The sequence below is a fragment of the Triticum urartu genome, chromosome 7A, assembly GCF_056163025.1.
Source record: "Triticum urartu cultivar PI428250 chromosome 7A, HENAU_Tu73, whole genome shotgun sequence".
Classification (NCBI taxonomy): Eukaryota; Viridiplantae; Streptophyta; class Magnoliopsida; order Poales; family Poaceae; genus Triticum; species Triticum urartu.
In genome coordinates, this window is record NC_141879.1 from 4,852,899 (window position 1) to 4,924,987 (window position 72,089).

Here is a 72,089-nt window from a genome sequence, read left to right on the forward strand (position 1 = left end):
GCCAGTGGCAGCCCGGCCCGTTCCCGAGCTTCAATACCGGAGCATTGAGTAGGGTAGCGACGCAGGTGGCCACGAGGTTGGAGGACATGAGCAGGAGACTCCCGAGGTAGGTGGCGACGTCGGCCTTATCCTTGGAGGCGGCGGGCGCTTCGACACTACTAAGAAAAAGGCTAGCAGCAGCGCGGGTTTTAGGTATATCAGTAGCGCGGGGACCGGCGCTACTAATAAGGCGCTACAGCTAACACGTAGCAGTAGCGCGTGCTCACCAGCGCTACTGCTACACAAGTGTAGCAGCAGCGTTTTTAGTGGAAACTCGCTACTGCTAATAGCTATAGCGTGCTTCTCCTGTACGCGCTGCTGCTACTACCGCGTTGCTGCTAACTTTTCCCCACTCGCTACTGCTAATTTTAGTAGTTTTTTTGAGCATATTTGTTTTGTATTTGAACAGGCTTTATAGAAGAATCTTTAGCACATACAAATGTGATCATGATACACATACAAATGCCTGCGAGACCAGAAATGTAATCATAGCATATACATACAAATAGTCTCATCATAATCATCATCCAACACAAAATGGTATCTTGTCATCATCTCGAAAATAGCGATACATGCAAGTCTCGAATACTTGCAACTAGAACGTCATCCATCTAAACAAAGGTATACGCGAGAAGAGCTATCACTATGAGTGAGAACGGAACTATGCAGTACATGAGGTGGCGGTTACGAGTCCTCTCTCGCGCTAGCGTGAACCTCAAGTAACTAGCTTCTCCTTCTTGTCTGCTTTTGAAGCCTTTATGGCTAGCGCCCGAGAACCCATTCACTTGCGCCTGACACTCGTGCCACTCGTTGTACACCCCCGGAACCTTCCCTTTGTACACGACATAGCACTTCCATCTCGCCATCAAGAAACTAGGCACCTGTTAGAGATGCATGTTCATGAAGAGGATGTACAATCATATATATGCAACAAAATATACTAGAGCAACACCGAAAAAGAAAGGGTTAGCAACTAGATGCATCATACAGTACGCAAATTAATTAACTAGAGGTACCCAGGTCATCGTACGCAAACTAACAAAGTAGCATTACACAAGTTCGGCAGGGACCGTGGACATCACAAAGTTTCATCGCTACAAAAAGTATACAAGTTCAACCGACACATATCATCATCATCGGCGTCATAAATCACTAGAAGTTCCATCCTTCCATATCATCGAGGATGGACCCTAGCTTCTTGAACGGCGTGAGGTCTAGACGTTGCATGCCTATGCGAGTTCGGACGTCAGCTCGCGATATAGGGCCGTGGTGGAACATCCCCTTTACATCGACGCCTTCTTTCATGATGATCGTCGCAATGTCGCTTTGGATGCGAAAGAAGTCATCTCTAAGTTTATAATCCGCTTCTCCATGAGATTCTAGCCACGTGTGGATATGATCATCATTTCTGTTTCTCATGCGAAGCTTTTGGTGATCCGTGTTGAACTGAATCATGAGATGGACGATGTAGAATCCATCCTTCTTGCTTGGTTTTGGGACATGGATGCAGGAGAAGTTAGTTTTATGCGTGAAACCCATCTTCTTGTTCCTTTGTTTCCTGATCTGCATGTGGCCACCTCTAATGCTGAAGCCTTGGAAAGCATCATCTAGAAAATTCATTATGTGGGTGTAGTATTTTTTCTCGTAGTCTCTGGAAGGGTCAAAATACACGGCGTGGGAGACTTGCGGGTAAAGAACGATAAGGACGGCGCGCCCGTTGCTGCGGGGAAAAGACGCCTCAAATTATTTCTCATAGAGAGAGAAGGAATGATTGAAATGTATGAAAGGGTTGTCCGGAACTGACTTACTTTGGATGATAAGGCACGAGGACAATTTCCTGGTCCTTATTCTGTACCATGAAGTTTTGGAGGTAGTCCCTAGCAGTTTCACGCTCAAAGTCACCGAGACTCAAGAAAGACTCGTGCATGTAGTACGGATCCGCCACACAGATTTGCGAGACTTCTTCACTCTTCATGAAGGAGCTCATATGTAGCGCAAAAAGGCGGACGATTGTAAAATCGAGCCGCCTTGTCAGAAACATCTCAAAGATATGGTCAAACCGCAGGAAGAACACCTCCGCGGGTCGTGTCTCGACCTAGCACTTCCCCTCAGGCACACGAGCCACGTATGTCAGATATCCTGGATCCATTGAGGCTAGTAGGCTTTTCTCAGTCGACAGCACATGGTCGTGCAGTCTCCTGAGACCCCCTGATAGTGCCTCCAGCGGTTTCGGCGGTAGCATCGGCTCGCCCGTGAAATGAAACATGGCCGCACCTTTCACGGGTACACGCTCTTCAGAATGCATCGTCTGGCTGCTATGTGCTCTGGCTTGTTTGGAGGCAGCTATCTTCCCCGATCTCTTTCTCTCCTTTTTCTTAGGCACACCTTCTAGACCCTTCCTTAACCCCTGCTCAAGTGTTCCCAGGCTAAGTACTATACGACCCTCGCGCCCGGCTAGTTGAGCCTGTGTTGAGGCAGCATCTTCAGGCGTGTCCTGTGAGGATTTCATGAAGAGAGACTTTCAATCCCTGCTATGACCTTCCTACCCGGGCATATCATCCATATCCTCATTAGCAAGCTGATAGCCCGATTCGTCATATGGTTGACTCATCAATTCTATGTCACAGTCATATGCGTTTGTATTGAGGAAATCCATAGTCGACCTCCGTCTCATCATCCATTCTCTGTTCTACAGGACAAATTACATCAGCCAGTACTATTGCACCCCCTTCATCATGTCGTCCGCTGCTCTCACCCAGCACTACAGGAGCTGGTAATTGCGTAGGCGGGGTGGTGGTCTCTGCACATGCTTGTTGATGTGTGGTTATTGGTGTGCTCTCGGCCGGCTCCAGACGAATAAGATTCTTCGGCCATAGCAGCACCCAACCCTTGTAGCTTCTAATCCGCGGCGGGGTCTCGTCGTCCGCTCCCACATGCTATACTGGAGGAGGCAAATCCTCGTGCCCTGATTTCACACGGGACAAGCTAACCCTGAAGTGCCCAGCGGGGATCGGCTGGTTGTGGAATGTGGGTTGCAAGGGGTCCATTATCATCCCCTTTCCCACGTCCACCTTCAGGCCTTTGATCAAGTAGAGTATGGTGCACGGGGTTTCTTTCGCCTGCAAACACATATGTCTGTGGCGTAAAACATTTGAAAGGCAACAAAAATGGAATATTATATATATATATATGTTGGTGCGACATGTAATTACCATGATGGCGTCGAGCTCAGCCAAAGACGAAGGCCCATCGAGCACACCAGAGACTGAGGACGGGCTGCTATGAGCGCGAGCGGCTGCGAGAGGAGGCCCGGTTGCGTGGGCAAGTGATGGTGCGGTGGTGTTGTTGTTCATGGAGTTGCTCCTGACAAAACTGGGCAACGGGAAATCATGTACCGTCTTGTCTGGATTTTCCTTCGTCCAGTTGATGATAACTGGAACCAAGTTAGTAGCGAAATCATTTCTGCAGGCAGTTACAGCTGCATTGACTGCCTACTGTAGCAACTCATATTTGTCCTCGGCTGCTTTTTTTGCGTCCTCAGCTGCTTTTTTCTCGACCGCAAGCTTCACCTTCGCGTCAATGTCCGCCTGACTAAACTTCTTTTTCTGCTTCTTGGCCTCCGGGCCCTCGTTGTAAAACACCTTCCACTTGGCACCGTCTCCAGCGCCGTGCACATGACCATATTGCGGCCGCTGGCCCAAAGGGAGTCCCTTAAGTTCGTTCAAGGCCCGGTTGAGAGGGGTGTCCCACTTGGGCCTCATCGGAGAAGTAGGGCTTTCGGTTGCAAGCTGGTGTTGCTTCTCCAGTAGTCTAATCAATTTCCTCATGATCTGGTCCGTGTAAAAAACCTATTTCTCCTTGTCCCACTTTTAGCGGGCCCTGATGAAGTCACGCTCCAAGGGGTTGGTGAACTTCGCGAAGGGGTCTGGGAGACCCGCGGCTTCACGTTCCGCGTCCTCCTTATCCCATATGGGCCTTTTACCGAGGTAGCCACGGCTTCCGAGGCGATGCTTCCCCGTGTTCCTTTGCTGAAGGCTCTTGAATTTCGCAGCCTTAGCCTTGGCGTCCTCGGTAGCACAAGTGTCCTTGAACTTTTCGAACTCCTCTTCCGTAAGTGTCAGATTTTCCCCCAGAATCTTGGACAGGGGTTCCTCAGCCTCAATAGCTCATTTCACCCTCCCTTTCCAGGAGGCCAAATCATTGCTGAACATGCCCATGGCGTGATTGTTAATCTTTTTCATCTTCGGATCATTCCACGGTTGCTCTATGTTATCATCCCGGTCGGGGAACTTGAATCTCTTGTGCAACTTCGTTAGGAGCAACTGCGTCAAATGTTCTTTACTCTTTAAGTCATCGTCGTTGATGCTCGCGCATTCCCGTAGGATGCATCCTACTTGGTTCCCATAGCACTTGCGAGGTTCTTCCGTCTCTAACGGCTCAAACTTGCCAGGTGCCATCTTTGTGATCACAAGTCGTCCAATCCCTAGTTTGTTAGGTTTTCGTATCCTCTGCTTCTTATGCTTCCTCTTTTCGGTAGCGGCATCGGCGCCGGTACCTTCCCTGCCGGTATCTTCCCCGCCGGTACCTTCCCCACCGGTCTCGGCGCCGCCATCGGTGCCGGCGCCGTCGGTGTTGATGTCGGTGTCAGTACCATCATCAAGGCGGACCTGCAAACCTTGCTTAGCAGTCAAAAAGTCGAGGTAGTCTTGTTCACCCTGATAATCCATCTCGTATGCATCTTGGTCAGAAGGCCCAGTTTCTTCATTGTTCGACATGTTTCCTATGATTAAGTGTCCTCATTTATTTCTAAAAGTATGAATAAATGAGAAATGACATAAAAAGAAATCTATGTGCCAGCACTCGATATGCCAACTATGTAGCACAAATCATGCCTTTATTCACGGGAAATTTCGGCATGACCTTTGCTAAAAAATGGACAAATCGAGCGCCTGAAATTCACCGGAACGAAATTGAATCAACATTCCGGCGTAACATAGGCCACTCGGATCATTTACCAAAACATGACATGTCCAAAACATGACATATCCACATATCACATGTCCAGTTCAAATTTGCATATAAATTCAGCTAATTTTGAAACCTATCTAAATTCATAACTAAATTAACCGAAGAACCCTAGCTAGCAGAGAGAGAGGGGGTGGTTTACAGAGGGTGCAGGGGCGAGGAGGCAGGCCCAACGACGGCCGAGGTTGGGAGGGGAGGAAGCAGAGGAGGGAGGGTCGGGGGCGAGCGCGCCGGGGTCGGGGGCGAGCGCCTGGGTCGGGGGCGAGCGCCGGCGCCGGGGCCGGGTCGGGCGCGGCGGTGCGGCGGGGGGAAGAGAGTGGGGATTTGGGGGAAAAGAGGCGGGATGAAGCAGGGAGAGTGAGAATTTTGGGTTAAGTGGACGTAGCAGTAGCGCGTTTAGACGAAACGCGGTACTACTATTACTGGCAGCTATAGCGGTTTTATACAGAAACCGCTACTGCTACCTTGACTAGCTGTTGCTCTTTTTCAGTAAAGCGCTACTGCTATAACCAGTTTCCCTTTTTATTTTCCTTTATTTTTATCACTTTTCTTTTTTTCCCGCGAGCAGTGAACAAAGGGAAGGTGATATATATTGCATCATTTGACGGTTAAATATGTATGCAAAATAGGAACATATATATTACATCAATGGACCCATGCATAATAATGGCTAAGTGTGTGTACAAAATAGGAACATATATATATATATATATATATATGTTAAATCATTTGACCGATTCCTCAGCGCTGACGTTTTCGTTTTTGAGTCAGCTTCTTTCCCTTCTTGTTCGTCGAAGAATAATTGAGCCCCTCATTATGACTTTGCCTTTTCCATGGAGTACGATTTTTCTTTGGTAATGTAGTATTGATTCTTCTTTTGACGTATACTTCATCATCGTCGTCATCTTCCCTCATTGGGTTGTCGTACTGATCATAGTCTTCCTCGTTGGCGACTCCATCCATTCCAATAATGTTCCTTTTGCCTCTCCTCACGACAACACGACTGGGATTGCATGGGTCGGTTATGAAGAAGCATTGTGTCACGTGCTTAGCGTGTACCCATGGCTCGTTTTTTGTGATAGCGTTCACGGTAGCGCCCTTGGCGTCGGGTATAGTCATGGTAGTGAAAATCCGGTTTTCTCTTTCGACATTCTTAGCCCATCTGACACGGAACATCGTCGTGTTGTGCAGTCCAGAGTAGTCAAGCTCCCAGATCTCCTCGACCCTTCCATAAAATCATTCAGTTGCGCCGTTGTCACTGCCGATCATGCATTCCATCGTCACCCCTGAGTTCTGATCATCACTGTCCATATCTTTGGCCTCCGTGTAGAACGTGTATCTGTTGATATCATATGCCTGATAGGTTATGAGGTTGGGCGAGGGGCCATGTGCTAAGGCGTATATGAGCAATCCATCCTTAGAGCCCTCCTCCAGGGTATTAGCAATAATATGCTCTTTGAACCAATGCAGGAAACTGGAGTTGTGCTCTCTAGTAACTTTGGCGTCTGTCTTGCATACCCCCCGGTCACGATACTTCTTTGCGATAATTTCTTTGTGCAGTGCCACGAAAGGATCTACCTCGTCTAGATGTTGTAGCACTACCAAGTTTGCTCTGTCAAAGTCGCTGCGTCGATCTGAGTATGCCACGTGCAATTCCCTGCGACCGTTGCAGTGACCTTCTCCTTCGAGCCTCCCATCGTGCTTGTTAACGGGCAAACCAACACTAACACCAGGTGGCTGGTCTGCGCCATATAGAAAATTCTCACAGAAAGAGATGCACTCTTGTGTCAAATAGCCCTGGACGATGCTTCCATCCGGAAGGGACATGTTACGAACGAATCCTTTGATGATCCCATTCATCCTCTCAAACGGCATCATGTTGTGCAGGAATGACGGCCCCAGGTCTATTATGTCATCCACAATATGGACACACAGATGCACCATGATGTCAAAGAACGCGGGCAGGAAGTACATCTCAAGCTCATTCAGTATCACAATGATCTCTTCTTGTAGCCTTCGGATCTGCTTCACACTGATCGACTTTCGAGAGATGACGTCGAAAAAGTTGCAGAGACCAATAAGCGTGTCACAGACGTGCTCGTCCATTATCCCTCTAAGGGCAACAGGTAGTATCTGCGTCATCATCACATGACAGTCATGGGACTTCATCCCGCTAAACCTTTTCTTGTCTGTGTCTAGATATCTGCTTATCTTGCCACAGTAACCGAAACTAACTTTGACTCCGGTAAGGCACTTAAAGAATTGATGGATCTCAGCCTGACTTAAGGTGAAGCAAGAAGGGGGGCAATAATCCTCTTTCTTTATTTTCTTGCCCTTCTTCTCCCGTGCCTCTGTCTCCGTCTCTGTCTCGTCTGACATTTTACGAGGCGGCATGTGCAGATCTTCCCTGATTTTCAAATCTTGCAAGTCTTTTCTTGCCTTCGGCCCATCCTTGATCTTATCCGGCATGTTCATCTGTGTTGCGAGCAAGCTCTCAAGGACATTCTTACATATATGTATTTGATCAAGGCAATGAGGTGTATCGAGTTTGTGCCAGTACTCCAAGTCCCAGAACACAGACCTCGTCTTCCATACCTTCAGCAGCGGCTCCGGTGCCTTTCTCATCATCTTTCCCGACGCGGGGCACTCCTTCCAGTTTTTCAACAGCTCATCGATTTCGGCACCGCTCCGCTTACATGGAGGTCCTCGATGCTCAGCGTGACCATTGAATAGATCTCCACGGTTTCTCCACGGGTCGTCCTGTTCGAGCCATCTTCGATGCCCCATGTACACGATTTTCCCAGACCCGCCATCTTTCCTTGACGTTAGCTGCTGAGACGTTGTATCATCCATGCACCGCGTGCATCCACAATATCCATGGCACACCTGGCCTGCCACATATCCATAACCGAGATAGTCCTGCACTGTCGTATTCAGCGCGGCTCTCATGTTGAAATACTCGCCTTTGCTGGCGTCCCATGTCTTGGCCGGTGTTTTCCATAACGTGTCTAACTCCTCTTAAAGTAGCCCCAGATACAAATTAATATTATTTCCTGGTTGTTTCGGCCCTTGAATAAGCATGCTCATGTGAATGTACTTTGATTTCATGCACAACCAGGGGGGAGGTTGTACATCCATACAAACACGGGCCATGTGCTATGGTTGGTGTTCTGATTGCCAAATGGATTCATGCCATCAGTACACGCGCCGAGCACGAGGTTCCTTGCATCACATCCAAAATATTGATAGAAGTTGTTCAACGCTCTCCACTGGCTTCCATCCTTGACGTGTCTCAACTTCGGATCATCTCCATCGTTGGGCTTCTTCCTCTCCGCGTGCCAGCGCATTAGCTTTGCTTCCTTGGGATCTACAAAATACCTCTGGAGACTGGGAGTGATCGGTAAGTACCATACCACTTTCTGGGGACATTTCTTCCCAGCCTTCTTGTATCGAGAAGCATTGCACACCGGACAGCTTGTTTTTTCCGCGTGCTCCTTCCGATAAATTATGCAATCGTTGATGCATGCATGGTATCTAACGTGTGGCAGATCAAGAGGGCACACGATCTTCTTGGCCTCATCAACACTACTAGGACATAGATTACCCGCGGCAAGAACATCCTTTAGGTACTTGAGATGCTCATCGAGGCTAGTGTCGGTCCATTTGTTTTTAGCCTTCGTCTTCAGGAGTTGGAGCGTGAAACTCAAGCGGGTCACCTCAGGATTGCAACCATCATACAATGGAGTGTTCGAGTCTACCACCAGTTGCTCCAGCTTAGCCTCCTCTCTAGAAGCAGCTCTCTCAGTACTCGTCTCCTTGTGAAGCAATGCTTGAACATGAGGGTCCCGCATGATTGAACTTAGTACCGACGAACTCTGCTGCGTGGTGTCCATGTCGTTCTCTCCGCCGCCATGTCCGGCCTCTTCCCCGCCGCCATTATCGATCATCTCTTCGTCTTGCCCCGTGTCATCATTGCCTGCCCCGTCGGCATCCTCAACATCGTCATCCTCATCTTCAATTATCCACCGAGTATAGCCATCCATGAAACCATTCATGAGCAGGTGCGCTTCGACACGACCATCGTCATGGGGGTCGAGCCAAACTATTTCTTTGCATTTTCGACACGGACATAAAGCCTCTATCAGGTTATTTTCCTTCATGTCCTGCACCCCCGACCGCAACCACCTGTCCACCATCGTTCCACTAACCATCGTCAACTCTGCACGGTAATAATAAACAAATTGATTATAAAAATGCGTGCATTCATCAAAGTCATACAAAAATTCGGCATGACCTTCCTTAAAAATAGGACATATATAGATCTAGAGTTTGCCCGGAATTCGCCAAAATGGAAATAAATCGACATTTCGGCAAAACATAGGCAACTCAAAAGCACAATTTGGCGTCAACTCATGCCACACACAAAATTTCCATAAACATATCACACACACATAAACATATTTCCATTTTGCAAGAGCATGAAATTTTAATCACCTCTATCTCGAGATCGAGCACACGGTGGAGATGATGTTATAGGGAGATCAAAAGTGCACAAAGCTCTCTTCTTGACAAAGATAGATCTAGTTAGGGGGCAAATAGGTCACTTAACTAAATGCTACATCTACCTAGCTACCTAATTTGGGAGGAGACAACTTCAACTAGTGGAGGGGGAAGGAAAAAGAGAAAGGAGATGCATTAATGGAGGTGGTGTAGTTATAGCTAGGAGTAATGAAGAGAGAGAAAGGTAGGTAGAAGAGGGAGAGTAATGGGGAGAAGTATTGAGGAAGAAGAAGAGTGAGAGAGGGAGGATGTGGGAGGTAGGGGAAAGGGAGGAGAGGAGATGGCGAGGGGGAGGTGGAAAAAGGTGGTGGGTGCTGTGTCTTAGCAGTAGCGCGGGAGCAAAAGTGCGCTGCTGCTAAGAGCGTAGCAGCAGCGCGCTTTCCTATCACGCGCTACTGCTAAACGGGCCAACCGTGTGCACAATTTCAAAATTAGCAGCAGCGACGTGACTAAAAAGCACGCTACTACTAGGGCATTAGCAGCAGCGCGCTTCCTGACGCCGCGCTACTGATAAACTTAGGTTTTGTAGCAGCGCGGTTTAAACATCACGCGCTACTACTAAATTTGCACCAGTAGCGCGCTTTCCGTAACCGCGCTGCTACTAATTAGCAGCAGTGCCTCTTTTTATGCCGCGCTGCTGCTAAAATTCTGTGTATAAGGTTTTCCCTAGTAGTGCGGGAACGGCCCAGGCGTGCGTTCTCGCAGGAGAACGCGTCGACGACGTCGGTGGCGCAGGCAGTCCAAGACGGCGGCGAGGGCAAAGGCCCCGGCACGGACGCCGCGGCGACGACGGCCTAGTTTCTGGTGAGCGCGCCGGTGTCGAGTGACCGTAGCGGCGAGGCGTGGGCCTTTTTTCTGCGGGGAGGACGAGTGGAGAAGAGGAGCAGGCGGAGCTGTCGCAGGGGTTTGGTCCCGTGCCCGTGAGGGAGAGGAGAGGAGCAGCAGGACGGGGCCATCTTGTGAAATTTCTCAACAAAGATAATTCTACAGGATAGTCCAGGCTGTTTGTGATTAAATCTGTTAGTGTGTTGTTACTATGCTCTAAAAGTATTCTAAATTCAACAACCAAGCTATTCCTCATGAAATTGGCCCGGAAAGTTGGTTCTGGCCAAAGTCCAAGGTAGTGAGTTTTGTAAGATTGCCAAGGTTATTTGGGATGGGACCTGTTAGTGAATTATTTCTAAGAGACAACGAATCTAAGTTGGCCAAATAACCTAATTCTCGGGGAATGTGGCCGGAAAGTTGGTTATTGTCAAGATACAAGCCAATGATTTTTGTGAGATTGCCTAGGTTGTTTGGGATCGAGCCTGTCAGTGCGTTGTTGCTAAACACCAAGAAGTCTAAGCTGACTAAATAACCTAGTTCTCGTGGAATTTGCCCAAAAAATTGGTTATCCCGAAGGTACAAAATTCTGAGTTTCGTCAAATTTCCTATTCTATTTGGAATGGAGCTTGTTAGAGTGTTGTTGCCAAGCAACAAGTTCTCTAAGTTCACAAGGTAACCTAGTTCTCGTGGGATGTGCCCAGAAAATTGGTTGTTGTTAAGGTGCAAGGTCGTGAGTTTGGTCAAATTTCCTATGCTATTTGGGATGGAACCAATTAGTGTGTTGTTGCTAAGATACAAGTCCTCGAGTTTGGTCAAATTTCCTATGCTATTTGAGATAGAACCAGTTAGTGTGTTGTTACTAAGATACAAGTCCTCTAAATTCTCAAGGTAACCTAGTTCTTGAGGGATGTGCCCAAAAAGTTGGTTGCTGTCAAGCTTGTGAGTTTGGTCAAATTTCCTATGCTATTTGGGATGGAACCTGTTAGTGTGTTGTTGCTAAGTGCCACCTGTTCTAAGTTCTCAAGGTAACCTAGTTCTCGGGGGATGTGTCCAGAAAGTTTGTTCTGGAAAAGGTACAAAATAGTGAGTTTTGTCAAATTGCCTAGGCTATTTGGAATGGAACCTGAGAATATGTTTTCACTAAGATCCAGGTACTGCAAGTTCCCAAGGTAATCTAATTTCTGTGGAATTAGCCCGGAAAGTTTGTTGCCCCAGAGACTTAACACGGTGAGCTTAGTCAAATTACGTAAATTTCTTGGAATGGAACCTGAGAGTGTGTTGGTGCCAAGTTGCAGGTCCTCTAAGTTTAGAAGGTAACCCAGTTCTCGTGGAATTTGTCCATAAAGTTGGTTACCGTAAAGGTATAAGGAAGTGAGTTTGGTCAAACCACCTATGTTACTTGGTATTTTACTGGAAAGATTATTACTAGACAACTCTAATGCAACTAAGTGCTTCATGTGTCCTATTTCGCAAGGGATATGTATGACCAACCAACTGATTGCTTGACAGGTCGAGGCGCGTCAGGGTCCTCAAGGCCGAGAAGTTGAGGGACTCCAGAGTCCCTCCCAATTGCATGGTGCGCAGAGCGATGCCAGTGATCACCGGCCGCCGCCGACACCAGTGCAGACTGGTATCGCAAGTGATGCCGCGCCAATTGCAGGGCGCTGACGTGTTTCCCCAGGACCACAGGGCGTGCCGGCTTTGGTTGTCGAGGCTATCTTTCCAGACGAGGAGTGCTCTTGCTTGTCCTCTGAGCACCACTGCATCCGAGGCAAACGCAGTAGAGGTGGCCATCATCATCATCAATAGTATGGTGAAGATGAGAGTGGCAAGCATTTTGGGTGGTGGCTCCATCACCATGACTAGCTAGCTAGGATAGAATTGGCTCTGGTTCTGGTTCTGAGTGCTGATGGCAGCTCATTAAATAGTCGAGCACACATCTGTTGATATGTTAACGGAGAATACACGTCAAAGAAGAGAACAACCGTGGCCACGGAATTCTGCAGAACATGCCATGCTTGATGGAGTGTAGCCAGGACAGTTACGGCCAGCTCCAGCTAAGGGTCAAGTCATTCGTGTCGGAGGCATGCATGTGCATACTGATTTGCGGATGTCTGAGTTGCACGTCTCACACGGCACAACAATGTTGTACTAGCTTCCAAACATTCGATGGATACATAGACCAAACCAGGCCGCAGAACGAGTGCTGTCGCTCTTGTTGCTTAACCCGGAGAATGGAAGACTATAAATTGTACTACAGACTTGAAGCATCCAAGGCTAAGATAATACTCCCCCTTTCTCATGTATACTAGTTTGTAAAAGCCGATCAACAAGATTATGAAATATTCAAGGCTAAAATAATGTCGGTAAAAGATTTGCAGTCAATGGTACATCGCCATGATGCTTTTTCGCGCACAACGACAATGAAGTCGTGAACACAACCACGCCACCTTTGTCCATATGTTAACGGGGTACATGTCAAAGAATAGAATAATTGATCAACCTTGGCCATGCAAGTCTAGAGTCTAGACCGTACGCAGACCGCCCGTATGAGAGTCTACAGAACCTGACGTGCCCGTATGAGAGTATACATGCATGAGAGTTACGGCCAGCTCCAGCTAGCGGTCAATTCATTCATGTTGGAGCAATGTGCATACCGATCTGTGGATGGCTGTGTTGCACCTCTTACACGGCAATATATGCTGTATGTAGATTATTCCAACACTTTGACTTGCTAACGTAACCAAAATACCTAACAGAAAGTCAGAAACTAAAAGCTAGATTAATTTTCTGCAGATGTACAAAACACACATAAAGCTACACAGGCTGCTGCCTAGCATTACGGAGACGATTTAACAGGAAATGGTCAAAATTGAGTATCGCCAAAAATTAGGAGTAAAACAGATTAGTGGGACTGAACAAAGAACAAACTTCAGATGTTAATGTAAGCTTACCTCGTTCATAACAGATCACCGATCTGAGAGACATCCAAGACGTGGCCGATGACGACGAGCTGGTGGGTTGAATTCTTCTTAAGTTCCTGGGGGCACGCACGGATGGTATAAAAAAGAGGAGACATGAGTGAGTTCAAGAGGAAGTGCCTGCATAAATAAACATCTCAAGGCTTCTTCAGTTGCTACCTGCTTTTTTTGCTGTAATTCTGCCGTACAGGGATACATATGCTTCCACATTACATGAAACTTCATCTTCCAATGATGCTGTTGAATTGAATTGCAAACCTGATGACTGTTCACTTGTAAATTCTATTGGTGGCACCATAGGTCTGCTGTGATCACGATCTTATCCTTTTGTTGCACCTACTGTTGGAAACCTGCTTTGCTCTGCTTTCGAACTCTGAATACCTGCATGTCGCAACCTCTTCTTCGGCTCTGTTTTCTGAACTGTCCTTTCCCTCCTCTACTCCTTTGCTTTCCTCTGTTTTCTCAACTCTGAATATTTGCATGTCGCTTCCTCTTCTTTTGCTCTGTTTTCTCAACTCTGAATATTTGGTTGTAGCCGCTGTGAAACCCTACGCTCGCTGCTTCTGCGGCATCTCTTTCGCTATCGACTCCTCTGCACCAGAGTCGAGAGAGACACCCACGTGTCAGTGGCAGGTGTGCAGAGGTAGCACCTCGGAGGGTTGGGGCAAGCCACCTAGAAGTGCCCGGACAGTCCGCAGTTGAAACACGGCGGACCGTCCGTGGCGGGAGTGGAGCCCGGAGGTGGAGCGGCCGCGCCGGCGGAGGATGTGGCAGCCGGGGGGCGGGGAGGTCCCTTCTTCTTCTTCTTCTTGGCGCCGTGGCGCCCCCGGTTCCCGTTTCCCCCATTGGGCGGCGCGAACGAAGCTTGGGAGCGGGGGGGTTGGTAGCGGCTGGTGGCCGGGGCGGCGGTGACGGCGGAGAGGGGCTGCTGCCGGGGAGATGGAGACCGGTCCCGACAGCGAGACGGGGAGGGAGACCGCTGCCGGGAGGAATGCCGGGACCCCCTAGCCGGAGATCGGCCGCGCTCCCGCGAGTCAGCCCGAGGGGGCGAGCGGCGCGCTGGGGACCGAGAGCGGCGGTCGTCCCGGGCAGAGGACCGGCGGGCGGCGCGGGGGGGGGGGAGGGGGGAGAGCGGTGGGCGCCACGAGCCGGAGAGCGGCGAGCTAGGCGGGAGTCAAGTTCCTGACAGAGGTCGACCTCCCTCCGGAGAGCATCCGGCGACGGACGAGGAGGAGCCCGGTGATCGTCTGCACGGTGCTTGGGGCGGCCTGCCCCGTCATCCCACTCACGGGTCATGGTCGGCGAGGGAGCAGGGGAGGGTGAGCGGGAGCCGGCAGGGCCGACGAGCCGGGGGGTGGCGACGGGCAAGGCAGCGTCGGGGGGAGCTTGGGGCGACACGAGAGAAATTGGCTGGCGAGGGAACCCAAGAGGCGACCAAATGGACCGCCTCATTGGGCCGAGGCCCACCTAGGGGCGGGGCTGGGCCGCGAGGGGGGGGAGGAGGCCCAGAGGTCCTGGCCAGCGCGAGCCCAGCGGCCTGCAAGACCCGCTGTAGCCCAGGAGCTGAAGCCCGAGGGGAAGCAGTGGGCAGGCGGCCCACCACGAGCGCGGCCTGGTAGGACCAGCCAAGGGAAACCAAGCGAGGGGCGAGGGTTTCCCCCTGCACCGTCGCGGAGGTCGCCGGCGGGGGCGGCGAGGCCAGGCCGAGGCGCGCAAGACGCCGGGATGCGGAGGCACGGCGGCGCCGAAGGCCAAGATGAATGGGCGAAAAGGGGACCGCCTATAGACCACCGACGAGAGCGTTGTCGAGGGCGTCGCCGGGGCGCCGGCCGGAGCAGGGGAGAGAGCAGGGGAGGACAGAGTCGATCAGTCGATACTGATGATCTCCAGGAGGCGCGCGCGAGGCCGCGGTCGGCCCGGCCGGCGACGCCCCACCGAACAGAACGGCGACCCCGACGGCGAGAGCCCGAGCCCAAGGCCGCACCTTTCACCTGCGCCGACCGAGGCGCGCCCGAAGGCTGGCGCCGGCGCCGGGCATCCCCGCGGGTAGCCAGACTCCCACCCCTGGGAGTCGAGCCACCGGCAGGAACAGCCCGAGGCGGCCGAGTCGGAGCCTTGGGGGGGAACGCGGTCGCGGTAGATGACCGGGCCCCCCGCGGCGAGGTCATCGGCTTCCGCGAGGTCGGCCCAGACCACGCGCGACGAGGCGGCGGGGGGAGTCGGCGGCGGAGCGGCCGGGAAGGGCCCCAGCGGGCGATTGGGGGCCCAGGAAGGGGAGGGGGGCTGAGCCAGCGGCGGAGCCGCCGGGTCGCCCAGTGCGTCGCCCGGCGCGTCGCCAGAGCTCGAGGGATCCATGCTCATGTTTCAGTTTTAAGTCGATGGTCAACTTGTGTGTTCGATTTATATGAACTGATACTTCTGTTAGTCTATCTTTGGGGTCGCGTTTGACTGTTTGAGTGCTTTTCTTTTCTGTCGGGCTGAACAAATCAGGAATACTATTCAAAATTTGGAATTATGTTTCTTATGGAACCTTTTCCTAGTCGAGCGCTACGTCTTGTCATAAGTTTGTTGTGGATTCAGGAATCGAGGCATATAAAAGCAAGTCATCACCCTTACGCTGCTCAAAGAGGTCTCGGGCCTGCTGTGGCAGCTCATGTCACCACCACTGTTACTAAAACACACGACACCAGTTGAAGAGAAAATCCCTGAAGAAACATGTGTGTGTGTTTTTTTTAGGAATCAACATGCGGTTTTTTTTAGTCAGTAGCTGTTCTTTTCTGTTGCGATTTGGATTCCAGTAAGGTTTTGACGCTCTCCCCGGTGTTCCTATGATCTTTCATCTTCAATGCCCAACTTTTTTCTGTACCGTAGCACGTTACTGTCTGCTACTAGTATTTGTGAACATAAAAAAAGGAAGTGCCTGCATAAAAAGAGGAGACATGAGTGAGTTCAAGAGGAAGTGCCTGCATAAATAAACATCTCAAGGCTTCTTGAGTTGCTACCTGCTGTTTTGCTGTAATTCTGCCGTCCAGGGATACAGATGCTTCCACATTACATGAGACTTCATCTTCCAATGATGCTATGAATTGAATTGCAAACCTGATGACTGTTCACTTGTAAATTCTATTAGCGGCAGTACAGTTCTGCTGTGATCACGATCTTATCCTTTTGTTGCAGCTACTGTTGGACACCTGATGACTGTTCATCTGCTTTGCTCTGCTTTCGAACTCTGAATACTTGCATGTCGCAACCTCTGCTACCGCTTTCCCTCCTCTACGCCTTTGCTTTCCTCTGTTTTGTCAAGTCTGAATATTTGCATGCCGCTTCCTCTGCTTTTGCTTTGTTTTCTGAACTCTGAACATTCGGCTGTAGACATCGGCGAAACCGTTTGCTCGCTGCTTCTCCGGCATCTCTTTCTCTATCAACTCCTCTGCACCAGAGTCGAGAAAGACGCCCACGTGTCAGTGGCAGGTGTGCTCGCACGACGCAGCGTGGATCCAACGGCCACGGAAACTCGGTTGCTATTTAGAATGTCTTTTTCTTTTACACCATGCCTTTTTTTTCAGGTGGCTGGCTCTGCTATGTTAAATCAATTTATTTTTGCTTTGAGGGCTCAATTTGTCTGTGTTGGTACCAATGTAGTGTCACCACCATATATATTTCAAAGAAAAATTATTGCTCTGTCTTAACCAAAGCTAATAAGCATTCATGCATGCATGTATGTATATGGTATAGTAGCGTGCAGACAGAAATCGGTTCATAGAAGCTTCCGGTCCAAAATAACAGGGAGCATGCCGAATAAATCGGTGCAGTACTAGACGGCAACATCACAAGTTTATATATCCACTCCAACTCTTGAGAACAATCGTAAGCTTGGAGTACCATATGATTACCAAAGCACCCATGAGACTATATCATTTCATGTTTCATCAGCCAAACATAAATTAAGCTTTTAATTTTGATTTAGTTCATAACGTTCCATAAAAAAAGCACTCATGACAGTATATAGTTACCAAAGCACTAATGACATGGTGTACGTCAGCTTAAATTTTGATTTACTTAATGTTCCTGCAATTACATTTAAGCTGGGTGGTTTATAATAAAATTGTTGTTTGTCCCTGGCTGTAAATCAATCAAGATTTGTAAACCTTGCGTGGTGTGGTGTGTGCCAGTGTGTGTGATTGATGAACCATATAAACTGAGCTTGATTTGTGTGTTTTGATGGAACAAGAAATGTTATGCTATCATCAGTGCTTTGTTAAATACTCCTATATGGTTATTTGCGATTTGTCCATAAGAGTTTGAGTGGATAATCTTGCAGGGCTACCATCATAGTAGTACTGATATCATTTTCTTCATGATGTCGGCCTCTGATCAATTCGGCAGATCCATGACTTGAATTTACTCTAGTAGGAGTAGGTTTCATTCAGACAATGAACTGTAAGTCAAGTCATTCCATCGGCAACCGTACGTGTCAACCTGCTGATCCCCGAAGAACGGATGGCGTGCAACATGTGATTCCCGTACGTGTCCGTTATTTATCTCCATGCGGCGAGCCTCCAGGTTTTCTAGCTGGGTTCCCTTCTTCGGAGTCATTGGCGCGAGACCATGGAGGGGTGAGGACGAATTCGAGGAGCAAGAGTTAATCCATTTCCTGTGCCACATCAAACGTATTGGGGCGGTTCAGGGTGACGAGGTGTGCGGCGATTACGACTCCCAATGTGAGTAACTTTTTGGTGGCATATTTTTTGTCTAAGTTCTAGTGAACATGGTCTTTTAATTTGCCAGATATGTGATCTAGAGAAGCATGTGTTGTGGATTCTTCTCCAGGTTAGTGGGTCTCTATTTTAAAACTCTCTACTATTTGCCCCTTTCCTTTTGTCCGGGCCATTTTATTTGCCAAGTCCAGGCAGGGGGTGGGCAGGGCAATTTTTTTCTAACTGCAAAGGCAAATCGTGAACTAGACACGTCTGACATCATCATTGGACAAAAAATTCGACTTATACTAAAATGAAAATCAGTAGACAGTTGATGGAAAATTCCAAAACAAAAGGACTTACTAAATCGCACCAGAGTTTTGGTGGTCGTCCGGCGATTCGCATAAGCACCTGTGGCTCCTTGTTTCATTTGTAAATCGTCCCAATCAAAATGGTGGAAATAATTATATGTGAAAGAACATGGTGGTTATTTTCCTCATCGTGCCTATCTCCATATGCTTGCACATATCTCCATCGTACTCTAATTTCCTATGTCACTTTTGCATTGATGTAAAGCAATGCAACTATGGATTTGTCAAAAATTGGTAGACAATATCTCCCACTCACTCTAACCATATATTGTTCTTTCAATAGATAATTGTGTTGTATTTAGTACCGTATGTTTGCTACTCACCAGATGATAATTCAGAAGTCATCAACCATGCAATAGAAACCACACATCAATGCTCGGGGTGATTCAGTATAGGAAAAGGACATATGTTTCTAAACATTCCACTTTCTGCTAATTAATTATTGGAATTGATTCCCATGCATAAACACATAGCAAATCAAATTGACTTGCGAATTTTGGATTTATTATCATCACTAATTGGCCAGACCCAACTAAATCCAACATGTGATACTTACTTTAATCCCTGTGATCGCCCCAGTGCCTTCTCAATGACAGGTTTACTCATTCCATGCAAGAAGGAGCAACAAAATGATCCACACGTACCACTGCCATGATCTGATTCTGATTAGTAAATCCCCCCACATATAAATGAACATTATGTGCTACTTGACTATTAAGCAGAAAATTTATATCCAATATTTATAAATTAATGTCGGGGCAGAAATTTTTTGCAAGGAAAATCAAATAACACATCAATAGTTCACCTCATTAATTTTCAAATCTTTAGAAATTAATGCTAGATCAGAAAATTTCTGTGACGAGACTAGAATAGGAAGGCATAAATGACTATGAGAGGAAGGAGGTGAGAAAACTTCCATATAAATACAGTACACATCGTATGATAGACCGCCAACCAGATTAAGAAATAGCCATGGCTCGTAAGGTTTTCGTCGTTGTTGTGGCATCCATCCTCATATTGGCGCTCCTCATGTCTTGTGGTAATAAGAAGATAATGGTACCTCCTCTCCATATAAGAGTTTTGTACATTTAAATAGAATAAAACTACTTTCTTCGTTTGCAGACGTGGTTCAAAGCACATGCCATGACTATACCAGCAAGGTCCGTTGTGGTGACTCCGCAACTTGTTCTTGGTGGTGCAAGTACAGCGGTTATAGTGCTGGTCGCTGCAATAAACGTTTATGTGTGTGCACGGACTGCGGGCGGCACGTGATGGGTTCTACTTGATTAGTTCCTTTGTATCCGAAAATTTATTTGGTGATCAGGGGCTTACAAAATCGCACCTGAGTTTTGGTGGCCGTCCGATTCGCATAAGCACATGTGGCTCTGGGACGCAGGGAGCAGAGGAGCCGAGAGAGAAAAGATGCCAGAGAGGCACGGCAATGGTTCTGCCGGCGGCTGTGGCGGAGGTTGCCTGGTGCCAGCGCCGGCGTGGGCGGCATCCTGTCCCTGAGCTCGAATGCAGTCAGTCAGTCGCGGCTTGAACTGTAAGTGTTCAACTGTATGTGGGCCCGCAGTGCCTCTGGCCAGAGTTTTCTTCATGTTGCTGTCAGAAAGTGGAGTCTCAACGTGGTGGATTACGTACGGACGGAACAAACCTTATTTCAAATTCTCAACATGACAGCTGTTAAGAGTGGGAATGAGCGTTCCTTCTGCAGTTTAATGAATTACATCAGAGTTTGTTTGAGTATCTCAAACAACGAGGGGGACACACCTCTAGATCTTGCCGACTTCAACGTTGAACCTGGACTCTTTAATTTGATGGTACGCAGCCTTGCATGTATATTTACCTATCAATTTTCTTACAAAGTTGCTCTCCCATGTCTAATAGCAAAGCAATTTTTTTCCTTGATTATGCTCCAGGATTCGAAAACATTGATGTATCGTCACTTGAAACTGGCTCGATCTGATTATGGTACTCTCTCCATCCGAAAATACTTGTAGGAGAAATGGATGTATCTAGACGTATTTTAGTTCTATATTTATTTATTTCTCCGACAAGTATTTGCGTACGGAGGGAGTATTTAACGATGGGATGAATTCAATGATAACATGACAGGAAAAGTTGATGAGGCAAAACGATCCGAATCAATTAGCAAGTATGCGGGACTTATGGCTGTCTGCGCACTTGTCATTCTAAATACAGTATGTCGGTTACGGCATTTTTTAGTGTTGGAGGGCCACCTATTATGCGTTGGCGGAAACGTCTTACCCGATTTAGGGCGACGTGCTGCATGTTTAATAGGCAGGGTGTGAGCCTGAGATACGCGTACAGAGTGGGTTGAGATACAACTTGATGAGGAAGAAAGATAAGAAGATAAGAGGATAAGCTAGCTAGTAGTTACAACAGAATATATCATGCGCCTATAGCTATCCTTGTGAAGTACTCAACCTCCCGTACGTATTCTGTACGTGACACATGCGGGATACGTTCATGTGTTTAACACCCTCCCTTAATCACAGCTTGGTCAAGTTGAGATTACGTTTGAATTCTTCAAAACTCCGTACAGGCAATGCCTTTGTGAATCCATCTGCAACTTGATCTTTGGAGTGCACGAACCGAATGTCAAGTTGCTTCTGAGCACCCCTTTCCCTGACAAAGTGAAAATCAATTTCTATATGTTTTGTTCTAGCATGAAAGACTGGATTTGCAGAGAGATAGGTGGCACCAAGATTGTCACACCATAGACATGGTGCTCGTGTGTTTTTCACACCAAGTTCTTTCAACATAGACTAAACCCATATAATCTCTGCTGTAGCATTTGCTAATGCTTTGTATTCGGCCTCTGTACTTGATCTGGAGACAGTAGCTTGCTTTCGTGCACACCATGATATTAAGTTAGGTCCAAAGAATACAGCAAACCTACCAGTTGACCTCCTGTCATCCAAGCATCCTGCCCAATCTGAATCAGAGAATGCACTGACAAGTGTTGAAGGTGATTTGCTAAAGTTTAGACCAATGCTCAAAGTATGTTTGACATATCTAACTATGCGTTTTGCAGCAGTGAGATGAACAGTGGTGGGTGCATGAAGAAACTGACAAACTTTGTTAACTGCAAAGGAAATGTCAGGTCTAGTAAGAGTGAGATATTGTAATGCTCCCACCAAACTTCTGTATCTTGTGCTGTCTTCTTGATCCAAGAGTGTCCCTTCTGTGAGAGATAGTTTTTCTGAACTGGATAGTGGAGCAGGAGATGGCTTACAGTCTTTCAAACCAGCCTTTTTTACCAGATCAGTTGCATACTTCTCTTGAGAAAGATGGAGTCCATCATTGTTTCTCTTTACCTCAATCCCAAGGAAGAAGTGCAAGTCTCCAAGATCCTTCAAGGCAAAATCTGCACTCAAGTCCTTCAAGAGCCCTGTGATTGCTTCATCAGATGATCTTGTCACAATAATATCATCAACATAGATGAGGACAAATATGCATGTGTTGGACTTGTTGTAAATAAACAATGAAGTGTCAGACTTGGAAGGAACAAAGCCAAGTGCCTGCATCTTGTGACAGAGACGTGAATACCATGCCCTTGGAGCTTGCTTTAACCCATATAGTGCTTTGTCAAGTTTGCACACATAGGATGGAGCATTCTTACTTACAAACCCAGGAGGTTGCTTCATGTACACTTCCTCTTCCAGAACACCATGGAGGAACGCGTTCTGTACATCTAGCTGTCTGAGACTCCAGACCCTAGAAACAGCAATAGACAGGACAAGGCAAATGGTAGCAGCTTTTACAACTGGACTAAACGTGTCCTCATAATCTATGCCATATCTTTGTTTAAAGCCCTTCGCAACAAGTCTAGCTTTATAACGATCAATGGTTCCATCAGATTTTCTCTTAATCCTGAATACCCACTTGCAGTCAATCAAGTTTTTACCTTGCTGTGGAGGAACCAGATGCCATGTTTTATTTTTCTTCAATGCCATGTACTCTTCATTCATAGCTTTCTTCCATTTCTCATTACCAAGTGCTTCTTCAACCGTGTTTGGTTCACCTGGTTCTCCTGTAGAACAGATCATACCATATTTAACTACGTGTTTATAGTTCACAGGTTTCGTTACCCCTTTTTGCAGTCGTGTGCGTCGCGGTGATGCCGCAGCCTCATCCATAGCCATAGAAGATCCTGTCTCATGTACAGGAGTTCCAGCCGGAGCCGGTTCCGAGGAGGATCCCCTGGGTGCAGCAGCCCGAGCTGTCTCAGCGGGATTTTCTGCGGTTTGTGGCTGAACTGCATCGCCTGGAGAGACCACAGAGGATCCCAGCCTCTGGATCGGCCCATCATTGTGCAATGATGGCGAATCAACGCTAGGGGCCGCGTCAGGGCCCGCACGAGGGTCCGCATCGATGGAGCGAACTGGAGCACGCCGCTTGTAGCACACTGGCTGGCCGCGGTAGCGTGTGCCGTCTGCGCCATCCATGCATCGCCAGTTGGCAGCAGGAGATTGGCGCGTCACTGGGTCCGCGTCACGACCAACGGGAGGCGACCGCGTGCCGTCTGTGGAGCCGGGCGCTGCGGTGCATGCGCCTGCAGCCGCAGCCGCGCTGGATCCTGAGGGGAATCTCGCGTCTGCTGCAACCGATCCCGAGGTGGATCGGATTTCCTGACGCTGCGCTGATCCCGAGGAGATCTTGTCTCCTGTTTCTAAACACATGAAATAAGGGCCAAAATTTGCTCTTTCTTCTTCATTTTTTTCACCATTTCTTCCAGATTCTGTTCCTGTTTCATCACCACACGACTCATGCAACATATCAGCAGGATTAGTCAACAAGTGATCATCAGTATCGTTCCCCCCTTGATCACAACCGATGAGATGTGAGGGCAAAAGAAGAATTTCTTTGCGAAGAAGCGCACCGGCATTAGGATGAAGATCAGCAAAGGGAAACTGCGTTTCATCGAATACGACATCCCTAGAGATATAGACTCGACCCGTGGAGACCTCGAGACACTTGACACCTTTGTGTTGAGAGCTATATCCAAGGAACACACATTTGGTGGAACGAAACATGAGTTTCCGTTTGTTGTAGGGATGAAGATTGGGCCAGCATGCGCACCCAAAAACACGAAGAGATTGGTAGTTTGGTTTTTCATGAAGGAGTCTTTCTAGGGGTGTTTCATTATGGATGACACGACTAGGAAGAATGTTTATGAGGTGGACGGCTGTGAGAAAGGCCTCATCCCAGAATTTAAGAGGCATGGATGCTCCTGCAAGAAGGGCAAGACCAACTTCAACTATGTGACGATGTTTTCGTTCGGCGGAGCCGTTCTGCTGGTGGGCATGAGGGCATGATACGTGGTGTGATATGCCAAGAGTTTGGAAGAACGAGTTTAACTTCTCGTACTCCCCTCCCCAGTCTGATTGGACAGCAATTATTTTGCTGTCGAACTTGCGTTCAACAAGAGCTTTAAAGTTTTGAAAAACTTGAAACACTTCGGATCTATGCTTAAGGAGATAAATCCACGAGAATTTGCTATAGTCATCAATGAAACTGACGTAATACAAGTGTCTACCAACAGAGGTTGGGGCCGGACCCCATACATCAGAAAAGATAAGTTGCAATGGTTTGGTAGAAACACTAGTAGATACGGGATACGGCAATTGATGACTTTTTGCTCTTTGGCACGAATCACAAATAGTTTCATTATGTCGCTCAACCACAAACGGGAGCTTATTTTTCCTAAGCAATTTTTCAACTAGAGAGAAAGAAGCATGTCCTAATCTATCATGCCACCGGGTTGATGAAAGCTTGGTAACACCATAGACTTGTTTATTGAATCTTCTATGCACTGGGATCAACGAATAAAGCCCTCGAACACATCTACCTCGATAGAGAATTTTCTTCGTTTCCTGATCCTTAATCAAAAAGAAAAATGGGTGAAACTCAAGGAAGACATGATTATCTAAGGCAATACGGTGAACAGAAAGAAGACTTTTGGCAGCACTAGGAACATGCAAGATTTTCTTGAGATGAATATTGCGACTATAGGGGTACTAAATATTGAATGACCAATGTGATTAATCCGCATACCTTCTCCACTGGCCGTGTGGATTTGATCCTTTCCACAGTACCTTTCCTTCATGGTCACCTTCTCAAGTTCGTTGGTGATGTGGTTGGTTGCGCCGCTATCGACATACCAGTTGGTGTCGATGCCATAGGAGCCGTCGGCCGCCGCAGCGATCTTGTCATCATCTTGGGAGTCATCCTCGTCCTCATCATAACGGTACCAGCAATCTTTTGTGGTGTGGCCCGGCTTACCACATATCTAGCAGCGAGGCGCGTCCGGACGAGATCGACCAGAACCGCTTCCGCCGCCGCGGCGAGCCTTGTTGTTGGAGTGCCCGCCGTTGTTGCCGCTGCCGCCAGACCGCCCCCTGCCGCGGGAAGAGCCGCGGGAACGGCCACCACCACGGCCGCGAGTTGCAGTGTTTGCCGAGGACTTGAAGGAGTGGCCGCCCGCACCGTGGAACTGCGCCATGCGTTGGTCGAAGTTGCTGAGCATGGCGAAGATCTCATCGAGGGAGGCGGGGGAGACGCGAGCGTCGAGGGCTGAGACCAGGGGCTGGTACTCCGGATCCAGCCCATGGAGGATGTAGGAGATCAGCTCATCATCCTGGATCGGCTTACCCACCGCGGCCAGCTCGTTGGCGAGGCCACGCATGTAGGCAAAGTAGGTGGCGGCGGATTGGGTACCTTTCTGCGTGTTGATGAGGGAGGTGCGGATGTTGTTGACGCGGCTCAGCGACTGCGACGAGTACATGCCCGCCAGCGTCGTCCAGAGCGCGTTCGCCATGGTGACCGCGGTCACCGTGACCAGCACATCCTTGGAGAGGTTGCTGAGGAGGAACCCGAGCACCTGCTCGTCCTCCCGAACCCAAAGAGGGTGGAGAGGGTTGGGCTCGAAGGTGTCCTTGTCCTTGGCGGCGTGGAGCTTGGCCGGCTCCGGTGACGTGCCGTCGATGTAGCCGAAGACACCGGCGCCACGCAGTTGGGGTGTGATCTGCGTGCGCCACAACACGTAATTCGTGCGGGAAAGCTTCTCGATGACCTACCCACTGAGATTGGAGTGGGCGACACCGGAGGAGGAAGACATGGTTTCGGCACAGGTGGAGGTGGAGGCTAGATGGGAAGTAGGAAGGCTCTGATTACCATGTGCGTTGGCGGAAACGTCTTACCCGATCTAGGGCGACGTGCTGAATGTTTAATAGGCAGGGTGCGAGCCTGAGATACGCGTACAGAGTCGGTTGAGATACAACTTGACGAGGAAGAAAGATAAGAAGATAAGAGGATAAGCTAGCTAGTAGTTACAACAGAATATATCATGCGCCTATAGCTATCCTTGTGAAATACTCAACCTCCCGTACGTATTCTGTACATGACACATGCGGGATACGATCATGTGTTTAACACCTATACCTAACACTGGTTCCGTTGCTTCTGCTCCTCTTCCTACTGCTTCTCGGAAATATCAGCTACCTGAAGATTTTAAATTGCTAATCATCTGGGATGCCATTGCATTTGCGTCATCTGCAGTCTCTGCATTTTGCTGCATGCTCGCAGGGCTTTACTCAACTAGGTAGGAAATGCGGCTTGCCGCACCCGACAGCGATGCTGCCAAGTACAGTCATATCCTATCCGGTAACTATCCGGCAGTAGTCATTGAGACATACTCCCTCCGTTCCGATTTACTCGTCGTGGTTTTAGTTTGAATTTGAACTAAAACCACAACGAGTAAATCGGAACGGAGGGAGTAGCAAATATTAAAAAAAGCATGATACTGATTCAGTACAATACCATATACATATCATTATCTAAGAACTGGCTTAAGAAAAATTTAGACTACTAAAATGTCTCTATTCTGATGGAGCCTCCAAAAACAAAGCAACTAAAGCATTGCATTTAAAATTTAAACATAGCGATATAGTTTCAGTGCAATATAACACAACAAAGCATTATATATGACCCAAGAGAAGAATTGGAATTGCAACTTGTCACACCCCTCTTGCCCCCAGCCATATCCAACCCAGTAAGACATGGTTTATATTCCATAGGTTCAGAGAACAAAATTATCCATAGCACTATAGTCCATTACATGCCAATGGTCCATTTTTTATACTAAACACATCAGGGTTTAGCATGCTGTACCAAAAAAAGCAACAAAGATTGTTCACTGTAACTAATTCGCAATGCTTTATCAAAGCATAGGAGTAAACTATATAGTTAACTATTTAAGATAGATAGCCTTGTCCACTGAACCCAGAACCCGCCGCCAATCACTTGAATCCAGAGTTTCATACCCACATAATTTCTGAGTAGCACAAAAGTCTGGTGAGAATCTAGATCAGAAGAAATTGATAGGCTATTGAATATAAGCAGAAGTCTAAAAGTTGTTGTTAGGCTTTTTCATCATGAAGACACAAAATATTAATACAATGGATAAAAACCGACTGACCAAAGACAGATAGAAAAGCATATGCACATAGGAACCAAAACCAACATAATCTGTATGATCATTCACAGTAGGTCCGTAACATAAACCACATTACTTTTCTGTATCATCATAAAACATCAAACATTTCATAGATACTCATATAATATACCTAAAACGCTAAAACATGTTGATGGCCAGCACATGTCTGATCTTCTTTCTAACAAAGCATCGCAAGCCATACAAATAAACATGCTTTATCGCAAAAAGTTTTACAAACCAAGCATATACACATACTTGAGCATTGAAAAATGGATATAATAGTGGGAAAGGGTATAGTAGCAACAACAATTGTACTCACCTTTGTGTAGACAAAACAAATTAAATAAATCCACCCTTTAGTTGTCTTTTCTGCTGGATATCTCATATGCTTAACTCTGTTAGCAACCTGATGCAGATAAAAGAGAAGATTGATGCACATGAATAAAAACAAGAAATGTAAAAATAAGACGGGTATTTCTTTTGCAGTAAGAGCATTGTATTATAGAGTAATTGTTACCAAATACAATAACAAATAAGGGCCCAAACATCACTAAAAGGAGCTCTTGGGTTATGTTTGGATCTAGCAGATTTATGACGAAATAAGTCGAGCAGCCGCTAACATCACTAAAAGGAGCTAACTTTTCCCCTGGGACTACTTATTGCAGTCCTGGAAACGGTGCTCCAAATGAATGTTGTCATATTTTTCCATAGTAAATAATCCATTACAGCAGAAACCAGAAGCCAACATCAGTGTGGTTCGCAATAAGAGGAGGCCATTCTGTTCATGCCTAGCAGTAGCACAACAGCGAATCGAAGACAGCCTTGTGTTGTTATAAATACTTAGGAATTCAGAATGGGAAATTTAAGCAAGAAAATCACACTGGAGCTGTTATATTTACTTAGGAATTCAGATTACTGTGTTTCCTATGGAGGCCCTATAACCTGAATAAACGTAGCTGCACAGATGATCAAGTAAAAAAAGCTTTAGTAGATTCATGAAAGGCAGATGTGAAGATAAAAGGCATGACAGAACTGTCCAGATTTTGTATCAGCCAGTCATATATACAATCATTTTGCCTCTATAAAAATCATTGTAACGGTGGATTAATAAATTTGAGCAATTTTAAATTACACACAAAATATCTAAGACTAAGCTCTAGTTGGTGCACTTTAGAGAAGTTCAGTTCGGCGAAACTACGGAAGCAAAGGAAGATTTTTGAATTCCAAAGGTTGTATGATTATGTGAAATTTACACACCTAAAGGGACCATCTAAGCGCAAACCAGCCAAGAGATGCAAACTAACGAGGGCGTGATAATTTTTTGAAGAAACAAAGCAAACCAGGGTAAAAGAGAACATGTTATTTACTGATTATGTATATCTTATCCTATTATTGTTGTCATGATTTGCTTTCTCCTTAAGAAAATTGTTAGAGCTAGCAAGCGCAAACGAAAAATGAAGGAACCAGTAAAAGGAGCAACCGAAATGACCAAAGACTGAAGATGCTACAGGACCAAGAAGACTGCATCCAAAGTTTGATATTTCCATCAGCTTAATTATGTGACACGCATCTTTGACGCAGCCCTGCCTTTGAACTGTGTTCTGCGCCGCAGACAACACAAACTAAAACTGATAAAGTTGAGACAAATAAGGGTACATATGTTGTAGAAACCAGTGAATGGGTTCTTGAACCAAACTGGCAAACAAAGCTATATATCATGTCATAGTACTTGGCGCTGCAGATAACTAACTATACCAATTCATCCCACAATATATTTTACATGGATTTTTTTGCACAATGTTACTTCACAAACATGGATTGAAGATGGAATATTCACCATAAAAATACTTGCTTAAATGCAAAGCATCTACAAATTGATGCTACATGTAGCGAGTGCTAAACACACATGGGTTTACTTATTAGAAATAAGAGGGAGGAAGGGGCAGGTGAGGGAGAGGAACCTGGAGGTGCAGGGGCACGAATCTGGTCTGAGCTTGACCTTACTCCTGCTGCTGCTGGTGGCCATCTAGAAATTGGAGCCAGGGGAGTAAGAACAGGAAGGCGCGGAGCAATCGTGCCAGGTGGGCGTCGGTGCACCCACATCTCTTGGTCCATAACCTACCATCGCAGTGTAAGAGAACTGCCTGGTTATCACTCATCAGAACGACCGTCCAATGTGTAAGTTATTACAATAATAGATTGATTTCATTATTCTTTTCAGTAATCTCCATGTCGAATACATATATCAAATGAGTGAAGAAAAGTAAGTGTATGTTGACTCGTACTCGGATACTGAATGCAAGCCAGTTCATTGTGAATAACCAAACATATCTTTCTGACTCTTAAAATTTTTCCTTTCTTCCATCAACACAAATCATATCCTAAGTTCTCAAATCATCTAAAAATAAATGGAAGCGAAAACAAAACGACTTACTGCTTATTTTAAGAATGTGGTTTGATTCCCTCGAAAGCTCAATCACAGATCCCTTTGGTAATTTGTATTCATCCTTGAAAAGTGAAACAAAACTGCAGAAGATCAAGGTGTCAAAATCAGACGAGAAATTATATATTGATAGTTGAACTTGGTGAGCACAGCATATGTTAAGATTGGACAATATGACTAAACACAACAATGCAGCAAGTATCATTCAAATAAACCAATACTGACACACTTCAGTAATTGGGTTCACCATACTGCTATGAAGAATCTACTGTATAAAAGTGCAGCCAAAATCCACTGGCACGAACCATAACTCAAAAGTGCGAATTCGGTAGAGTTTTACAATTGTCGTCCCGGTCCTACATGATAAGAAGAAAATCATGCGGCTTACTATTTCAATGTAAGAATATTTACTGCAAGAACATGTCAGTAGAGACGAATGAATAGAAGGTTAAACGAATGAATAAATGTTTCTTGTGAGTCCTACCACAAGGCCTTCACCTGCAAGGCTGCAACAACGACCCAGACATCCCTTTAATAGATCCAATTGTACAACAGCAAAATGTAAATATGAAAGGGGCAAAGAAAAAGCGCAAGAGATAGGCCAAAACCAAGATCGTCGACCTTCTCTACCCAATCGACTACAGGGGTAGCATTTTCCTCTATCATTTATTTTCTTGAATGGCCATCACATCGATACTTCTCTAGGTTATCTCACCATAAAGAAATATAATTGCAAGGATATCTCCTTTTAAAGTGCTTAGTTGTTTAGCTTCGGCAAACTGAGGAATATTATGAGCTTTCATGAGAAGTATAGTACAAACCATGATGCTTGCCTTACAGACTGTGATGCCTCCCGGTGCCTGCAGGCTGCACACAGCCACACATAAGATGGATCCATGGAACCAATCGCTGACAACAACCTGCAAGAAGAACAGGGCGAGACCGCATGTCAGACGGTGATGGAAGAAGTGGCGCTGGCTGAGCGCAGTCAGAAGAGGCAGATCGAAGAAGAGAGAGGAAAACACACAATTTTTGAAGAAAATGGGCGAGTGCATCAAGAAGGACGACTGGATCAGAAGCTCACCTCGGCCACCTTCAGACCTGGCAATGGCCATCACATCCAGGATGTTGATGAGGAGAGATCGACGGCTCCCTCGCTGCACGGCCGTCGCCGTCGGCCAGCACGGATCCGGGGGGAGGCACGTCGACCTCGTCGTGTACGTGCACCTCCTTCGTGCACCACTACGTGGGGATGGATGGCCGCCCACCTCCTTCGTTGTCGGGCTCGGGAACGACAGTGGATCGCGTCAGCGAGCTGGATCCCGGCCGCCACGGCTGGATCTCGCCGCCTCGACTCGCGCGGGACATGTGTGAGGGACAGGAGGAGGAGGAGGAGGCTGAAGCCAGCCGGCGACGGAGAGGAGAATACGCGGGGCGGGGAAGGTGGTCGACGGGAGAGGAGGAGGCAGGGGTGGCGGCGCGAGCGACAGGAGGAAGAGAGAGGGGGGCGCGCGCCTGGCTCCTACCCTTGACGGCATGATGGGAGGGGGCGTGGCCGCGTGCCTCCCGGATGCCATGAACGGCGACGGAGCAGCCGATGGGGCGGCGGGGGTTGAGCAGCACGGGCACGGCGACCGAGCGGCGGAGGAGAGGACGGGAGGAGGAGAAGGCGAGGCTAGGGGGTGGAGGCGCGAGGGGGACGAGGCGAGCAGCGGCCGCGGTGAAGAGGGAGAAGGGGGAGGAGAACCGGACGCGGGGCGGTGGCGGCTGGAGTGAAGCAGAGGGGCGCAACGGAGGGCGAGTTCCTTTTATACGCCGACGTGTGAAAAGTCGAGAATGCCCTCTGTGGGGCACGAGATTTGCAGGCGGGGGTACGAACCTGAGCATAAGGCTCGATCCGACGGCCAGAACGCTCCATCTCGCGATCCGACGGCCCGGATCGCTCCATCTCGCGATCCGACGGCCAGGACGCGTCAGAGAGCTCGATCCGACGGTCCAGAATCCAAACGAACGGGAGAGCTTCATTTTGCTTCAGACTCTAACAAGGGGATGGACATTAGGATGGGCCATGCTTACCTTGAGATAGGGGGTTGTCCCTCTACGTCGCATCCTCTGCTAGCATGGTCAGCGTACGCTCTTGTTGATTCCCACATTACCAAATTCTTCAGTTGGTTGACACTTGTTGCACTTCTACCTATTGCAATACCATTCTTCGCCATGTACATGCTTCACGTACATACTTTGTTGCGTAGGCTCATACTCTTGACCATCATACTACCATCCAAAACATTCTGGAAAGAACTTCTGGATTTCTATCATACATGCGTCTCAGGCGGTCAACCATTGATGATTGATTTGCCCTGTTGGTGACAATCACTATTCTTGTTGTGGCATATGCTGTTGCAGCAGTTCTCGCCGTTTTTTGAGTGTTAAGCTATGCTATCTTGATGTATTTATATTCTGTATTTCTTTTAATAAATTAAGCTTGAACCATGTATCAAAGCTGCAAAATTGATAATTACACTCCTCGTCCTCCCTGCTTAAATATTAGTGTTCAGAATCCGATGCTTGATTTTATATTGGATCTTGTGTTATGCCGAGGGCTTGCAAACATATCTGTGTCTACCGGTTTTAAGTTCAAGGTGATGCATAAACTTGTGAGGACTGAGGACATGGCTTCACTGATCCTTTTGTACATGTTCGTGCTAATATAAATAGTGATTTTTTAGAGAAAAGTATATTTTTCATTCCTCAATTCTTGACGAAGTCTAGATTTGGTCCCTCAATTATGAAACCGGACAATTTGCACCCCTAACTTTTGAAACCGGACAAGCTAAGTCCCTCTCCCGATTGCAAGCTGTTTCCAAATGACATAAGCGTGGTTTTGACCGGGTCTGCGTCCACGTGGCAATCTCCCATGGGTCTTCTTCTTCCTTCTCCTTCTAACTCAGCTCGGCATTTCGTCGAGCAGTACCAGTGTGTGGAGTAGCATGAGGAGAACGTGGGCGTCGAAGCCCCCGGCGAAGGACGAGGGCATGGAAGCCTCTGGCGAAGTGGCATTAGTCCCTGACGACCTCCTCAAGGCAGCTCTGGCGCGTGCACCTCAGCGTGCCGCCTGCGCCGTCGACATTGAGCTCGCATGTGTAAACTGTGCCGGGGTCGCCTGTGTGAGGACGATGACGGCGGCAACGCATGTCGCTGGAGCGGGAGCTCATGGCCACGCATGCGGCGTGCACCGCCACACACCGGCTTGCCGGCCACATTCCGTCGGCTGCACGCATCTCTGCCAGGCCACCTCTCGAGCTGCCGCACAGCTGCCGTCTGCCCCGCATTGCTGCCAAGTTGCTCGTCGACACCCCGCCCGTGCATTGAGCCCTTGACCAAGCTCGCCCGGCCGAGATATCGTTGGCCCTGCTGGTCGTCGCCACCGCATCCGTCCCTTGTCCAAGCTCGCTGTGCCGAACCGTCCTCGGCCCTACTGGTCACGCCGATGCGTGCAGGGGAAACCGGAGGTGTCGGAAGAGATCCTGATGGGTTATGGTCAGGAGAGCAGCATGGCCGTGCGAGCGCACGCACAACACATGTTCGATGTTTTGCCTCAATGGAATCCACATGAGCGCTACGTGTGTTTTCGTTTTCCTTTCTTCTTTGTACCTAAAAGCTTGGCCACGTGTCACTTTGGACTGGTAGAAACCACGTTGGGTCAGCATGCATACTGCTTTCAGGGACGAAACTTGTCGGGTTTCGAGAGTTGGTGGTGCAAGTTGTCCGGTTTCATAGTTGAGGGACCAAATTTAAACTTTGCCAAAAGTTAAGGGATGAAAAATATACTTTTCTCATTTTTTTTATGAAGTATATAAATAGTGAATCAAGCATATGGATAAAATTAATGGAGCAGGATAAAGGGAGGCAGTGAAGCAGGCAAGCCTGATGATGCCATTACTGCACAAGATCATGAAACTGAGCCCAGTAATGACATAACTATAACTCACGTGACGAGGTAGCACTTCTTGCCCAGTATAGATTCACTTCAAGACTTGTATTCCCTCTGTTCCTAGATATAAGTCCTTTTAGAGATTTCAATACAAAGTACATACGAATGTATATAGACCTATTTTAGAGTGTAGATTCACTCGTTATGCTTCGTATGTAGTCTATATTGAAATCTCTAAAAAGACTTATATTTAGGAACGAAGGGAGTACGTGTTTTTGAAGTATATTCATTCAGGAAATGTTCAACATTCGATGCGAAGAACAAAGGCATGGTTACCGTGGGCACATGCTGAGAGCACATCAATGGAATAGTCGTGGTCCAAAAGCGGGAGATCGGAACTAGATCTGCCTCCATAGGTGGGCCGTGGTGGTTGCTATATAGTTTTCTCCTTGGCTCAAGGATGGAAAATCAGGCAATTATTTTTCTTTCAACTTCTCTAGTGTACACCAAGATCAGCGGCTCCTATCAACAATCACACTTTACTATGACGTCGTTCTGCTCTCGAAATGAGTCCCGATTTACATCATCATGCAGAACATACAACAACATAAGTCTTAGACAGGCCTTTCCACATTCACGGGCTATGCATAGATTCAACAGTTTCTACCTTGGTCTGTATGCTCTACCTTGGTCTGTATGCTCTAGCAGACTATCCCAACGACACCTCACACAATATAGATCTTAGTCACAGCCCCTCGGGTCGCCCCCGTGGGCGGCCAGGGGGAAACCCTAGCCGCCGGCGCCCAGACTCCCCCGCATCTCCTTCATCCTCGCCGCCGCCAGTAGCGCCGCCGGGCGAAGCCAGGCCGGCAGGGGCGGCGGCGGGGCTCCCTTCCCCTTCCCCCGAATGGGCTGGCGCGGAGACGGCCGTTCGAGAGGAGGCGCCGTACTTTTGCGGGGTGCGGTGGTGCTGCAGATGGATCCTGGCCGCGACGTGCACTGCGCGCCGGCGGTTGGGGTTCGTGCTCGCGGCGTGGTGCGGCCGCTGGATCTGGTGGTCGCGTGCGCCGTCGGTCTTGGGTCCGATCCTTCTGGATCCGGTGCCTGATAGCCGTCGGCCGGCGCAGGATGGTGGCTTTCGTCGCTGGCCAGGTCAGGTCTTCCTTGATCCGGCGCCTGGATGGATCTACGCCGAAGGTGTTGAGCCTTATGGTGCTTCCCTCTTTGGAGTTTTCGGGTCTTGGCTGCTGCCAGATCCAAAGCAGATGGAGATTGGTGGTACAGGAAGAGGACCGGAGGAAACTTTGGTCGGCTAGCTCGGCCCGGCATCGGCGACGGCTTTGACGTCGTCACCCATCTTGATGGCGAAGTCGAGGTCCCTCCTATCCACCTCCGTCCCGTTCCTGGACGAAAGTCCAAAATCCATCTTGCATTGGACGGCGGCGGCGCCCTTTGCGTCGTAACCTCTATGGAGGCGCCGTCTTAGGAGGCTTGGGCGTTCGGGGGAGTTGCTATGGGTGAAGGGCTTCGTGTGTCAGTTCCAGCAGCGGCAATGGTGTGGAGATTGGCAGGAGGAGCGGCGTTCTAACCGCGTCAGATGCGTCTGATAAGAGATGTCAAGTCATGCCTGGCCGACAGGTGCTACGCTGAGTCATGCCTAGTCGGCAGGTGCTACGCACGACAGATCTTTCAGAGTGTCCGCGTCGGGATGGATGAGCGCAGAGCGGTGGAACTGTCTGGCGTGGTGGTGGCGTCGACGGTAGCTAGACCGTGCAAGGTAGATGCAACAGTACAGCTCTGAAGATGGTTTGGTGGCAGGTGGCTGCGGCGGCCTCATACCCGGCAGGCGTCCTGGTTGGGGAGTGCGCCGGACTGGTAGGTACCCCATACCCGGCAGGCGTCCTGGTTGGGACCTCAGGTCTTAGATATTTAGGTTTGGCTGCGATGTCTGTTTGGTATTAGGCCCAGACTATCAGCGCCCCTTCATCGATTGGATAGGTGTAGCGACAGTTGTTGCTGAGGCTTTAGTCTTGCTGTTGTATGTCTTTGTAAGGTCTTGTGAGAATAATTAATAAAGTGGTCATATGCATCGCCCAGATGCAGAGGCCGGGGGTCATCCTCCTTTTCTAAAAAAAAAATCATTGATAAAAATGTCAGTGTCATGCATTTCTTTTTAATTTTTGGGTCTTGTGTAGAAATTTTACGAGGAAGGTATATCTCCGGATTGGATACATCAGATAGTATGACGTAACCCAACTTTGCTCTTTTTTGCTTCTATATTATTATTTTCGCATTGATGTCCTATAGGCAGATCATAAGTGATGCTTCTTTATTTTGTATATCAGCCTTTCAAAAATAGATTCTTGGCATGTTGCTGCATGACGTCATTTCACGCCATGGTCCGGTGGCAGTAATGGCCTGCAAATAAATATTTCTTCCTTCTAAAATTATTGATTGTAAATACCTCCTACCAATAATTTACTATATTTATTTGCTTCTCAAATATTGCATTAATTCGAATGGTAAATGAATCCAATTTATAGTGCTCCAAAACATCAATTTGCTTCTATATAAGTACTGCCAAAAGAGATCGTTGCAACCCACAGAAATTCAGAAGAACAACATAACATAGAGAAGGAAAAAAAGGACCTCAGGGAAATATTCAAGAAGAACACAAGTGCCCAGTGCTTGTTGGCTCTTGTGCTCATGGCTACTATCATTTCGTCTTGTGAAGCGTTTGGCCCAGGTACATGCATCTCGGACCTAACTATAAGTCACTGTGGTTTGCTATGCAATGATAATTTTCTATGTATTTCACAATATTGAGTTGTATGGATCTTACTGCATCTGGTCGATGCTGAAGCATAGCTTGCCATGTTGTTGTCTGGGTATTCTTCTAAACAATATTGTTTTTGTCAACATGCAGAAGGAGGGTGGTGCTTCATGCCGTTCGTGAGATGCGATCTGGACTTGTGCAAGCGTAGCTGCAAAGGTCTATTTCCCTATTGCGAACAGATACATGGAGTTTCTTCCCAATGTTGTTGCTCTCCCAAGAAACTTAGTGCATCTATTGATAAGAATAGTCGTCCTTGAGATGAATTCCTAAATAATAATTTATATGTCACTGATCTTCATGGATCCAATTCCACCTGATTGAATAAAATTTATCGCCATTTAAATATCGCTACCCAAACGGTAATGCTTCATTTGGATGTTCATATTCAGACCTCGACATTGATATTGAGACCAATTCTCAATCTTGCTTGGATGTTCATGTTGTTGACTTGACACTTGGCCCACATGTCATGCTCCATCCTCCACAGTTTTTCATGATTTTTCGCCCCCTTTTCTACCGGCGGAACCATCATCGCCGGCAACTGTACAATCGGCATGAAAAAAAGATGGATTGGAAGAAGATATGAAATGGGACCTAGAAAGCAGGAAGCAAGCCAGAAAGAATGGACTAGCAGAAACGATGGGCCGTCGGCCCAGTTCAGTGCAGCTACCCAGGAGACCATCAGCTTCTCCCTTGAATGAAGAAAGAAAAAAAAGACAGAGACCGTTGGCCTTCATCACCCGGATCCCCAAGCTCCACGCCGCTGGCGACAAATCTCCGCCATCTCCCTATCCATCCTTCGCTCTTCGCGCCTCCCAGCTCTTCCCCGCCCCCCTTCTCGCGCGGTGCTTCAGCGACCGCGGGTTGCTGTCCCCGTGAGCAGGGGAGGCGAGGGGAGGGGAGAGGGGCACCGGCGGGCGGCCACGGCAGGAGAGGAGGGATGTGCAGGTCCCACGCGCATCGGCGATGGGGCTTAAGCCGTTACAGTTCGGTCCACCCAGTCGTGTCCACTTGAGACGAATCTCTTCAGTACGAGTAGGCTCTTTTGTTACCAGGCGAATCACATTGGGTAATTTCCTTTGACATTCTTGATTACTTTCGTATGAATGAATGTTCCTTTTTTCAGTAAAACTGGAAGCTAATTTTCTTTCTCTAATGCAGATATGTTGATTGAGAAGGAATGAACAATGTGGAGACTGACACTGGACTGTAACTTGGATAAGTACAGTCTTCTGTTTGTGTATGCACCAGGGAAGGTAAGCATCAACATGGAACATGGTTAGGTTACATAGTTAGTATTCAATCCCTTACCTCTTGGTAACTATCATAGTACTCCAATTGTTCTGCAGGCAAGTGTGACAATATTCAGTCTTAACTCTTCTTCACATTGCAAAAGGCACTTGAATTTCAGCAACATGGTGGTGTTACCCGGTCTGTGATCTCAAGGTAAGTTATACAACACTGCATATCATTGTAGATGCATCTGCTTTCAATGTTATAAAAAGTAAAAGGGGAGAGGTTTGAATCGCCTTCCGCACATTGTTTACATCGATTACTACAACTCTGCTGAAGGGCTATCTATGCTTAGAATCCATCAACATTTTCAACACTGGCCCGTCCTCTGTTCCACACTTCCACTAGACCATCTCCAAATGGTTACATATTTTACACAACATGGCCAATACTACACAATCTTAATATAAATATTTATATTCCTAACCTACTGGTAAGAAAGGATGTTCAGGTATTGAATCCTAGATACCTGGAGAGTAGACTCGGCAAATAAAATCCCAAAAGAAGCTTTCATTATCTCCCAAATTTTTTGTTGCCACAAGATTCTCTACTTGCTGGCTCCTATATGTTTGCAAGGGTAATTCTAGGCACAAATTTTGGCGTGAAGCCCAAGCAGAATATATTTCATATATTCATGAACAAATAGTGGTCAAGTACCAAACTAGGCACCACAAATAAACAGGGAAAGCCCTATAGTATCTATTTTAATGTTGATTATACCACACTTCTTTCAACGATAATATATGTAGGAAAAGAAAGAAACTGATAAATAACGGTGGCAGAGTACATTGGGGTTCTGGTCGCATAGAAGCATGTACGCAATGGAAAATGAGAATATGAACTGTGGAGACTTATAGTAAACAAGTGGTTATGAGGTTCATAGTCAAACCCTGCACTAGTAGAAAACAGGACATCAGTCCCGGTTCCAGAGGGTCTTTAGTCCTAGTTCTGCAACTGGGACTAAACAATTGGGACTAAAGCCCCCACTATTAGTCCCGGTTGGGTTACGAACCGGAACTAAAGGAGCTCCACGTGGCCTCTGTGGGGCGTCCAGGCAGGCGGGCCTTTAATTCTGGTTGGTAGCCACAAGTCAGCTACTGCCAGGCGCTGGGTTTTTGTTTTAGTTTTGAAAGGAGGGGTTTAGGGGTTTCATATTGTGTTTCCCCATTTTCTTTTTGTGTTTACCCCTCAATTCTTTTACATTTAGAGTTTCATTTTTATTTTATGTTTTTCATTCAACTCAACGCTAGCTACTGCATATAGCAATGAAGGAACCATTAATTACACAACATCGCCATGAACATATATAGAGAGAAGTGACCCTCTCTTTCTCCGTGCTTGGTCGAACAACAAGTTTTTCGTATATCTATCCGACACTACTACACATAGTACACAATCATGTATATATACAACATAACATCTCTTATGATCCTTAACATCTATGAAAATTGCATTGCAATTTCCAATGGTATTCCCCATCTTCAGGTATGACGTGCTCAACAAAGAATCCCGCCAATTCCTCTTGAATTCCTCATATGCGATCATGTGGTAGGAGTTCGTCCTGCTTCTGCCAGATCTAATTTAAAGAAGGGGGTGAATGTATATATATGAATGAAACTCAACACAAATGATGGTAATAAAATAAAATTGTGAATATTGTTTACTTACTTCAAATTGTTCTGTAGATAAGCCCCCTCAGAGGTCGAGTGGCGAATGAACTCGCAAATGTAGTATCCACATAATTTATTTTTGGGTGCCTGCCACAAGCATTTTACGAGAATAGAGTTCAATAAAAATGATAATCAAGCATGATAATGGTATTGAAACTACAATCAATGAGATATGCGCGGAACTAGCTAGTACTACTTACTTTGGGGTGTGAAATCACAACTCCTTTTTCCATTCACCCGGTACCTTGCTGGTGAACTTTTTCCAAACCCTGCCCGACAAAGATAATGATTACTTGATATCAGGAAATGAACGAAAGTTGCCGATATGGTGCGATAATGATTGAACTTACTTATGGAGCATTTCACTCATGTCAGCCTACTCCTTCGGCTCTTTACATCTCGAGTCCAACACAGTTACAAGTCCCACGTCAAGCTGAATGGCCAGCAGAATAAAGTGGAAGCTACGCACACAACTCATCAATTACACTTAACCTTGAGTGAGAGAAACAGAATATGCACAAGACAGTAACACTCATTTGAAGTTATAAGGAAAGAGTATTTCCCCTCTGTTTTGTTGTCGAAGTAACGCCTTTAGCGAGTTTTTCTCAGTTTCGTCGGGGTTCTTTTGTACCATATATTCATTTACAGTATTTGGGTTAATGAACCCAGTGTCATAGATTTGTCCTCTTTTGCATTCGAGGATCTTCAATCTGCATAATGTAGTAAGGATAATTATACATGCAATGAACGAGCTGAGCTAGAGACTTAATTACAGAAATAAGACTTACAGACAATAGCAACTCATGAGAGTTTTGTCGAGGGCGTCTTGATTGTATAATTGAAATAATTCTTCAAATTCAACGTACAACACGTCGACTCCAATGAAGTCGTGCTCATCTTTAATTCCCAGCAAGATACCGTCATTCCCATCATTGCAGGTTTCCAAGTACCAGTCATGTAATCTTCGCATCATCGTTGATAGATGCGGGAGCTGCTCAGGTTTGACGAGAAGCTTCCCTTGGTCGTATCTGAAGGTTACTACCTCAGCCATTTCGAACTCTACATCATCTTCTAATTAATCACCAAGAGTGACACCAAGACCACCGGCTGCTACCCCGGATCATTAGCGATATCGGTAAACACCTTGAGCGGGGGGCATGATTGCTTTTCCTGTACGCCGACCTGGGGAATTCTTTTCCCACTTTTTCCAGCACTGCTACTACTTCTCGACCGGTTCTCATATGTCTTTACAATACAACGGTCATAGCGTGATAGCGGCGGAGGCGGTGGTGGTCGCCTAAGGGCATCCAGTGTGTGCTTCGCTTTTACTGGATCTATTTTCTCCTTTGGAGGTGGACGTTTCGGTGCAAGCTGGCGTTTCACATCGATAGCCACGATGTCCTTGTTTTCCTCATCAGTCATCTCATATGATAACTTGGCAGGAGCCTTCTTGACGCTTGGACCAACTCTGGATTTCTTCCCTGTTGTACTGCTAGCCGCCGGAGCGGCGGTGGCTCTCTTCCGCCGTTGCTGAGGCGGCGGCGACAACTGAGGCAGAGGAGGATTCTGCTGAGGGGCCTCCTCCGCCGGAGTTTGCTGAGGCGGCGGAGACAGCTGACGCGGCGGAGATGGTTGAGGCAACGGAGATAGAGCTGGATTGTGAGGAGTCTGGTGAGGGGCCTCCTCCGGCAGAGTCTACTGAGGCGGCGTCCAGTTTGTAAGCATGATGTTTTCCTTTCTCCATAGAACGGTAGTCCTTAAGGCATTTTCCAGATGAGTCTCGAATCCGTTGGTAACTTCATCCACCCAGACAACACACTAGTAGAAAAGGGTGCAATGGTCCAGGCCGGGTTGGAGCATTAGTCCCGGTTAAGTCAGGAACCGGGACTAATGTGAGCATTTACCCCGGTTCGTGCGGCTAAGGCATTAGTCCCGGTTCACCTGGGCCCTTTAGTCCCGGTTTGTGGCACGAACCGGGACTAATGGGTGCGATGCCCATTAGTCCCGGTTGGTGGCACAAACCGGCAGAGTCTAACCTTTAGTCTCGGTTTGTGCCACCAACCGGGACTAATGGGCTTTGAGGCATTAGTCCCGGTTCGTGCCACGAACCGGGACTAAAGGGCCAATTTTCAAACTCCCCCCCCCCCCCGTGGACCCCCTTTTCAGTTTTAGAAAAAACAAAAGAAAATGATGGAAATGTCAAAAAAATAAAATAAAATAAGTTTCCCATGTGATATGTGGTCTAGTTGGGAAAATTTACAAATATGAATTTCGACTTTATTTGCAAAATCTCTCTGGAATTTGTAAAATGGGCATAACTTTTGCATACGAACTCGGACTAAAAAGTTTTTTATATGAAAAATCATCTACTCAAAAAGTTACGTCCAAATTTGGTCAAACAATTTCAAAATCCTCAAAAACCTAACAGAAAAAAAAGTTACGGGGCTTTTAAGATCTAGAGTGGAAAAAATCGAAAAAATGTGGTCAAATCTGGTCAAACAGTGGTCAAACTGTAGTCAAACAATGGTCAAACTAATTATTCTAGAATATTAGTGTTACTAAATAATTATTTCAGTTATTTCAAATTTTGGTCAAACCTGGTCAAACTGTGGTCAAACTTTGGTCAAACTAATTATTCAAGAAATATTAGTGTTACTAAATAATTATTGTTTTTTAAAACAATAGTTTCAAACTCAAACTGTGAAATGTGTCACTTCATGCTCAAGCAAAATTCCTGAAGGTTAATAGGATTGACATCTTACTATTGTCAGGAAAACAACAAGTGCAGACTTGGAGCGAGGGAGAATAGAACCCGAAAGTTAAGCGTGCTCAGGCTGGGGGAGTGGGAGGATGGGTGATCGTTCGGGAAGTTAGATGATTTGGAATGATGAAGGGTGATTAGAGGATAAGTTGAGCAGTGATGAGGGGTGGCGATTACAGACTAGAGGTTAAAATAATTCAGAAATTTGAAAATAAAAAAAAATTCAAAAAAATTAATTTTTTTTTAAAAATCTTGAAATTTCCTTTAGTCCCGGTTGGTGTTACCAACCGCTTTAGTCCCGGTTGGTGTTACCAACCGGGACTAAAGGTGGAGCTCCACGTGGCCGCGCCCTTTAGTCTCGGTTCCTGTTTGAACCGGGACTAAAAGGGAGAGGCATGAGTACTGACCCTTTAGTCCCGGTTCGAAAACCGGGACTAAAGGGCCTTACCAACCGGGACAAAAGCCCCTTTTTCTACTAGTGACAGCAAAGCCCTCTAGAATCGGAGCGCAATGGAAAGTTCCATCAGGTCCACAAGGTATGGCATAGACGATCGCCACCTTCATGGTTAGGTTCATGCATTTCGCCATTAGCTCACAATGTTCCCTCTCCGTGATATCATCCACGGGGCAGCGAGGAGCCGTGATAACAGGCCAAACTAGCTCCGTGGAAGCCACGCTGCTTTTCCGCTGAGATGGTGGGGTAGCTTCGTGGGCAGTATCGAATGAAGGATCTTTGTGCAGCTGAGATGGTGGGACGGTAGCTCGCTGACTGGTAAGTGCCTCTAGTTTCTTCTCATGTAGTGCTAATCTTTGTTCCATCTTCTTCAACCGGTCTGCATCTTCTTTCTTCTTTCTCCCTTGGCTTCTATAATTAGTCATGTCCGAAAACCCAGACTTCCACGCAACAGAGCCTGATGTGCCTCGTGTTCGTCCAGGGTGTTCAGGATTCCCGAGGGCCTTTGACAGCTCGTCCTTCTCTCAGTTGAGCAGTGATGAGGGGTGGTGATTACAGACTAGAGGTTAAAATAATACAGAAATTTGAAAATAAAAAAATCAAAAAAATTCAATTTTTTTTAAAAAATCATAAAATTTCCTTTAGTCCCGGTTGGTGTTACCAACCGGGACTAAAGGTGGAGCTCCACGTGGCCGCGCCCTTTAGTCTCGGTTCCTGTTTGAACCGGGACTAAAAGGAAGAGGGATGAGTACCGACCCTTTAGTCCCGGTTCGAAAACCGGGACTAAAGGGCCTTACCAACCGGGACAAAAGCCCCTTTTTCTACTAGTGACAACAAAGCCATCTAGAATCGGAGCGCAATGGAAAGTTCCATCAGGTCCACGAGGTAAGGCATAGACGACCGCCACCTTCATGGTTAGGTTCATGCATTTCGCCATTACCTCACAATGTTCCCTCTCCGTGATATCATCCACGGGGCAGCGAGGAGCCGTGATATCAGGCCAAACTAGCTCCGTGGAAGCCACGCTGCTTTTCCGCTGAGGTGGTGGGGTAGCTTCGTGGGCAGTATCGAATGAAGGATCTTTGTGCAACTGAGATGGTGGGCCGGTAGCTCGCTGACTGGTAAGTGCCTCTAGTTTCTTCTCATGCAGTGCTATTCTTTGTTCCATCTTCTTCAACCGGTCTGCATCCTCTTTCTTCTTTCTCCCTTGGCTTCTATAATTAGTCATGTCCGAAAACCCATACTTCCACGCAACGGAGCCTGATGTGCCTCGTGTTCGTCCAGGGTGTTCAGGATTCCCGAGGGCCTTTGACAGCTCATCCTTCTCTCAGTTGGGATGGAACCTCCCTTCCCGCAGTTCCTAGATTGCTTCCTGAATATATTTTTACGAGTGTTTCCAGTTGAGCTTTTGTGAAAACACACTTCCCTGTTTCTGGGTCCAAAGTTCCCCCATGCCCGAAGAACCAAGTTCTTGCCCGTTTGGGCCAGTTCACTGTCGCCGCTTGGACTCCTTTAGCAAGCAGGTCGTTCTCAGCTTTGTCCCACGTAGGTCGGGCTTTGTTGTTGCCACCTGACCCTATAACATGGTGATACTTCTTCTTTGCAGTATTTTGCTTATTTATCTGTGACCTAGTCTTAGCTTTCTCCGATTTCTTGTACGCCACAAATGCGGGCGACTGATATTTTATCTTCGCATATTGACCGGTGAATTCTGGAGTCTCGTCTTTGTTGACAAACTGTTCGTTCAATCGTTTCTTCCAGTTCTTCAACAGTTTTGCCATCTTCTTAAGAGCCCACGCCTTGACTTGTCGCTGTATAACTGGGTTATTTCGATCCTCCTCTGGCGGTAGGCTGAAATTTGTCATGAGCGAGTTCCAAAGCTCATCTTTTTGTTCATCGTCGACATAAGATACTTCAACGTCCTTCCTCTTATTCCATTCTTGGATGCTAATCGGGATGTTGTCCCTAACAACAACTTTGCACTGATGTATAAATTTGTTATGGTCCGCTTGGGAGTAATCGGTTAGCCATCTGGAGAGACTTCTTCGATCATGAACCTTTCATCCTGGCCCAACCTTTTCTTCGGGCCTCATCTCCTTATAGAAGTTTGGCTCGATCTGGAGCGCTAAAAGAAGAAAGAAGCGTTAACATATGTACATACAAAACAATTAATGCATCTAGTCAACAGAGGACTAATTAATATTATATACCTGGTCGGACATTGCAACGGTTAAGGCTCCAACAACGGCGGAGCCTTCATCTCCTCCCTTCTCCATTCGATCACCGGAGTTGTCATCCTCTCTTCCCTCACAATAGGTCTCGTCGAGAAACGACAAGGTGATATCATCACCTCCGTTCCGGATTATATCCCCCAACAACTCTTCTTGGTCTTAAGTCTCTGTCGTGTTCCATAGTTTCTGCAAGTATTACAACTTGGCAATATACAACCATGAGAGATGCATTAGTGGCAAATATAGACCTAATCACAACAAGGAATCATATGCATATGAGCAATGGATTAGTGGAAAACATCATGCAAAGTTGTCAAGTTTTATAACAGTCAGTTTTAGGCGATCGTCGAGGACTCCTCCCCCCTCATGCCGAAGTTATACCGAAATTATCGGGGTTAGGTTTTAATGACCCCCCCTCATGTCGAAGTCAATGAACAACATGAAAATTTTCTAAGTGATTGGTAAACTTTTATGCTTCATGTATATGAAGATCAATTATCCAATATAGGGTTTAGGTGGCGGAAAACATATGATACTTTTGGGAGAGGATAGTTCGCGGACCGCCTCTCTTTCAGGATCAAAATGAATACAAGATGAATACAAGATTTATACACAAGATGTATACACAACTCAACAAACGAACCAACCATCATCCTATGAACAAAACTCAACATACAACAAATTGACACCTTTTGTCGAACAGCGAAGGGACGATCAGGGACCAACTCCACGGAGATGCAACACCACAACCCGTAATTACACCGAGTGAAAAAATTAGGCAAACCCAAATATGCCACTGGATAACATGGAAGATTTTAGTTGAAATGGACATAAATATCATGGCAAACTTGTAGCTAGATACCAATTTGAAAGCAAGTTTCAGACTTAGAGAAAAATAGCATGGCATTGTAGCTAGATACCAATTTGAAAGCAAGATTTGAACATGCTACATAATTTCTACATTGCAACAAATGGCATGACATGAATGTGTATGTAACACATGGCAAAACATGCTTACTGAACTAATTCAAATGACCCCTAGATCAATGGAAATCATCATGATCAAGTTGACCAGTATTAATGAAAGTGCGTTATATCGACTAGAGGGGGTGAATAGGCGATTTTTATGAATTCTTCACTGAGGAATTTGCCGGTGAGAAAATTCCTTAGCGAAGAACTACTTGGAGCAGAATAAGTACTCAGATGAAAACAAAACAGAACACAAGCATGGTCATCATGATGAAATGAAGATTAACACAGAGTACAGAAAGCGTAATCACAGGATAGCTCAAGATGAAGACAAACAGACTGAAGAAATTGAACTGGGGAAATTGAGAAAGTCTTCAGTCAAAGTCTTCAAACACAGATATGATAAACAAGCAGCACAATACTGAGGAAATGAAAGAGTTGAGAAAATGGAACCAGTAAGCTTGGTGAAGACAATGATTTGGTAGACCAGTTCCAACTGTTGTCTCAGTTGTACATCTGGTTGGAGCGGCTGAGTATTTAAACTCGAGGACACACAGTGCCGGACACCCAGTCGCTGAGCACGCAGCTCAGGACACCAAGTCCTCACCGTATTCTCCTTGAACTAAGAACACACAGTCCTCGTCCAATCACTCGTGGTAAATCTTAAGGTGACTTCCGAACCTTGACAAACTCGGTCACTCGGCGATCCACAATTCCTCTTGGATGCTCTAGACCATGACGCCTAACCGTCTGGAAGAAGCATAGTCTTCAAAGGTAACAAGCGTCGGATCCACACAGGATCAATCTCTTCAGTGATGCTCAATCACTTTGGGTTTGTAGGTGTTTGGGTTTGGGTTTTCCTCACTTGATGATTTTCGCTCAAAGTCCTCGGAGGATGGGTTGCTCTCAAATGACAAGTGTCAAGTTCTCTCGGAGCAGCCAACCAGCTAGTGGTTGTAGGGGGCGGCTATTTATAGCCTAGGGAGCAGCCCGACATGATAAGACATAAATGCCCTTCAATGATATGACTGTTAGGTGGATAAGATTTTTGGGACAGCTGGCGTGCAACACAGCAATGGTCGGAAATTTGACTCTCAAATTCCTCAGGGCTATCATGTTCCTCACTGTGTAGGCAATCCGCACTGGCGAATTCCTAACTCCTCAGTCAGAACAAATTCCTCAGAGACCAGAAGATCTTCGTATCTGTCACTGAAGAAATTGACTGAACTGATATGAGATTTCCAAAAGCTTCACTCGAAGGGATTGGTAGGTGTAGGATTTTGAGTTGAGCATCACATTGAAATTTTCCTTAGTATTTCCTCGACCCCCTTTAACAGTACGGTGTTTCCTATGACTCAAGAAAGAGAAAATGAAACTACGAAAACAAAAGTCTTCACGCTTCATGTTCCTCGAATGAATACCAAGTCTTCAAGGTCACACCAATTTCTTCACTTTCAAAGTCTTCAGAAAGTCTTCAGAATACCAAAGTCTTTAGTCGAAGAACTTCATTTTTAGGGGTCGACTTTCTCTGTAAATATCAAACTCCTCATAGACTTATAGACCTGTGTACACTCATAAACACATTAGATCCTTAACCTATAAGTCTTCAATACACCAAAATCACTAAGGGGCACTAGATGCACTTACAATCTCCCCCTTTTTGGTGATTGATGACAATATAGGTTAAGTTTTCAACGGGGATAAATATATGAAGTGTAAATACTAATGTTGAGGAATTTGATTGCAAGATATAGAAGAACTCCCCCTGAAGTTGTGAATAGTGAGGAATTTGCTTTTGAAGCAATGCACACTTGAAGAGATGAATCATGGAGATCTCCCCCTATATCTTGTAATTCATACACGCATTTGATATATAATATGAAGAATTTGAAATGCATGATGAAAAATGGTGACTGACGTATTTCAGCATGCGTGCGATAATATTAAAGAGGAATAAGCATGCAGAATAACGTAGCAGAAGTATTAGACACCATCGGGTTTAAGTTTACAACTCGATCCAATAAAAGTTTCGGAAGAACGAGAGTTGTAACTTAGCAAAAAATACCCATATAATAGACCCACTTGAAGACTATCTCAGATTTCTCCCCCTTTGTCATCAAATGACCAAAAGGATCGAAACTGGGGACTAACGCCCCTGAAGATAATCAAGTTGATGAAGGAGCGCCAGCGTTGTCGGGGTCGGTAGTTGAATTAGGGCCTGCCGCAGTGTCATCCAAGTCTTCATGTTCATCAGTGTCACGTGATGAAGAATAGGAGCTGGCCACCAAAAAGGAACCTTGACCTTCTTGAATTTCTTCGGAGGAGGTGCAGACCAGTCAAACTCTTCTTTGAGACCCATTTCCTTCAGATCTTCAGCACTGTAGACTTGAGACAGAACAGCCCAGGTGCGGTTGAGGGTTTCATGGAGGTAGTAGTGGTTTTTCTTCACTGCATTGTATGTAGCAGTCATGTTGTGAAGAATAGAACCAAACTGACGCTTGACCCATTTGTGATTGCGATCAACCTTCTGATGAAGACTGAGGAGTAACTCACAATCAGTCATCACCCTGGGTGGTGTGGCTTGAGGATTTTGCTTGGTAGAGTTGTTGGTGGCAGAGTCATGTGTGGCAGAGTCATCATTGGTGGAGTAGGATGCAGCCTTGCGAAATTGACCATCCAATGGACGAATGCCTTCATCTATCACAATAGTTGCCTTGCCTTTGTCATCAGTTGAGGAAAATGTCCGTTTGAGGACTTCAATTGGAGGCAAGTAGCTGTAGTGGTTCAGAGTATCAGCCTTGTAATTGAGTGAAGACCTTGTCCTGATGAACCTCATAATCGATGGTGCATAAGGTTTCAGCTCAAAAGGTGACATTGCAATATTGGCCAGAGTCCTCATGAAGAAATCGTGAAAGTTGACGGGAACGCCGTGAATGATATTGAAGAGAAGATTCTTCATGATGCCAACGACTTCATCATTTGAGTCGTGGCCTTTGATAGGACTCATTGTCTTCGTCAGAATGCGATAGACAGTCCGAGGCACATACAGTAATTCCTTGACGAGGAATTTGGTTCGAGGAGCCTGCCCTGGCTTCAAAGGCTTCATCAGCACTTGCATGTAATGATTTGTAAGCTCAGGTTCACTGTAGACACAACGTGCACCTTCAAGGGGAGGACTTAGTGGTAGGGCACGAAGCAATTCAGACGCTGGTGCCTTATAATGAGTATTCTTCGTCATCCAGTCCAGAACCCATGAATTCACATCTTCAGAATCTCCTGTGATGTGCAGCGTTGCATAGAATTGAAGAATAAGTTCTTCATTCCAATCACATATGTCAGTGCAGAAATTTAGCAATCCAGCATCGTGAAGAACACTGAGGACTGGCTCGAAGCCTGGCATAGATTCCATGTCCACGTGAGGAATGTGTGCATGATCGAAGACTTTGTCTTTGTTGAGAAGAACAGAGGAATAAAAGTTGGCTTGACTAGCAGTCCAGAAATGCCTCTTCCTTATGCGAGCAGAATCATAAGGGTTGTAATCAGTGAAGAAAACGTGCTCGCTAAAGAAGTCTTCAGCCTTGAACTTTTGCTTGCGCGAGAACGGATCCTTTGGTTTTGGCAGAGGTGTGTCAGTAAGTTGCATCACGACCTCAGGAATCGCGATCTCAGGTTCTTCAGGCCGAGGAATTTCTGGTTCCTCTTCATTTGCAGTATGTGTGTTCAAAGGATCAGTAACAGCAATTTCTTCAGCACTAGTGGCTGGAATGTCTTCACGGACAGATGAGGTGGGTTGAGTTTCTTTAGAGCCCATTTGAACTATTGCTGCAGGGGACTGAGGAATTTGCTGTAGTGGGGTGAAGAGTGGGGAATTGGGATGTTGACTTTCCCAAAAGTCAGCATTCATCACTGGCATAGTGCATCCAATATCCACGTCTTCATCATCAATTTCTTCAACACCAGCCTCTTCAGCAGTAAACTGAGGCATTGGTGATGATACCACTGGGGTTGAAGGGATCATATCCACTTCAATTTCCTCATCAATCTGCTCTGACGAAGCAGCAGATTGAGTTTCTTCATCAGATCCGCTGGGGATCTCATATTCTTCACCAAAAGGTACAAGGTCCTTTGATGGCATGGTGGAAATCAGAACAGCATCGATCGGATTTGCATAAGAGTTGGTCATAGGCTTCATCTTCTTTGGACCTGAAGATTCTGAAGCACTTGATGCTTTCCTTTTCTTCACAGCAGCTCGCTCTGCAGCCTTGGTTTTCTTCACATCTGATGCAGATGGAAGGACTGGAGTTGGTGTAGGCGCAGGTGGAGCTGAGGAATCAGTTTGAATTTCCTCAGGCGCAACTGATGCAGTTGCCCTGACTTCTTCAGTTTCTTCAGGCGCACCACTAGTGGATGCCCTGGCAATTTCTTCAGCGGCTGGAATGGAGTCATCAGCCCTGGAACTAGCATTTTCTTCAGCAGCCTGAAAGTCATCAGCGGTGCTGGCATGTTCTTCAGTAGGCTGAACAGAAGCTCCAGCCTGAGGAACTTCCTGTTGCGTTGGAGCTGCAACATTGGTGAACTTCTCTATCAGTTTCACAAACCTGACCCGGGCTCCTTGCCAATCAACATAATATGCATTGAAGTTGTCGCTGAGGGTTTTGATTTCAGACTGGGTCTTGAGGAGTTCATCAGGTGTCATTTTGACAACGTTTTTCCTCGGGAACTTCTCTTTCCTGAACTAAGCCTTCTTGATCTTCCTGGCCTTCTCAAATTTCCATTTCTCTTCAGCGAGGAAATGAGTCAGCATGTGACTTTGGCCAGGAGTCAAAGGAAAATCAGGCATAGGGGTGTATGGATCCTTGTGCCAGAGATCGATGTAATCGAGGATCATCTTAGGATCCAAAAGCAGTGGCATAGGTGTGCCTTTGGCTCTAGCGGCCCTTTCTTGTCTGTTTTTGATGATTTCTGCAAGTTCATCATCATCAGCTTCATCGTCAGATGGCACTTGGAAGGCAACCTGTTTCTTCTTCGGACTTGGCCGAGGACCTCGTCCAGCCGTTGCCTTTGTCTTCAGCAGAGTACGACCTGATGAAGAATTTGGTGCAGCTGAGGAACTTGCTGATACACCAGAGGCGATAGAGAAACCTGCAGTCCTTTGGCACGTGGCCAGATGCACAGGTGCTGAGGACTTTGGAGGAGCAGGAGCAGCATGAGGAATTGGTCTAGAAGATTTTGAAACTTCAGGCCGTGAGGGCATTGCTGAGGAGCTTGGCTGTGAGGGGCATTGCTGAGGAGCTTGGCCGTGAGGGCACTGTTGGTGAAGCACTTGGCTTATGAGCAGGCTTCTTTGGCATAGATTTCCTCGCCTTGACAGAGGCCTCAGTGGCAGCAGCAGCAGCAGAGTCTTCATTGAATTTCCTCACTGCTTCTCTGGCTTGCTTGGCCAGCTTGGCTTGGCGCTTTGCCCATTCATCAGGATATTCCTCACCGCGCTTGACGCTAGTGGGATCAGCTACTTGGCCAGGTGCCAATGGAGCTCTTGGGCATGGAGGATTGAGTGCGAATTTCTTCATATACTTCGGAGTGACATATCTGTACTCCCTCCATTCTCTGGCCCATCTCCTTTCTATCCTCTGAATGCGCACCTTGCGCTGATTTTTGTTTTCTTTGCCAAACTTGGCTTCATTAGGTGTGCAATATTCAGCATAGATGTCCTCAGGGATCTCAAAAGCAGCCATGACCTCAGGCTTCTTTCCTCCTTTCTATGGCCTTTTACTTTCAGACATTTTCTTCAATTGAGGAATTTGAACAATCGAATTCTCTGAAGAAGTATACAACTTTTCTTCGAGGAACGCTGCAAAAGAGTTAAGTTGATGAGAACCTAGTGATTCAGCAGCGGCCATGAGTACCTATGAACAGAGTATAGTTGCGAGGAATTTGGAGAGGTCATATGCGTTCTCAGAAGGTTTTTCAAAAAGAACAAGTTTGAGGAATTTACCAGATGAGCCTTGAAGAATTTCACTAAGCGTTCTTTGTCTCAGGTTCCAGAGTTGTATAGATCGAGGATCCACACAATTGAGGAATCTTGAAGAAAAATGATGCTTAGAGAAACGAATCAAGAACAGATGACTAGTGAGGTGTTTTGTGTGTGAAGATTTGAAGAATAAACACCTTTTGAAGATTCTGTAGAGCAAAATTGAATCAAAGAGGGCAGTAAAAGTAACTTTTAATTACCCTGAATGAAGAACATGACGAACAGTGAGATGAAACAGTGGAGTTCGTTGGTGTAGATCTCCCACGCCCTAACTTGGCGGAGGAAGACGTCTACGGTGGCTGCGGAGGTGAAGATTTCCGCGGTCGGCGCGAGTACGACGACGACGAGGTTGAGGCAGTGAAGCTCTTCCTCACCGGCGACGATGGAGTAGCGGCGGCGCTAGGGTTTGGGAAGCTCGAGCGGGAGAGAGAGATCGAGCGGAGTAAAGGAAGTGAGGAAGGGGTGAGGGGGTATTTATAGTGGCAGTGAAAAACTGTTCGCCCAAAGATTTTGGACGAACATGCCCCTGACCCTTCTCATTCGCTTGACATGTGTCACCCACGTACAGAGAGTTGGAGATCGTGTAAGATCGTGGGTGAATAAAATAATGCATCGTGGGATGCGGAACAGTTTGAGTGGCAAGACCGAAAATATGGATAAGATTAGTTTTAAAGTTCCGTTCGCAATTTCTTCGGCTGACAAGGACACAGTGAAGATTTTGAATGAGTTTCAAATAGAACGCACATGAAGAATTTTTGAATAGATTGGATTGAGTATAGCATAGAGGGGAAAGGGTCCGATCACATTCACTTAGCAGTAAAAACCAACTTGAAGAATTAGCAATAAGTGAATGCTGTAGAGGACATAAAACTCATATATATATATATATATATATATAGCCAATGAAGAAAAATGACGGAACCAGTGAAGATTTTGAAAAAGTTGAAGAATTTGAACAACTGAGGAATTTCAAAACTGAGGAAAAACTCAAATTGAAGATTTTCAACTTTTGTGGTGGCGTGACCCACCGTATCAGAATGATGATTTCAGACACCGCGTACAATTGTCGTAGGGTTCTGAGAATCAAATTCTTCGTTAATTTCTTCACACTTAGAGTGTTATTCTTCATTGGTTGAAGAAAAACGTTTCTTCATGTGTTGCACATCTAAGTCATCAATTATGCATAAGTGTTAGGATGAGTGCCTTTTCAAAGTACGTTCGAAGACTCTAAGATATTTAGCTCACACCACAACTTGCTAAATCTCTTCTCATCCAAGGACTTTGTGAAGATATCGGCTAGTTGTTCTTCAGTCTTCACATGCTCAATAGAAATGTCGCCCTTCAACACATGATCGCGAAGAAAATGATGACGAATCTCAATGTGCTTGGTCTTCGAGTGCTGAACTGGGTTGTGAGCTATCTTGATTGCACTCTCATTGTCATAGAGGAGAGGCACATTCTTCACGTTGACGCCATAGTCCTTGAGTGTTTGCTTCATCCATAGCAGTTGAGCACAGCAAGAACCAGCACCAATGTACTCAGCTTCAGCAGTAGACAGTGATACGCAGTTCTGTTTCTTCGAGGACCAACAGACCAAAGATCGTCCGAGGAAATGAAAAGTACCAGATGTTGACTTGCGGTCCACACGATCACAAGCATAGTCAGAGTCAGAATATCCAATGAGATCAAAATCTGAGCCCTTGGGGTACCATAATCCTAGTGTCGGTGTGTGAGCTAGATATCAAAGAATATGCTTCACAGCCTTATGGTGTGATTCCTTCGGTGCAGCTTGAAATCGGGCACACATGCAAACACTGAGCATTATATCTGGCCTAAATGCACATAAGTACAATAAAGAACCAATTATGGAGCGGTATACCTTATGATCGAAGTCAATACCATTTTCATCAATGCACAGATGGCCATTTGTAGGCATAGGAATTTTGATGCCTTTGCAATCTTGCATGCCGAATTTCCTCAGAACATCCTTGAGGTATTTCTCCTGAGATATGAATATTCCATTGCGCTGTTGACGAATTTGAAGACCTAAGAAGAATTTCAACTCTCCCATCATAGACATTTGATATTCTTCACTCATCATATAGGCAAATTCATCACTATAACGTTGGTCAGTACAGCCAAAGATAATATCATCAACGTATATTTGGCACACAAATAGTTCACCATCATAATATTTAGTAAAGAGAGTAGGGTCGAGTGAACCGGGAGTGAAGCCGTTCTTCATGAAGAATTCCTTCAAAGTATCATACCACGCCCGTGGGGCCTGCTTGAGGCCATAGAGAGCCTTATTGAGTCTGTAGACTTTGTCAGGATTCTTTGGATCTTCAAAACCTGGGGGTTGAGGAACATATACTTCTTCCTCAAGCTTACCATTGAGGAATGCACTTTTCACATCCATTTGATATAAGATGATATCATGATGGTTAGCATAAGCAAGTAATATGTGAATAGCTTCAAGTCTAGCAACAGGTGCAAAAGTTTCATCGAAATCAATTCCTTCAACCTGTGTGTAGCCTTGAGCTACTAGCCATGCCTTATTCCTCACCACAAGGCCATTTTCATCTTTCTTGTTGCAGTAGATCCACTTTGTGCCAATGATATTGCGCTTGCGAGGATCTGGACGTTTGACCAGTTCCCGGACATTGTTGAGCTCGAACTGATGTAATTCTTCTTGCATGGCCTGAATCCACTCAGGTTCCAGAAATGCTTCATCTACCTTAGTGGGCTCTGTGATAGAGACAAAAGCATAGTGCCCACAAAAGTTAGATAAATGTGAAGCTTTTGAGCGTGTGAGAGGACCTGGTGCTCTAATGTCATCGATGATCTTCTCCACTTGCACTTCTTTTGCAACGCGAGGATGAGATGGTTGTCGATGAGGAATTTGATCAGCGTTTTCTTCAGCCTCAATTTCCTCAGCATTTTCTTCAGGTGCGTCAGCTCGACGTTCTTCATGTTCTGGAATGAATTCTTCAGCAGATTCTTCAGTAGGAATGACATCTTCAATAGCCTTGTGTAGGGGAACGTTGCAGAAAACAAAAATTTTCCTACTCGTTTCACCAAGATCCATCTAGGAGTTCATCTAGCAACGAGTCATCGGATACATCTACATACCTTTGTAGATCGCGCACGGAAGCGTTCAAAGAACGGTGATGATGTAGTCGAACACGACGTGATCCAAATCACCGATGACCAAGCGCCGAACGGACGGCACCTCCGCGTTCAACACACGTACGGGACGGGAGACGTCTCCTCCTTCTTGATCCAGCAAGGGGGAAGGAGAGGTTGATGAAGATCCACCAGCACGACGGCGTGGTGGTGGATGCAGGGCGTCACAGTAGCAGGGCTTCGCCTATACTACGAGAGAGACGTAACGGGGAGAGAGGGAGGCGCCAGGGGCTGGTGTATGAAGTCCCTCCTCTCCCTCACTATATATAGGAGGGCCAAGGGGGGGTGGTGCGCAGCCTAGGAGATCCAATCTCCTAGGTGCGGCTGCCAAGGGGAGGATTCCCTCCCCCCCAAGGCACCTAGAGGTGCCTTCCACCACTTGGACTCCTCCCCCATGGAAACCCTAGGCGCATGGGCCTAGTGGGGCTGGTGCCCTTGGCCCATGTAGGCCAAGGCGCACCCCCTACAGCCCATGTGGCCCCCCGGGACAGGTGGCCCCACCCGGTGGGCCCGCGGGACCCCTCCGGTGGTCCCGATACAATACCGATAACCCCGAAACTTGTCCCGATGGCCGAAACAGCACTTCCTATATATAATTCTTTACCTCCGGACCATTCCGGAACTCCTCGTGACGTCCGGGATCTCATCCGGGACTCCGGACAACATTCGGGTTACTGCATATACATATCTTCACAACCCTAGCGTCACCGAACCTTAAGTGTGTAGACCCTACGGGTTCGGGAGACAAGCAGACATGACCGAGACGACTCTCCGGTCAATAACCAACAGCGGGATCTGGATACCCATGTTGGCTCCCACATGCTCCACGATGATCTCATCGGATGAACCACGATGTCGAGGATTCAATCAACCCCGCATGCAATTCCCTTTGTCAATCGATATGTTACTTGCCCGAGATTCGATCGTCGGTATCCCAATACCTCGTTCAATCTCGTTACCGGCAAGTCACTTTACTCGTACCATAATGCATGATCCCGTGACCAGACACTTGGTCACTTTGAGCTCATTATGATGATGCATTACCGAGTGGGCCCAGTGATACCTCTCCGTCATACGGAGTGACAAATCCCAGTCTTGATCCATGTCACCCAACAGACACTTTCGGAGATACCCGTAGTCTACCTTTATAGTCACCCAGTTACGTTGTGACGTTTGGTATACCCAAAGCACTCCTACGGTATCCGGGAGTTACACGATCTCATGGTCTAAGGAAAAGACACTTTGACATTGGAAAACTCTAGCAAACAAACTATACGATCTTGTGCTATGTTTAGGATTGGGTCTTGTCCATCACATCATTCTCCTAATGATGTGATCTCGTTATCAATGACATCCAATGTCCATAGTCAGGAAACCATGACTATTTATTGATCAACGAGCTAGTCAACTAGAGGCTTACCAGGGACATGTTGGTGTCTGTTATTCACACATGTATTACGATTTCCGGATAACACAATTATAGCATGAATAAAGACAATTATCATGAACAAGGAAATATAATAATAATGCTTTTATTATTACCTCTAGGGCATATTTCCAACAGTCTCCCACTTGCACTAGAGTCAATAATCTAGTTACATTGTGATGAATCGAACACCCATGGAATTCTGGTGTTGATCATGTTTTGCTCTAGGGAGAGGTTTAGTCAACGGATCCGCTACATTCAGGTCCGTATGTACCTTACAAATCTCTATGTCTCCATCTTGAACATTTTCACGAATGGAGTTGAAGCGACGCTTGATGTGCCTTGTCTTCTTGTGAAACCTGGGCTCCTTGGCAAGTGCAATAGCTCCAGTGTTGTCACAAAAGAGTTTGATTGGCCCCGACGCATTGGGTATTATGACTCCTAGGTCGGTGATGAACTCCTTCACCCATATTGCTTCATGTGCTGCCTCCGAGGCTGCCATGTACTCCGCTTCACATGTAGATCCCGCCACGACGCTTTTCTTGCAACTGCACCAGCTTACTGCCCCACCATTCAAAATATACATGTATCCGGTTTGTGACTTAGAGTCATCCAGATCTGTGTCGAAGCTAGCGTCGACGTAACCCTTTACGACGAGCTCTTCGTCACCTCCATAAACGAGAAACATTTCCTTAGTCATTTTCAGGTACTTCAGGATATTCTTGACCGCTGTCCAGTGTTCCTTGCCGGGATTACTTTGGTACCTTCCTACCAAACTTACGGCAAGGTTTACATCAGGTCTGGTACACAGCATGGCATACATAATAGAACCTATGGATGATGCATAGGGGATGACGCTCATCTCTTCTATATCTTCTGCCGTGGTCGGGCATTGAGCTGAGCTCAATTTCATACCTTGTAACACAGGCAAGAACCCCTTCTTGGATTGATCCATATTGAATTTCTTCAATATCTTATCAAGGTATGTGCTTTGTGAAAGACCTATGAGGCGTCTCGATCTATCTCTATAGATTTTGATGCCTAATATGTAAGCAGCTTCTCCAAGGTCCTTCATTGAAAAACTCTTATTCAAGTAGGCCTTGATGCTGTCCAAGAGTTCTATATCATTTCCCATCAAAAGTATGTCATCTACATATAATATGAGAAATGCTACAGAGCTCCCACTCACTTTCTTGTAAACGCAGGCTTCTCCATAAGTCTGTGTAAACCCAAACGCTTTGATCATCTCATCAAAGCGAATGTTCCAACTCCGAGATGCTTGCACCAGCCCATAAATCGAGCGTTGGAGCTTGCACACTTTGTCAGCATTCTCAGGATCGACAAAACCTTCCGGTTGCATCATATACAATTCTTCCTTAAGGAAACCATTAAGGAATGCCGTTTTGACGTCCATTTGCCATATTTCATAATCGTAGAATGCGGCAATTGCTAACATGATTCGGACGGACTTTAGCTTCGCTACCGGTGAGAAAGTCTCATCGTAGTCAACCCCTTGAACTTGTCGATAACCTTTAGCGACAAGCCGAGCTTTATAGATGGTCACATTACCATCCGCGTCTGTCTTCTTCTTAAAGATCCATTTATTTTCTATGGCTCACCGTTCAACGGGCAAGTCAGTCAAAGTCCATACTTCGTTTTCATACATGGATCCTATCTCGGATTTCATGGCTTCTAGCCATTTGTCGGAATCCGGGCCCGCCATCGCTTCTTCATAGTTCGAAGGTTCTCCGTTGTCTAACAACATGATTTCCAAGACAGGGTTGCCGTACCACTCTGGTGCGGAACGTGTCCTTGTGGACCTTCGAATTTCAGTAGGAGCTTGATCAGAAGTATCTTGATCATTATCATTAACTTCCTCTCTAGTCGGTGCAGGCACCTCAGGAACATTTTCTTGAGTTGCGCCATTTACCGGTTCAAGAGGTAATACTTCATCAAGCTCTACTTTCCTCCCACTTACTTCTTTCGAGAGAAACTCTTTCTCTAGAAAGGACCCATTCTTGGCAACAAAGATCTTGCCTTCGGATCTGAGGTAGAAGGTATACCCAATAGTTTCTTTTGGGTATCCTATGAAGACGCATTTTTCCGACTTGGGTTCGAGCTTTTCAGGTTGAAGTTTCTTGACATAAGCATCGCATCCCCAAACTTTTAGAAACGACAGCTTAGGTTTCTTCCCAAACCATAATTCATATGGTGTCGTCTCAACGGATTTCGACGGAGCCCTATTTAAAGTGAATGCGGCAGTCTCTAAAGCATAGCCCCAAAAAGATAGCGGTAAATCGGTAAGAGACATCATAGACCGCACCATATCCAATAGAGTGCGATTACGACGTTCGGACACACCGTTACGCCGAGGTGTTCCAGGCGGCGTGAGTTGTGAAACTATTCCACATTTTCTTAAGTGTGCACCAAATTCGTGACTTAAGTATTCTCCTCCACGATCTGATCGTAGAAACTTGATTTTCCTGTCACGTTGATTCTCAACCTCACTCTGAAATTCCTTGAACTTTTCAAAGGTTTCAGACTTGTGTTTCATTAAGTAGATATACCCATATCTACTCAAGTCATCAGTGAGGGTGAGAACATAACGATAGCCACCGCGAGCCTCAACACTCATTGGACCGCACACATCAGTATGTATGATTTCCAATAAGTTGGTTGCTCGCTCCATTGTTCCTGAGAACGGAGTCTTGGTCATTTTACCCATAAGGCATGGTTCGCACGTGTCAAATGATTCATAATCAAGAGACTCTAAAAGTCCATCTGCATGGAGCTTCTTCATGCGTTTGACACCTATGTGACCAAGGCGGCAGTGCCACAAGTATGTGGGACTATCATTATCAACCTTACATCTTTTGGTACTCACATTATGAACATGTGTAGTAATACGCTCGAGATTCATTAAGAATAAACCATTTACCATAGGAGCATGACCATAAAACATATCTCTCATATAAATGGAACAACCATTATTCTCAGATTCAAATGAGTAGCCATCTCGAATTAAACGAGATCCCGATACAATGTTCATGCTCAAAGCTGGCACTAAATAACAATTATTGAGGTTTAAAACTAATCCCATAGGTAAATGCAGAAGCAGCGTGCCGACGGCGATCACATCGACCTTGGAACCATTCCCGACGCGCATCGTCACCTCGTCCTTCGCCAGTCTCCGTTTATTCTGCAGCTCCTGCTGTGAGTTACAAATATGAGCAACGGCACCGGTATCAAATACCCAGGAGTCACTACGAGTACTGGTTAGGTACACATCAATTACATGTATATCACATATACCTTTTGTTTTGCCGGCCTTCTTGTCCGCTAAGTATTTAGGGCAGTTCCGCTTCCAGTGACCGCTTCCCTTGCAATAAAAGCACTCAGTCTCGGGCTTGGGTCCATTCTTTGGCTTCTTCCCGGCAGCTTGCTTGCCGGGCGCGGCAACCTCCTTGCCGTCTTTCTTGAAGTTCTTTTTACCCTTGCCTTTCTTGAACGTAGTGGTTTTATTGACCATTAACACTTGATGTTCCTTCTTGACTTCTACCTCCGCTGATTTCGGCATTGAGAACAACTCAGGAATGGTCTTTTGCATCCCCTGCATGTTGAAGTTCATCACAAAGCTCTTGTAGCTTGGTGGAAGCGACTGGAGGATTCTGTCAATGACCGCATCATCCGGGAGATTAACTCCCAGCTGAGACAAGCGGTTATGTAACCCAGACATAGTGAGTATGTGCTCACTGACAGAACTATTTTCCTCCATCTTACAGCTGAAGAACTTATCGGAGATTTCATATCTCTCGATCCGGGCATGAGCTTGAAAAACCATTTTCAGCTCTTCGACCATCTCGTATGCTCCATGTCTCTCAAAATGCTTTTGGAGCCCCGGCTCTAAGCTGTAAAGCATGCCGCACTGAACGAGGGAGTAGTCGTCAACACGTGTCTGCCAAGCGTTCATAACGCCTTGGTTCTGTGGGACGGGAGCTTCACCTAGCGGTGCTTGTAGGACATAATCTTTCTTGGCAGGTATGAGGATGATCCTCAGGTTCCAGACCCAGTCCGTATAGTTACTGCCATCGTCTTTCAGCTTGGTTTTCTCTAGGAACGCGTTGAAGTTGAGGACTACGTTGGCCATTTGATCTACAAGACATATTGCAAAGATTTTAGACTAAGTTCATGATAATTAAGTTCATCTAATCAAATTATTAATGAACTCCCACTTAGATTAGACATCCCTCTAGTCATCTAAGTATTACATGATCCGAGTCAACTAGGCCGTGTCCGATCATCACGTGAGACGGACTAGCCAACGTCGGTGAACATCTTCATGTTGATCGTATCTTCTATACGACTCATGCTCGACCTTTCGGTCTTCTGTGTTCCGAGGCCATGTTTGTACATGCTAGGCTCGTCAAGTTAACCCTAAGTGTTTTGCATGTGTTCCGAGGCCATGTCTGTACATGCTAGGCTCGTCAACACCCGTTGTATGTGAACGTAAGGATCCATCACACCCGATCATCACGGCGTGCTTAGAAACGACGAACTGTAGCAACGGTGCACAGTTAGGGGAGAACACTTCTCGAAATTGTTATGAGGGATCATCTTATTTACTACCGTCGTTCTAAGTAAACAAGATGCAAAAACATGATAAACATCACATGCAATCAAATAATGAACGTGACATGATATGGCCAATATCACATAGCTCCTTTGATCTCCATCTTGGGGCTCCATGATCATCTTGTCACCGGCTTGACACCATGATCTCCATCATCATGATCTCCATCATCGTGTCTCCATGAAGTTGCTCGCCAACTATTACTTCTACTACTATGGCTAACGCGTTTAGCCATAAAGTAAAGTAATTTACATGGCGTTTCTCGATGACACGCAGGTCATATAAAAGAATAAAGACAACTCCTATGGCTCCTGCCGGTTGTCATACTCATCGACATGCAAGTCATGATTCCTATTACAATAGCATGAATATCTCATACATCACATATAGATCATTCATCATTCATCACAACTTTGGCCATATCATATCACAAACCACTTGCTGCAAAAACAAGTTAGACGTCCTCTAATTGTTGTTGCAAGTTTTACGTGGCTGATTTAGGGTTCTAGCAAGAACGTCTTCTTACCTACGTTTAAGCCACAACGTGATTTGTCAACTTCTATTTACCCTTCATAAGGACCCTGTTCATCGAATCCGCTCCAACTAAAGTGGGAGAGACGGACACCCGCCAGCCACCTTATGCAACTAGTGCATGTTAGTCGGTGGAACCGGTCTCACGTAAGCGTACGTGTAAGGTTGGTCCGGGCCGCTTCATCCCACAATACCGCTGAAGCAAGAAAAGACTAGTAACGGCAAGAAAGTTGACAAATCCACGCCTACAACTAATTGTGTTCTACTCGCGCAAGAAGAACTACGCATAGACCTAGCTCATGATGCCACTGTAGGGAACGTTGCAGAAAACAAAAATTTTCCTACTCGTTTCACCAAGATCCATCTAGGAGTTCATCTAGCAACGAGTCATCAGATACATCTACATACCTTTGTAGATCGCGCACAGAAGCGTTCAAAGAACGGTGATGATGTAGTCGAACACGACGTGATCCAAATCACCGATGACCAAGTGCCGAACGGACGGCACCTCCGCATTCAACACACGTACGGGACGGGAGACGTCTCCTCCTTCTTGATCCAGCAAGGGGGAAGGAGAGGTTGATGAAGATCCACCAGCACGACGGCGTGGTGGTGGATGCAGGGCGTCACAGTAGCAGGGCTTCGCCTATACTACGAGAGAGACGTAACGGGGAGAGAGGGAGGCACCAGGGGCTGGTGTATGAAGTCCCTCCTCTCCCTCACTATATATAGGAGGGCCAAGGGGGGGTGGTGCGCAGCCTAGGAGATCCAATCTCCTAGGTGCGGCTGCCAAGGGGAGGATTCCCTCCCCCCCAAGGCACCTAGAGGTGCCTTCCACCACTTGGACTCCTCCCCCATGGAAACCCTAGGCACATGGGCCTAGTGGGGCTGGTGCCCTTGGCCCATGTAGGCCAAGGTGCACCCCCTACAGCCCATGTGGCCCCCCGGGACAGGTGGCCCCACCCGGTGGGCCCGCGGGACCCCTCCGGTGGTCCCGGTACAATACCGATAACCCCGAAACTTGTCCCGATGGCCGAAACAGCACTTCCTATATATAATTCTTTACCTCCGGACCATTCCGGAACTCCTCGTGACGTCCGGGATCTCATCCGGGACTCCGCACAACATTCGGGTTACTGCATATACATATCTTCACAACCCTAGCGTCACCGAACCTTAAGTGTGTAGACCCTACGGGTTCGGGAGACAAGCAGACATGACCGAGACGACTCTCCGGTCAATAACCAACAGCGGGATCTGGATACCCATGTTGGCTCCCACATGCTCCACGATGATCTCATCGGATGAACCACGATGTCGAGGATTCAATCAACCCCGTATGCAATTCCCTTTGTCAATCGATATGTTACTTGCCCGAGATTCGATCGTCGGTATCCCAATACCTCGTTCAATCTCGTTACCGGCAAGTCACTTTACTCATACCGTAATGCATGATCCCGTGACCAGACACTTGGTCACTTTGAGCTCATTATGATGATGCATTACCGAGTGGGCCCAGTGATACCTCTCCGTCATACGGAGTGACAAATCCCAGTCTTGATCCATGTCACCCAACAGACACTTTCGGAGATACCCGTAGTCTACCTTTATAGTCACCCAGTTACGTTGTGACGTTTGGTATACCCAAAGCACTCCTACAGTATCCGGGAGTTACACGATCTCATGGTCTAAGGAAAAGACACTTTGACATTGGAAAACTCTAGCAAACGAACTATACGATCTTGTGCTATGTTTAGGATTGGGTCTTGTCCATCACATCATTCTCCTAATGATGTGATCTCGTTATCAATGACATCCAATGTCCATAGTCAGGAAACCATGACTATCTGTTGATCAACGAGCTAGTCAACTAGAGGCTTACCAGGGACATATTGGTGTCTGTTATTCACACATGTATTACGATTTCCGGATAACACAATTATAGCATGAATAAAGACAATTATCATGAACAAGGAAATATAATAATAATGCTTTTATTATTGCCTCTAGGGCATATTTCCAACACCTTGTGCTTGATAGAATTCTCAGGTGCTGGTTCATCTAACACAGAAGGTAGGTGCTCTCTTTGCGAGCCATTAGTTTCATCGAACCGCACATCTACAGTTTCAACAACCTTGTGAAGGACTTTGTTGAAGACTCTGTAGGTGTGCGTGTCCTTTCCATAACCAAGCATAAAACCTTCATGTGCTTTCGGTGCAAATTTAGCATTGTGATGAGGATCTCTAATCCAACATTTAGCACCGAAGACTTTGAAATAACTCACATTGGGTTTCTTGTCAGTGAGGAGTTCATAGGCAGTCTTCTTGAAGAATTTGTGAAGATATACTCTGTTGATGATGTGGCACGCAGTATAAATTGCCTCAATCTAGAAGTGACGAGGCGTCTTGTACTCATCAAGCATAGTGCGAGCCATCTCAACAAGAGTTCTGTTCTTACGCTCCACGACGCCATTCTGTTGAGGAGTATATGGAGCAGATAACTCATGAGTAATACCAAGTTCATCAAGATAGTCATCAAGACCGGAATTCTTGAACTCAGTGCCATTGTCACTTCTGATGTGTTTGATCTTCACACCAAAGTTGGTTGAAGCCCTCGAGGAAAATCGTTTGAAGACTTCCTGCACTTCATGTTTGTAAGTAACAATGTGTACCCATGTGTAACGAGAGTAATCATCAACAATAACAAGACCATATAGAGATGCATCATTAGTGACAGCAGAATAATGATTAGGACCAAAGAGATCCATGTGAAGCAATTCAAATGGACGAGTGGTGGTCATGATAGTCTTTGTCGGATGCTTAGCCTTGGTCATCTTTCCAGCTTCACAGGCTCCGCATAAATGATCCTTCAGGAATTTGACATTCTCAATGCCAATGACATGCTTCTTTTTCGCAAGCGTGTGCAAATTCCTCATGCCTGCGTGACCAAGTCGTCGATGCCATAGCCATCCTTCTGAAGCTTTTGCAAGTAGGCACACGGCTGGTTGCGGTCCTGTAGAGAAATCAACAATATACAAGTCTCCTTTCCTAAAGCCTTCGAAGACTTTGGAATTGTCAGCTTCCATAACCACAACACAACGATGCTTGCCAAAGGCAACAACCATATCGAGATCGCAAAGCATTGAGATAGACATGAGGTTGTATCCTAAGGACTCGACAAACATGACTTTGTCCATGTGTCGATCCTTTGTGATGGCAACCTTACCTAGACCCAATACCTGACTTTTGCTCTTGTCAGCGAAGATGATATGCTTCAGATGTGATGACGATAAGGGAGCATCCATCAATAGATTTTTGTCACCAGTCATGTGATTTGTACATCCACTATCGAGGACCCACTCGATGGATTTGGGTTGATCATCCTACAGATGAATTAGTACAACTTACGACCTCATATGCTTCACCAGTGAAGAATATGATATCAAATTCATCAGATCAATTTCATCAAGCAGTAAGACAGATAAAGCTGTAGGAGGACGTGTGAAATGAATATTCATTTCATCATGATTAGCCTGCGTCCTTTCAGGCACATTTGTCAGGTCCCCAGCAAATTCTTCAGACGTTAAAGCATGTCTGGGGACCTGACCCTGCAGAAGAGATTAGTTCTTTTTCTTCACCACCCACATCTGAAGGGGTGGTAAAGAGTTCATCACTCTGCGAGCTCCATATGAGAATGGTGGCAAAGAAGCCAGACCATTTCGTTTCACATAAGAGGGGTTAGGGTAAGCATATGAATAAGCAGAGAAATTCTTCGAGGACTTATGAACATAATGGTTTGAAGAATAATGCACATAATCGTAGCCCTTAGCTCTACCCTGCGAAATAGAGTTGTTAGTACGATGATATTCATATGAGAACTTTGATCCATTTGAGGAATTTGATCCACATGAGGAATTTGGTCCGTATGAGGACTTGGATCCATATGAAGAATTTGGTCCATATGAAGAGTTTGATCTGGGGTTCCTATTCTTCACAGGTGATGTCATGAGGACATTTACCTGAAGACTTTCAAGGCACCTTTTGGGAACCCAGATTTTCTTCATAGGGGAACCGTTCCTGCAGTTAGTACCAACATATCTAGCAAATACTTCACCATTCTGATTTTTGAACAATTTATAGTTGGAGTCAAATGACTCATCAGAAGAATGAGAAGATTCACATGTAAAGCCAGATAAGTTAGATGGATCAACTGGAGGTCCCTTTGCAGCAACCCATGAGGTTTTGGGGTACTGCTCAGGCTTCCAATATGTACCATCAGCATTGATTTTCCCCTCAAAGGCAATACCCTCTTTCCTAGGGTTCCTATTGAGGATCTGCTTTTTAAGCACATCACACAGAGTCTGATACCCTTTGAGGCTTTTGTACATGCCTGTCATGTACAATTCCTTCAGCCCTGCATCGTTAGTGATACTAGCAATGTCCTCAGATGAGGAATTAGTGATAGCAGAGGCAGGTGAAGAATTTGCAACATTAGAAGCATTTGAGCATTCAGGTGAAGAATTAGCAGATTCTCATTCAATGCATTTCAAACATGGAGGAATAAATTCTTCCTGAGCAGCGCTGATTTGTTGAGCAAGTAATGAATCGCGCTCCTTCTGAAGATCTTCATAATTCTCTCTTAGCTTTTCAAGATCTTGCTTTCTTTGAAGAAATTCATAAGAAAGCTTCTCATGATCAGATAAGAGAGTGTTATGATGACCTTGAAGGTTGTCAAACCTGGTCTGAAGTCTCTGAAGATTTTCAGTTAAGGCTTTAGTGCGATCCATTTCTTCACCCAACATATCATCACTTTTGTCTAGCATGTTTTGAACCTTTTCAAAAGCCTTTTGTTGTTGCACAGCAAACTTAGCAAGTTTAGAGTAGCTAGGCTTAAGATTCTCATCAGATTCATCCTCACTAGATTCAGAGGAGGCATATTTGAGTACCTTTGCACCTTTTGCCATGAAGCAATAGGTGGGAGCGTAGTCATCATTGTCTTCATCAGCATTGTTGGTGAGGTCATTTTCTTCAGAGTTGAAGACATACTTGCTGACGAAAGCAGTAGCCAAAGCTAGGCTCGCCACACCCGACTCGGAGTCCTCAGATGCCTCTTCTTCCTCATTTTCTTCAGATTCAGCCTTAGAGTCCATTTCCTTGCCAATGAATGCCCGAGCCTTCTTGGAGCTGCTCTTCTTGTGAGACGAAGACTTCGAGGATTTTGATGATGAAGATTTTAAGGATCTCTTCTTTTCCTTCGCATCATCAGAACTGTAATCCTTGGATTTCTTCTTCTTTGATTCCTTTTCCCACTAAGGACAATCTTGAATGTAGTGTCCAGGTTTCTTGCACTTGTGACAAAGCCTTCTCTTGTAATCACTGGATGAGGAATCATTGCTCTTTGAGGGTCTTCCAAAACGACCACGTCTTGAGAACTTTTGGAATTTTTTCACGAGCAGCGCTAGATCATGACTTAGTTCTATAGGGTCGCCAAGGCTGCTTCCAGAGTCTTCATCTTCGGACTCAGATACTACCTTGGCCTTCAGTGCACGTGATCTGCCATAGCTCGAACCATAGAGATCTCTCTTTTCAGCAAGCTGGAACTCATGAGTATTTAGCCTCTCGAGGATATCAGCGAGGTCAAGTGACTTGTAATCAGCACGCTCTTGTATCATCAGTGCTAGAGTATCAAATGAGGAATCAAGTGACCTCAGCAATTTCTTCACCACCTCATGGTCGGTGATGTCAGTGGCACCGAGTGCTTGTAGCTCATTTGAGATGTCAGTGAGGCGATTGAAGGTTTGTTGAACATTTTCATTATCGACTCTTTTGAAGCGGTTGAAGAGATTGCGAAGAACATCAACTCGAGAGTCACGCTGAGTTGAGACTCCTTCATTTACTTTGGACAGCCTATCCCAGATAAGCTTAGCAGTTTCCAAAGCACTCACTCTTCCATACTGTCCTTCGCTCAGATGGCCACATATGATATTCTTCGCTTGAGAATCGAGTTGCTTGAATCTCTTCACGTCGGTAGCGTTCAGTGAGGGTGAGACAGTGGGAACACCATTTTCCACGACATACCAAAGATCGTTATCAATTGCCTCTAGATGCATTCGTATCTTATTCTTCCAGTAGGGGTAGTCTGTCCCATCGAAGGTAGGACAGCCAGCAGAGACCTTGATCATACCTGCGGTCGACATAACTAAAACTCTTGGCGGTTAAATCAAAATCACACAGAACAAGGGAGTACCTTGCTCTGATACCAATTCAAAGTGCGTTATATCGACTAGAGGGGGGGTGAATAGGCGATTTTTATGAACTCTTCACTGAGGAATTTGCCGGTGAGGAAATTTCTTAGCGAAGAACTACTTGCAGCGGAATAAGTACTCAGATGAAAACAAAACAGAACACAAGCATGGTCATCATGGTGAAATGAAGACTAACACAGAGTACAGAAAGCATAATCACAGGATAGCTCAAGATGAAGACAAACAGACTGAAGAAATTGAACTGAGGAAATTGAGAAAGTCTTCAGTCAAAGTCTTCAAACACAGATATGATAAACAAGCAGCACAATACTGAGGAAATGAAAGAGTTGAGGAAATGGAACCAGTAAGCTTGGTGAAGACAATGATTTGGTAGACCAGTTCCAACTGCTGTCGTAGTTGTACATCTGGTTGGAGCGGCTGAGTATTTAAACTCGAGGATACATAGTCCCGGACACCCAGTCACTGAGCACGTAGCTCAGGACACCAAGTCCTCAACATATTCTCCTTGAACTAAGAACACACAGTCCTCGTCCAATCACTCGTGGTAAGTCTTCGGGTGACTTCCGAACCTTGACAAACTCGGTCACTCGGCGATCCACAATTCCTCTTGGATGCTCTAGACCATGACGCCTAACCGTCTAGAAGAAGCACAGTCTTCAAAGGAAACAAGCGTCGGATCCACGCAGGATCAATCTCTTCAGTGATGCTCAATCACTTTGGGTTTGTAGGTGTTTGGGTTTGGGTTTTCCTCACTTGATGATTTTCGCTCAAAGTCCTCGGAGGATGGGTTGCTCTCAAATGACAAGTGTCAAGTTCTCTCGGAGCAGCCAACCAGCTAATGGTTGTAGGGGGCGGCTATTTATAGCCTAGGGAGCAGCCCGACATGATAAGACATAAATGCCCTTCAATGATATGACCGTTAGGTGGATAAGATTTTTGGGACAGCTGGCGCGCAGCACAGCAACGGTTGGAAATTTGACTCTCAAATTCCTCAGGGCTATCATGTTCCTCACTGTATAGGCAATCCGCACTGGCGAATTCCTAACTCCTCAGTCAGAACAAATTCCTCAGAGACCAGAAGATCTTCGTCTCTGCCACTGAAGAAATTGACTGAACTGATATGAGATTTCCAAAAGCTTCACTCGAAGGGATTGGTAGGTGTAGGATTTTGAGTTGAGCATCACATGGAAATTTTCCTTAGTATTTCCTCGACCCCCTTTAACAGTACGGTGTTTCCTATGACTCAAGAAAGAGAAAATGGAACTACGAAAATAGAAGTCTTCATGCTTCATGTTCCTCGAATGAATACCAAGTCTTCAAGGTCACACCAATTTCTTCACTTTCAAAGTCTTCAGAAAGTCTTCAGAATACCAAAGTCTTCAGTTGAAGAACTTCATTTTTAGGGGTCGACTTTCTCTATAAATATCAAACTCCTCATAGACTTATAGACCTGTGTACACTTATAAACACATTAGATCCTTAACCTATAAGTCTCCAATACACCAAAATCACTAAGGGGCACTAGATGCACTTACAATTAACAGATTTTCAGACTTGATGATATTTGCATAGAGTGGCTGAAAATAGATTCATGGTGTAACCTTTGGGGGAAGTAAAGTATATGCTACATCAATTTTTCATGGCAACAAAGTGCATGGAAAGCATGTACTAATTACCCTCAACAAAATACCCTTACTGATCATGATTCAAAGATGCACATATTTGTTCCAAACCTCAAGGAAAAATGCAAAGTATTAATACTACCAGTTTCAGACTTAGATAAAAATAGCATGGCATGGCAAAAATGAATAGATAGCAAGTTTACAAGCTTCTAGCACTCACTACATGTCCTAACATGGCATGAACTAAAATCTACCAGCAAGATGACATCAAAATGCTCCTACTTCATGTTCAAAGATTGCCCAAAAGATGCTTGCATAAAAACATACAAAAAACACAAATTAAACTCTAATGCAAAAAAATATTCTTTGATTTGTAAACGAGCTATATTCTCCCCAATTCTTTTGCACCCACAAAATTACTCCATCTATTTGGCAGTACCCACAACCCATTCCACAAAAAACATTTGGTTCCATATATAGTTCAAATTTTCAAATTTCATCCAGTTCAAATTTGGACCAGATTCAAACTCTATGGTCAAAGCCTAATTTAAAATGCTCCAAAAATTCTGAAACTTTGCCACACTCTCTTTTGTGCATCAACACCTCACCACAAATATTCTAAAAAATTCTTAAAATTCCTAGAGCCCTTTGGCATTTTATCATTCACTTGATGTGCACTATCAAAAAATTAAGAAAATTAAGAAATTTCATAACTTCGCCCCAACTTGCCACAAAGTGCCCAAAAGATGCTTGCCGCAATATCACTAAATTTCATAACTTGACAGAAACTTGCTCCACAGAAACTTGTTCCACAACAAACCATTCCACAGAAACTTGTTCTCTCCCTAACCCAAAAATTTGACAGAAATTTGAGGGGGAAAGAGTGCTCACCGAGGAGCACACGAAGGGTCGTTGAGTGACTAGTAGCAGCATACATCAGCGGGGTCGGGGAGGAGGGCCGGCGAGGAGGTCCGGCCGACGACGAGGAGCTCGAGAGGGCTCGGGGACGGCGTCAGGGCAGGCCTTAGGGACAGCATCAAGGGCGGCGACGAGAAGCCTAACAGCTTCGGGGCAGGGCCCGGGGTTGGCGCCGGGGCAAGGCTCGGGGAGGCGACAGGAGGTCCGGCAGCCTAGCGGCGTCGAGGTGGTCTTCGGCGTCATCGGGGGAAACACATGGAGATGACTTTGGAAATTTTGCTAAGTGCTGCTTATATACAGAGACCTTTAGTCCCGGTTGGTGGCTGCAACCGGGACTAAAGGGGTGCCTTTAGTCCCGGTTCGAGCCACCAACCGGGAGAAAAGGCAGGAAGCCCAGGCCTTTAGTCATGGTTGCTGGCTCGGACCGGGACTAAAGGGGGAACAACATAATAAACACATAGAGCGATAACATCCTACAAGGAGGAACATCCTACAGGTAGCAACATCAGCACTTTTGACGGTACGTCCGACGGGGAACAACATAAGCACTTCTGGTGGTAAAATCCTAGGAGGAGCAACAGAAGCAATATTTACGTAACATCAGATGGGACCAACGGTAACATGTAATCAAGAGAAACAACGAATTTACTACCAACATGCAACGGATTAAAGCAACGGAGCCCCTAGAAATGGAGTACATTAACATAGCTAGGGTAACATAATGGCAGGAAACATAGCTAGGGTACCATAATGGCAGGAGCAACATTATGTGCTGCATGAACACAGCACATGTTCAACTACTTAAGTGCTGCATGAACACCTTCGCTGCATGAACACCTTCACTTCAAATTCAAATTCTTCATCATACCTTCCAAAGAGACCTGAAGTTCTTTTTCCTTTTGTTTGTATCCATTAACCTCCGCCACCAATTCATCCACTCTGTCTCGCAAGTTCCACACCAAATTTGTGATATATTGAGGAAAAATTGGATCATGCCATAAGAAGTATCTGCATCTTGTTTTGTCACCCTAATGCAAAAATAAGAATATGAGCATATTAGACACAGTACAATTGACCAGAATCAACAAATATAAAAAAGTTACTGATAGGGGCAACAGAATGTTGATCTACAGTAGCATATTATCAGGAGCAACGTAGTGCCGATTAGCCGTTACATTATACAAGGAGCCACGGTGGGCCAATTCATGGTAACATAAAATCAAACAAAGATCAAACAAAAAAACTTACCGAAGGACGCATGCATCCATAGAACCTCCTCCCGGGAACTCATTCCACAAAATGGATCTTCCGGCCCTCATTTTGCAATGGCATTCCTTGTCGCTGGCGTACTGCAATGGAAGCTTGCGGTATCGTACCGGCGTCGGCCCATACCGAATGGGCCTCTGCGATGACGACCCCTGCTGGAAAGGCGACCTCAGAGTCATCGGAGACTCGCTCCCCCTCGCCGGCGACGACCACGGCTGGAAGGGCCCTCCTGGAGGCATCTTCGACCAGATACCCCTCATCGGCGACCCTAGATCAGCAGCCCACTCCACCTCCATTTTCGGAGGCATCTTCGACCAGATCCCCCTCATCGGCGACCCTAGATCAACGACCCGCTCCACCTCCCTTGTCGGTGATGACTGCGGCTGGAACGGCCCTTCGGCGGCATCTCCGACAAACTTCGCCTCACCGGCGACCCTAGATCAACGACCCGCTCCCCTGCCCTCGCGGGCGACGACCCCCCCCCCGACGGCATCGGCGACCCACGATGGGTGGGCCGCTCGCCCTCACCGCCGCCGCCGGCCATCTCGGATGAGAACTAGGGTTGTTGTGGGGGTAAGTGAGAGTGGGGAATGATGGAGCA

General features: G+C 46.2%; 1 protein-coding gene, 1 long non-coding RNA gene and 1 pseudogene across 5 annotated transcripts; all 3 read right to left on the bottom strand.

Annotated features, from left to right (window-relative positions):
* Nucleotides 1–9,297: 9,297 nt before the first annotated feature.
* LOC147956721 (uncharacterized) lies at nucleotides 9,298–12,340 on the bottom strand (annotated as a pseudogene).
* An 8,674-nt stretch (nucleotides 12,341–21,014) lies between these two features.
* LOC147956722 (uncharacterized) lies at nucleotides 21,015–26,104 on the bottom strand. The gene is made up of 7 exons (XM_087531442.1): nucleotides 26,029–26,104; nucleotides 25,917–25,921; nucleotides 24,856–25,552; nucleotides 24,583–24,786; nucleotides 21,761–22,558; nucleotides 21,385–21,610; nucleotides 21,015–21,150 (listed from the first exon to the last, which is right to left on the bottom strand). Exons 1-7 carry the CDS (start codon nucleotides 26,102–26,104, stop codon nucleotides 21,015–21,017), a joined length of 2,142 nt encoding a protein of 713 aa, XP_087387568.1.
* A 276-nt stretch (nucleotides 26,105–26,380) lies between these two features.
* On the bottom strand, nucleotides 26,381–30,712 carry LOC147956723 (uncharacterized). 4 transcript variants are annotated; one of them, XR_015610915.1, is made up of 6 exons: nucleotides 30,550–30,712; nucleotides 30,287–30,385; nucleotides 29,457–29,548; nucleotides 28,984–29,166; nucleotides 27,342–27,428; nucleotides 26,381–26,860 (listed from the first exon to the last, which is right to left on the bottom strand). It is a non-coding gene; the product is annotated as an uncharacterized LOC147956723 (long non-coding RNA). The 4 variants fall into 4 exon arrangements; XR_015610916.1 differs by having other exon boundaries at nucleotides 26,382–26,860; nucleotides 30,299–30,385; XR_015610913.1 differs by having other exon boundaries at nucleotides 26,387–26,860; nucleotides 28,984–29,140.
* Between the last annotated feature and the right edge of the window lie 41,377 nt (nucleotides 30,713–72,089).

Excerpts from the sequence above, each read along its gene's own strand:
- LOC147956722 (XM_087531442.1), bottom strand. The coding sequence starts at position 26,104 with ATGCAGCAAAATGCAGAGACTGCAGATGACGCAAATGCAATGGCATCC. Across the intron at positions 24,787-24,855 it reads TCGCCGCGGCGGCGGAAGCG|ATTGCTGGTACCGTTATGAT; the intron begins GTTCTGGTCGAT and ends ACACCACAAAAG. Across the intron at positions 22,559-24,582 it reads CCACACGGCCAGTGGAGAAG|GAGAACCAGGTGAACCAAAC; the intron begins GTATGCGGATTA and ends TCTGTTCTACAG.